The sequence below is a fragment of the Protomyctophum bolini genome (assembly GCF_963924005.1).
Source record: "Protomyctophum bolini genome assembly, chromosome: 6".
NCBI lineage: Eukaryota > Metazoa > Chordata > Actinopteri > Myctophiformes > Myctophidae > Protomyctophum > Protomyctophum bolini.
Genome location: NC_137867.1, coordinates 36,545,568 through 36,597,188, shown reverse-complemented (window position 1 = coordinate 36,597,188; position 51,621 = coordinate 36,545,568). Strand labels below are relative to the sequence as shown.

At 44.2% G+C, this 51,621-nt stretch overlaps 1 protein-coding gene across 1 annotated transcript; it reads left to right on the top strand.

The window, feature by feature from the left end:
* Positions 1–5,865: 5,865 nt before the first annotated feature.
* Positions 5,866–28,876, top strand: mn1b (meningioma 1b). The gene is made up of 2 exons (XM_080765942.1): positions 5,866–10,471; positions 26,867–28,876. Exons 1-2 carry the CDS (start codon positions 6,928–6,930, stop codon positions 27,121–27,123), a joined length of 3,801 nt encoding a protein of 1,266 aa, XP_080622068.1. The 5' UTR covers positions 5,866–6,927; the 3' UTR covers positions 27,124–28,876.
* The last annotated feature ends 22,745 nt before the right edge of the window (positions 28,877–51,621 follow it).

Genomic DNA, 51,621 nt, shown 5'->3' with positions numbered 1-51,621 from the left:
TAAGGCACTGTTCCATTTAGTGTACAGTGGTTCTCAAACTTCCATTTCAATGACTCTCATAACTCTTGAGATTACACTTGAGTTGGGTTCCACAGGCCCATGTGGAACCCACTCAAGGACACTTTGAGACCCACTGTTGTAGCAGAGTGTTTCCAGTTGGCCAACATGCACAATAGCAGCACCCTGACTCTTTGACCAGAATGGAACAGAGCCTTGATTCGAATCATGTGTAACACATGGAAGTGAAGGAAGCATAGGGAAGGGGCCCTGAAGTAGGAAGTGTTATTCTGTGTGCACTGTGCAAGGCCTGTCCAAGCTCGATGCACCATGGAGGAATTAGCCCTGTGCCACCCGGGCGGCCTTCAAACTGTTAATTGATTATTAATTTGCTGTTGACTACTTGCATTAAAAATGTATGTCTGTTTGAGCAACTAGACAAGCCTAGCTGTCCTCACACCAATGGACCCCTTGATGGGCTGGATGAAGAAGCGTGTCATCAAAGCCCCTTTTCTCCTTTCAAGACCTGGGTAAGACCTGTTCAAACGCCTACTGGTGGCATCAGGAGGCCAGTGGGTGACCGTATTTCACTTAAAGATGGTGATGGTGTTGGCTAATGTGTACCAAAAAAAGTCTACAAATCAGTCAATTCTACACACGATGTGGGCATTGTTAGTTAACTTGTATCCATGAATTGTCTTGAACTATGATTGGTGTTTTTTTTGGCCAGGAGCTGAGGGCTGAGAAGGGGTTCGTGTAAAATGTGCATCAGATAAGAGAAACATTCCTTGTGAGAACCTGCGTACATGTGGCCCAAGTCTGTCCGTCCTCCGGGTCAGTAGTGTTGCAAAACAACAGCGGAATCAGTGTTAAAGAGCAGGAAGAACAGCCAGTCTGCCGGCTGAGATATCCGCTGTTTTATTGTTTGTGTAGACTGGTCACATGTGCCTGCTGTGAGGAAACAAGTCATATCTGCCCCAGAGCAGGCAAATAATGCCGTTTCTAAAAGGGGAGATGGGCAGAGTCGCCCACACACCTCCTGTTAGGAGACAGCTCACACCAAGCATGCATGCATCCATCCATCCTCTGCAAAGAAGATGAAGCGACGTGTCACGAGTGAGCCCTTGTAGTTTAAATAAATGAGAGAACAGCTGAGTAGAAGTAATGAATCTCCAAGGGAGGCTCAAGACTTGCCACAGCAGGACACCCAAACGTCTTGCTGAAAAATAATTTGGCTGATAAAATGCTTTGATACCCAGCAGAAAACGGGCTTAGCTCATCAACCACTGTTACGGCTTTCTTAAATGGGTCATAACAGAATTTGTATTCCGCACACCAACGCGATGTAACAAAGCTGGACAGCTGTGCAGCATTGCATCACGTGACTGGAGTTGCATATGAGATGAGAGTTTAGGTGACGGCCTCTGGTGGGGCCGGTGCAGGAAGCGACGGTGTGAACCTATAAGAATAACTAGTGTATGGGTCCCCACATGCCCTGTACGTGTGACCCTCTTGGGGCCGGATTTGCACCAGGGCCACAGGTCCTCTGAGGGGGATGGAAAGTTATTTTCGGTCTCCGCTCGATGGCAGTGATGTCAGAGTGCTTCCTCGTCTTCCGAGCCCGGGTCGAGTCGAGCCCCAGAGATTCTCCTAGGCCCTTCCTGTTGTTCTGGCGAGAGGTGTGGACCCGGCACAGACTGGGGAAGCGGGGGCTCTCTGCTGCAGCCCTCCCCACAACACAATGCCGTTCCTCTGGATGACAGATGCTGCTTAACCCCCTCTGACCCTGGCAGCTAGGATGGTCCGGCTGAGTGACAGGCCCATGGAAGAGACACAGACCGCTCTGCTTCCACACGGTTGTACACCCGCCCACCGTGGTAATATGTCTATCTGAGGAAGAGCTGTGTTTAACGCAATGAATTAAGGGGTAGAGAGAGGAGGGACACTCACTTCTGCTATCTTGTCCTTTTGAGCAAAATATGGAGATAAATTGACCACTAAATCACAATAGAACAGAGTGGTATTGTAGCCATGCTGAAAGGCCTCTAGACTGTCCATTGTCATGAAGAAGCAACTCTGTGCTGTAGGCTATTTGTTATCACTTGTGGGGGTTGAGGTGTGGGGGAAGGGGTGGGTAAAGACACCATGCCAAAGGTTTGTCACACTTAACTTAGCCTTGAGAACCTACACTTACTGTCTCTATATCTGGGATGACTTCACACTGTGGTGGCTGCTAATGTATACGTCACATTTATTTTTTAGCACTTTCAACCTGGCATCGTTATTTTGGGCATGTCATATAGGCGATTTTACCAGCCTACAACCCATTGTGAGCCTGAAAAGAAATCCCTTTGCATTTTTTGGGGGAGCCGCAGTGGTGGGGGGCTCAGAGTGCATCCACTAAGGAGAGTAGGCTTTCTAATTACACAACCCGCCTTTCTTTTGGTCAGTATAGGTAAAACGCTTTTTATTTTTACGCTACAGACGAGAGGCTGGTCTACATTTATGCGAGTGTAGGAAGAGAACAGTTCCATAGCTCCATAGCTCTAATGAAGCAGTTTTCTGCTTCTACAGGCGGACGGCGTGGAACAAACTTCCACTGTACCTTCGACAAGCAGCCATTTTTAAAGCGCAGCTCAAGACCTACTTCTACACTTGCTTTTAATGGATCAAATGGTGCAAGTAATTTTAAAGGTCTTTGGTTGTATACTGTATAGTATGTGAAAGTGTTTGTCAAGGTAGAACTATTTTGATTCTGCCCCCAGCTGGGTCTGGGATATGAAGGCTGTCAAGCAGCAAGGTGATACAGAGAGAGCCCTTCACTCAGTTCTCCTTAATGCATTATCCACCATATACAACAGAGAAGCAATGGCCTCGAACCTCTGCAGCCAAACATAACTCTCTACTCGTTTTTGTGTTTCTGCCTAACATACTTGTTTCAAATAATCATCTCTTATCATTATCTCTCCTTCCTTCCTCTAGCTAGCTTCTTGGCTGATCGATGAGGTGTTTGCCCTGCACGCACACAAAATACTAGTGGTGGAACGATTCACTTGCCTCCCGTTTCAATACAATATCGATACCTAGGGTGCTGATTCAATTTATATTGCCATTCTTAATTATATTTTTATTTGATGCGATCCAACTCCCAAGTTACTTTGCTTTCATTATACTAGAACATTTTAAAACCATTCTAAACAATAATAAAGTTCAATCATACACTTCAATGCAGCAAAAAAAGTATAAATAGAAAATCGGTTCTGAACTTTGTGTTTCGATTTTAATACCGTTGCATTAAAAATCGCAATATATCCATGGATCTTTCTTTTTTTTCGTCCACCCCTACCCCACACAACTCTCACTGACACATGTCCTGTCCTCTGCTGTCGCCATTATCAGGCCTTCCTGGCATATTAAAGGGCTTCTCCTCTTAGTACATGGTAAGATTGAGTGCCGGCTGCTAAGATTGTCATTGTGTATAATTAAATATATATATATATATATATATATATATATATATATATATATATATATATATATATATATATATATATATGGCAATGGGAGAGTTAATTTCCAATGGCATCATCTGAGCAGGGCAGGGCACAGACAAACCCAGGCAAGATGAGCACAGTGTGCTGCCTGCCACATGGCTTGTCTAGTAGCCTAAACGTGTATGGGAGGGAGGGGGGAAGACAACATATACGGTTTAATATGTGCCAGAGCCTTAGAAAAGAGCTCCTCTTTTTAACAAAATAACTCATTGTTGAGGATGGGGTAAGCTCGAAAGGGACAGGAAATCTGATAAGGCTGATCTCTCTGTCTTTCTGTCGAACGTGCACTGCACACTTGTTAATGTTAAACAAACCTATGACAGGATGACACTTCAGAGGCAGAAAGAGACATATTACAACTAAGGACGGTAGCCAAAATAAGCCTACTAATGTTACAACTTTTACTAGCAGTTAGTCTGCTTTCAAGCCACATTAATGGGCCCTACCTTTTGCTCTACTGTCTGTCTTCTAAAAACGACATATTAGATTTTGTTGTACAGTAGGTGCATGGAAATGCTGTTGTGATCTGCTGTGCTTATGCTAAACGCTAGGTGGCACTGTGCCTTTTTGATAAAAGTCCCTTTAGTGCCCGAAACTATGAGACTACAGTGTGTGTGTGTGTGTGTGTGTGTGTGTGTGTGTGTGTGTGTGTGTGTGTGTGTGTGTGTGTGAGAGAGAGAGAGACCATATTTGTCGTGTTGGAATAAAAATATATTCTTGTTTCCCCACATTCTGGAATTATTTTATTTAAATTCCTTAATCTCAGTAATCAACATATTTTCAATGAGTGACAGATGAGGTATAGTTAAAAAAATGTTGGACCTTGGTCATTTTCTTTTGATGAAGATATAAATGAATTAAGATTATTAATGTGAAAGCAAAGTCCAAAGCTATAGAGAGAGAGAGAGAGAGAGAGAGAGAGAGAATCAAATCGGATGCTTGCTCAATTGTGACATTTTCCTGAGTTGGTCTTAAGAGAGCGATCGAACTTTCTACAGGCTGCCTTTAACAAAATGCAAATAAAACACAATTAGCTACGTGAGGAATTTCCTAACGTCGTAAATTTATAGCTGAGCAATTTGTCCTAAATTAGGACCTACCAAATTCGCCAAGGATGGCATTATTGTCCTTAATATGCAGGCCTACTTTTTGCTGTACAAACGGTTATTGGGCCCTGCTTGTACATACGAAGGTGAATTCATTATGCCTAATTATGTAAATTATTATTCTGCTTAAAATGTGATAAGAGTATTTTGGGCATGGCTATATATTGATAAACAATGCCATCGGAACCGTAGCCCAATATGATACACATATTCAATTGAAATGGTCTCTTAAGGAGGATTTCCCCTTTTTAAGGTACAGGTCTATAACCTCCGAAATGACACACAAACGCACACACGCGCGCGCGCACACACACACACACACACACACACACACACACACACACACACACACACACACACACACACACACACACACACACACACACACACACACACACACACACACACAGAGTAGGGATTAGGAACGGGGTGTTTGTGTTTAATCTCAGCATTATCATATCATCGCCAGAGACACGCACGCATCTGAGTTTCAAACCACATTCGCAACTGCAAAATGTATTATTGCGTAGACCGTACAGCACGGTGGTGACCTATATTAATAGTGATGTACAGTAGACTGTTTGACTATAAACAATAAATAAATGAACAACTCTTTTATATGTGATTTGTTTAGAGACTAGCCTGCCCTACTCTCAGTTTTGTCTACTTTAATATCAATCATCTGAAGTTTGACACCAGTGCCAGCCCAGTGGTGAAGATAATGTTGTTCAATAGCCATATAATTCGAGTGTTTTATTGTGTGTACAATTTTAACTAGTTGGTTGGTTGCTCGTGCATGTGGATGCATTTTATTTAACCAGATTATGGCGGTACTATTTACATATTCCGCCTCAAGTAGTTAACATAACTCAAAGTGGTTAAGAAGCATGAAGGAGGGGGGGGGGGGTTATTGAGTCTGTGGTGAACAAAATAATTCAGTGGTCATTGGTAATGAATCATTGGTCACACAGGACACCTGACACGGTCAATGCCTCACACACTTTATTTTATTTTATATATAGCTGCACAGTTTTGGTGAGGTTTTACGGTGTGATTTAACTCCCCGGACGACCTTAAAACGTGGTCCCGCCTCCAGAGCTGGCTCCTGGCTCCTCTGATTGGCGGGGAGTCCGTGGATGGAAGTGGCTGCAGAAATGCAAAACTTGTTGCTGGTTCCCTGGACGCGTTGATCTCACACAGCGCCGAGCGCCAGACTCCAGTGTGATCTGTCTGTGAATCGCTCCCAGCTGGACTAGAGACCACACCACCACCACCAGAGCCGGGAGTCAGTGCAGTGTGTGAGACACACAGAACACAACGACAGACAGACGGCGGAGGAGGAAAAGTCTGCACGGAGGTTTTTTGTTTTGTTTCAGTTTTAGCGCGTATTGCGCTGTTGGAACCACACGAGCTTGGAGCGGATGAGAGAATGCTGTCAAGCGGCTCCGCGGTGCTTGGTTGAGCGGGCGGTCGGGTGCCCGCGGCTCGGCGTTGAGGACGCGTAAAAGCGCACTCTCCGGTGCCCGGGTTTGGATATTATAGCCCTGCCTTTTGGACTCGCTATACCACTTGACTACTGACCAAAATGATCAATGGGCTGTGGCTGGAATGTTGAAGGATATATGTGTTTTTCTTTTTGTAATATATTTTTTTATTCAAAAGCTTTGAGGAAAGATTTTAACTGCTGAGCTCTGTGGACTTTATTTTTCCGTCTCTCGAGATGGGATCGTCCAGACGCACCAGGACATTTGACCGAGATGGAATAATGAAGTAGACGCAAGAAACTACTATTCCATGTTTCACATCTTTTTTTTCCCTTTTTCCTTTCTTTTTTCTAAAAACCTCTGCACTCACAAATTTAATGCAAGATGTTATGTGTTGTCTCACAATGAAAATATATAGACACAGGTAACTTAACACATGCTACAAAGTTAAATATGTGTATGCTATAAATTGTCATCCTAATCTAAAGGAATAAGACTAACAGAACATCGCTGGACACTATTTGGGCACAGTGATCCCCTTTATTTCTGATACACCGCAGAAGTTGGGGAAAAAACCCCCCAGAACAATTATTTGCTTATTCGGTGAGTTACATTTTAAACCAATAGAGCCCCCCCCCCCCCTCCGCTTTTATAGAGATAAAAATCTACTTTTGTGAAGTTTCTTGTCCCCTGCTCCGTTTTTGAGGACATACGGAAAAAACAGACAGAAACAGTCTGCCGATGCCTGGCAAGCTGGCTGTCATGTGGGATTGATAGCAGGGGAGTATGTTTGGGCTGGAGCAGTTTGGTTCTCAGATTAATAGCAGAAACCCTGGCCAGTCGGAGAGAAACATAAACCAGCCAAGACTGAACATGGGCTCCCATTATAAAAGCCCCGGCGGCTTTCACGCAGGAGGCCCACCGGGAGCCGTGGAGCCGGGCATGGGCCCCATGAATGAGCCGCCAATGCTCGGCCTCAATATGAACATGAATGGTGAGCAGTATGGGGGCTTTCACCCGCGGGGCCACTCAGACATGCATGCGAGCGGTGGACTTCAGCAGCCTCCACAGCAGCAAGGACCCATGCATGGATTTTTTAACAACCAGCAACCTCATCAAGGACACCCCCACGGCCATCAGTCTCATCCCCACCAACATCACCCTCACTTCAGTGGCAACTTTGGAGGCCCAGATCCAGGGTCGTCCTGTTTGCACGGTGGCAGGCTAATGGGCTACAATAACAATGGCATGGGACCACAGCAGGGCTTCGGAGAGGGGTTTGATCCCCTTGCAGAGGGCCAGGCAGGGGACGGCTTCCCCCAGCAGCAGCAGCAGCAGCAGCAGCGGCCTGACTTCCAGCATCATGGGCCTCCAAGCGGAAACCATGCTGTCCCTGCCCCCTGTTTGCCGCTGGACCAGTCACCTAACAGGGCAGCATCCTTCCACGGCCTCCCGTCTTCGTCATCCTCTTCCTCAGAGTCTCACGGCCTAGAACCTCGACGAATGCCCACCCAGGGAGCCGTGGAGGGTTTAGAGTATAATTTCCCCAATGAGCCGCCATCTGGACATTTTGATGTACCCGTATTTTCCCCCTCAGAATCAGAATCTCAATTGCCCCATTTTGGGCCGGGGAGGCCTGTTGCCGGTGGGAATTTCCCAGGCAACCCCGGCATGCCTCGTACACCAGGTATGCAGGGCCTCGCCAAAGGACACCAGCCACCCTCTCAGCCCCAGCAGCCTCAACCGCCGCCACAGCATGGAGTGTTTTTTGAGCGTTTCGGAAATGGCCGGAAGGTGCCTGTGGGAATGGAGCCGGGGGTAAATGCTAGACACCCTCTCATGCAGCAGCAGCAGGCTGGCTTGATGGCGAGACAGAACTCGTGTCCCCCTGGTCTCCCACGTCCACCTCAACCCGAACCTGGCTCTTCCAACCCTAACATTCTGGACGGAGGGGTCATGATGCCAGGCCAACACAACCAGTTTGAATATCCCATTCACAGACTGGAAAATAGGAGCCTGCACCCCTATGGGGACCCCATGTTTAATATGCAACAGCCAGCCCCCCCTCCTGCCTCCCAACAGCCCCCGAATCAGAGACTGCAACACTTTGACTCCCCTTATATGAACATGGCCAAAAGGCCCAGGTTCGACTTCCCCAATGCGCATGGTGGAGAGGGCTGGGGTGGTGGCATTGAGAACCATCTTTCGCCCTCAGCCTATCCTGGCCTACCTGGAGAGTTCACTCCACCTGTGAGCGAAGGTTTCCCGCCTGGCCCTCTGCAGCATGCGGGGCCTGAACAGCAGTCCCTACAGCAGCGTCAGAATGCGGCCATGATGATCAAGCAGATGGCGTCCCGGAACCAACAGCAGAGAATGAGACAGCCCAGCCTGCAGCAGCTGGGTCACCACGGCGAGGTGCCTCCCGGCCCCATGGTGCACGGAGGCCCGGTGGGGAGCATGCCTCAGCCCGGCTTCGACAGGGAGAACGGCGGACGGATGTCCAACTTCGACGGGCAGAATCCTCACGTCGCTCAGGAGAACTCCTGGTTTCCCGGGTCCCACCCACCGGGGGAGATGATGTCACGGCGCATGGGTGGAGCCGGTAACGAGTCAGGGCCTCACGACATGGCGCTGCAGCAGAACGGGGCTGGGATGATGTTCAGGCCGGGCATGGGCATGCAGGAGCCCATGAGGTTACCGGGAGACAGCCATGTACAGGCCCTCCACTCACCGGGCATGCACTCCCAGTTTAGCGGAAACATGGGCAACATCTCGCAGATGCAGTCACCAGGATCAGGTGTAGGGCATCCGAATGCACCAACAGAGAGGCGGCCGGCTGACTTCCCTGCACCTCCTATGGGAGCTCAGCCAACGTTTCCTTATGGAGGGGCAAACCGTCAGGGAGCGGCCCACAGCACTCCCCAGGGGGTGAGCACCTCACCAGGGAGCTACCCTCCCCAGTCTGAGTTCCCCCCAGGCCAGCGGTCCTCCGTTAGTAAGCTAGGAGCTCTCTCCCTAGGGAGCTTCAGCAAAACCAGCAGTAAAGACAATGTTTTTGGCCAGAGCTGCCTAGCGGCCCTTTCCACGGCCTGCCAAAACATGATCGCTAGCCTAGGGGCCCCCAACCTCAACGTAACGTTCAACAAGAAGAACCAAAATGAGGGCAAGCGAAAACTGAGTCAGACGGAGCAGGACATTAATAGCAGCACAGCTAACGGGACTGGCAGTGCTGGTCCCGAGTATTTTCAGAGCGGCACTTCCCAGAACAGCCAGATGCCTGGCTCCGGGAATAGCAACGCTAAGCCTGCAACGCAAAGCCAGACGGTGCAGGGGGAAGCCAGTGCCCTCTCCCCAAATTACAACATGGACGCTACCCCGTGCAGTGAGGGGAAAGCAACAACAGGGAACGGGAGAGGGAGAGGGAGGAGAAAAAGAGACAGTGGACATGTGAGCCCTGGAATTTTTTTTTCCTCTGATAACGGAAACCCTGTTGTAAGTCCAGGCCAGCAGACCCCCTCAGCTGGCGTTGGGGAGAGGGGTGGGGGCACGCCCCACGAGAAACCCCTCCAATCCCCCTCCTGGGGGAAAGGAGGTGACTTAATGTTGGGGGACCAGGCAGACCTGATGTCTTCTCTGGACAGTGGCATTCAAAGTGTCACCAAGTCTGACGGCAGCTCGCCGCGGGTGGACTTCCCGGACGACGTCAGCACCCACTACGGCAACGAGGACGAGGTGTCCTCCAGCTCGGACGCGGGAGGGTCCACCAAGCCCAACCGCAGCCCCATGATGACCGGCTCGCCCAAAATGCAGAGGGGCGGCGAACACGGACTGATGAACGGACAGAAGGCCCTGGGCATGCAGGGCATCAACAATCACTCTACCTCGACGCCCGACAGCTATGGACTGAGCACTGCCGGCGGGGGCACGGGGGGCAACGGGGTGAGCCACCCGGGCACACCCCACGGGATGGAGCAGGTACGCACCCCTTCCAGCACCTCGGGCCAGGACGACATTCACCCCCTGGAGATTCTGCAGGCCCAGATCCAGCTACAGAGACAGCAGTTTAGTATCTCGGAGGACCAGCCGCTGGCCATGAAGAATGGCAAAAAAAACGGCGACTGTCCCTCGCAGAACGGAGACAATGAGCTGGCGAACTGCAGCCCGGATGCTGGGAAGGGCTCAATGGGCACTATTGACCTTGACACCCTCATGGCGGAGCAGCACGCCACCTGGTACGTGCCCAGTGACAAGGCCATGATGGACGGGCCAGAAGATGACAAGGCCATGGCACACTGGGAAAAAAATAAGAGCCAAAACAACAGCAAAGAAGGTAATTGAATTTTATTTGTAAGTAACACTGATTGACAGATTTAGAAAAAACAACAAAACACTTATTTAAAATCAATCATTCTTCATGGTTTATAGTCTTCTGTATTTCTCTCTCTCTCTCTTGACACACACGCGCACACACTACACACGCATTCTGTCTATCTTTCACCCACTTTAAACACATGCCTCACTCACACACTTGCAGACAGACAACTCTCACTCTCTCCCCCACAGTCCTTATTTTTTATTTATTGCATTTCAATTAAAATGTTCGTCTGTAAAATAATGTTGTTTGTAACGAAAGAAGCCCAGCTGTGGTATGTTAACTATCTAGACTATTGACTGTGGAGAGTCGTCTCTTTTGAGTCCTTTTGTTCATGTGCGGGGAGAAAGGAATTTATCTGCGCCAACGCTGCATGCATGCGAGGAGAGGTGGTTACCTTTTACCTATCCTACTGGATTTTTAGAGTACCTAGTAGTTTATTGGCAGATAGTTTAATAATAATAACATACATTCATAAATAAAAAATCTGCCTATTCGTGTTTGGAGAACAGTGCACTGAGGTTTTTGTACCGCTCTGTCAAAGAAAGTTTAAGTTTTTATTTTTTTTGCATAGTCTATCCGTGTTAAAAGTAGGCTATTAGAAATTAATTAGGCATGTAACTCAATTCCGGCTTAAAATCATGTCGACATTGATCTCGGTGAATGAGACCGTTTAGTATATTTTTTTCTACTGTGTATTTTTCTTTCTTTCATTGTGGAAGGAACTTCAAAAGAACTGCAGCGAGAAAAGTAAACATTTCCTGTGGTTCTTTATCTCGGTTTTCAGGGTGAACAACTACATTGAGAAGATTAATAGGTTTTCGAGGATATGCGTTTTCGCAGCGGGGCTTCCCTTCCCCAGTTAGCTGTTTGTTTTTGTTATTACCACGACGGGATAATGCAGGATCGGGGGAAAGTGGATTGATTTCAGATTGTTAGAGAAGGATTTTCTCCATTCGAGGAGCTGTGGTAAAACGGAAGGTTATAGTGTTATATATCCTCGACGATCTCTTCAGTGTCTTTACACGTGGAACGGCAAAATTGTGAATTACATTTTAAATGCATATATAATTGTGTTTTATGGACTTTATTATGCATGCTGTTGGAATAATAACAAATATGCTAACAATAAAAAATAAGAAGAATTTAATTAAAAAAAATTGGCTACTAGAAATGATAACAATATACGATATAGGCTATAGGTATACTACAAATTATATAATAACCTATTTTAAGTTATTTAGCAATATTGTATTAGACCTGTAGCCTATACACCATTTAGTAACTTTCAAGACAAATGTTGAAATACATGTGAGTATAGACTATCCTCCATGATTTTAAACGTCATGTCTATAGCACTTACTTTGTGTAAAAGTCAAAATCATAGATTATTGCGATTTGTTAGTTGTTTTTGTAGGCCTACTTTTATTTTTATAGTGGACTGACAGTGGCTGTCAATCAAAATACAACGCCTAAATCATTCTTTTTCAGTTACGGTACGCTTAATCGGTTAGATGTACAACCAGCAGCAATAATAATTATAATTATATTAGGCCTTGTTATATAATATCATACTTATAATAACAATAATGTTAGGGCCTAATAGTAGAATAATATAAAATAACAATTATGGAAAAATAATATCCAATATTGGACAAATCGTTATCGTTGCCTTTGGGGATTGGGCTTTTAAGAAATTATGCAAAAAGGCTATACGGTTGGGACGGTTGCCACTGCTACATAAAGAGATGGGTCGCTGCATGCATGCCTGTAAAGAAGCCAGCTATAATTCAATCGCCACGGCCATGCAGGGACGAGCCACGGGAAGCAGGCCTTTTTTTCACGTGAATAGGTAGTGTCTGGTGGGTTACTGGGTAGCCCCCAGCGCGTTCTCAGGGGCTCTTTGTTCTGCCTAACTGTGGGAGAGAGAGAGAGAGGGGGGAGGAGGAGGAGGAGGGGGAGGGGGCGCGGGCCACCGAATCTGGAGTCAAGGCGCATTGTTTAAGCCCAACCGAGGAGCAGTCACACAGACTTATTCTATTGGCTTCTGATTAAATTTCTCCAAGGGGTGATTAAAAAAACAACCCCCCCCCCCCGGCGCCCGCATATATTCTGAAGAAGAAATCGCGACGATCAACACACGACTTCACATGCACATGCAGCCATGCAGGTAGCGTGTCTCCTCTCCTCCTCCCCTCTCCGTCTCTGCTGCCGTGCCGTGCGCGCCATCATGCATTCTCCTCTCCTCTCCTGCATGCACCCTGACTCACTCCCTGCGTGAGCACAACGCACGCGTGCAGCAGCAGCTCCGGAGCGATCGATAGCTAGTTAGCACAAATCACGGCTCTTGACAGTTTCTCATTTGAGTGCTTCAGACAGCAAAGATGAAAAAGGGTGGAGGAGGTGTATTCGCTGGATCTCTTTTTTTAAAGATTGAATACGATGCTTTAAGCTACACAGAAGTGCGCAAAAAAATAACATGCATGATAATTTAAGATGGCCTAAGTCACAGCATAAGAAACAAATTTCCTAGGATGTTTTATAGTATACAGTATATAATTATTCAATACATGCAGGCAGCATATAGCCTATATGCCTATACATGTATAGCCCTATAATGTTTAATGTAGCAGACTATATAGGCATGTCAGCATGATGATATTACATTATTTTGGACAATTATAGACTCACTGCTTAAGGTCCCAGCTGAACTCATGCAGGTTATATCTAATCACCTTTCTTATACCATCTTTATCAGCACCGTTTCAATAAAGTTCTGTTTCTCATTCTCTAATAGTTAAGTGAGAGTTAAAAGGCAAATAGTTTAACTAATTGATATGACATGAGGACTTAATTAAGTTAATAACACTATTATAGTACACACACACACACACACACACACACACACACACACACACTCTTTAAAAAATAGTCTTGACGGCTTACACATACAAACTATTAATTAAAATGGTTAATCATTAAAACCAATATAAAATAGGCTATCATAGTTGTCACATAAGCAGAGTTTTCACAACATGTCAACCTGACATCCTGTAGCCTTTCGTATATGGGGTGGGGCTTTATAGGTCCTATAGCCCAGTGGTTCCTAAACTTGATCCCGTTACCCAAACTATAGTGACACAGCTTGTAGATCGGCTATTTTCACTACTTCTTAAACATTTGTTTTCTAATTTATGGGATTTTTCTTTGATTTCTTTATGAAATTACTAGGGGGAAAAAATCTATTGTTTTAATGTTTTATGAAAATGTTTTGAGATAATTAACAACAAAATGTAGGAAACAAAAAATAAATAAAGGGACCCATACAAATGTGTTTGGGCAACCACTGCTATAGTCTGTACTTCTGAAGACTCAATGGGACAGTTTTCTTTTTTTAAAGCATGGGTGTCCTGCATGATTGTGCTAATTGGTGGCTTTATAGACTGCACTCAGTGTTTTATGAGAGGTTGACTTTAACTGCCCAGGCGAGGTGCGCTGGGATGTGTGGTTTCGTGTGTATTTGGGTGAAGAAGCAGAGGACTTTGCGATGCCACTTTGACAGAAAGCGTTTTACGTGAATACGAGGGGTTGTTGGAAGGAAGGAGAGGGGGTTAGGGCTCTGTAGGCAAGAGCTTTCAGTCACCTTTAGTTTCAGTATGGCTACTATGGTGTCAGGAACACTGCGTCTGCCAAAGTTGAAGTTTCATAAAAACTTTTTTTTAGTGGGTCATTTTGTCTCCAGGTGTGTGTGTGCGTGTGTGCCTGTAATGGAGTCATTTAGTGCTACAGGCAATGTCTTATGTCCATGAAGACTGGAGAGGAGCCACAGGTCCTGTTGTTGGCCAGCGTATTGAATAGGACCCTCTGTTGAAATGTAATATTATTCTCTTGGCAGCCCCCGGGGTATTTGAATATACAGACAAATAGGCTGCAGTAACAATATGAAGAACATGACCGTGGTGGTGGTGGTGAGGCACCGCTGCAGAGTCCCCGGGAAAAGAAAGAAAGAAAACAAACAAAAACAAAAGTTGGACTGCGCTTATTTGTTGAAGAGCTGCTGTTATGTCGATTTCTGTTCACCTTGCGCATCCCCCAGATGACAGTCTGCACGGTCTCCCGTGTGGCTGTTTAGAGAGTGATGTGTGTTACAGTTAATGGCCTCCCCTTGGACCCATGCTCGCTGGCCACGTCTGTCCATGATGGCGTGTATAGCTGGAGCTTCTTCTCACTTATGGTACGAGTAATGCCTGCTGCTGTAAGCCTGGGGCCTGTACAGCCCGGTGCTTAACCATGGAGACTTCCTTCTCCCCAATGCAAGGAGGTGAAGTGTTAAGGGGTGCTGCATGGGGCCAGGAGGGAAGTGGACATCAGTTTACCAGTGGTTCCCAAACTTTAGCCCGTCATCCAAAAGAGGAATTTGATGTCTCCCCGGGATGCAAACTATAGTGGAAATATAGCAGATCTACAAGCTCCGTTAGATCGACTATATTTTCACTACCGCTTAAACATTTGTTTTCTATTGTTTTTCATTTTTCATGAATTGGACAAAATAATCTAAATTCTTTTTTTAATTCACGACTTTTTCGTGATTCCAATTAATTCAATATTTTAACACTTTCAAGATAAAATAAAATAAAAGAAGATCTACAAGCTCACTGCGTGTCACTTCGTGTCGCGCCGTGAGCTTGTAGATCTGCTATTTTTGAATAGCCAACGTTAAAATCTAAAATGACACTGATGCTTTCCCCGGTTTTTAATGGGTTAATATTTATTTCCGATTTTCACACTACTAAATTAAGTACAAGTATTTTTTACTGTGTTCCCTTCTACATTCCTTATCTTAACCAGAGAGACCTGACCGTTCATTTTGAAAGTCATGCACACTGCTGATAACAGGCCAACGGCGAGCATGAGGAAATGATTCAGTTCGTTTTTCATAGATGCATGTGTATATATATTTATTTCTTTTTCTCTCGTAGCCGTAACACTTTGGATTAGTCCCCGTGTAGTTCTCATCAGTGGAATAACTGTTGAATAAAGGCCTTAAATCTTCCCCCTCGGTTCTGGGTTTTGACAGGTAGATTTGCAAAGCGGCTACTTACACGTTATCATGTTCATTAGAAAGCAGTTTAATCCATCGAAACAGGCATGTCGATATTCTAGCTAAAGAACAATCCTGTGAGACGTTCTCTTCCCCTGCACCCCCTTGCTTTTCTTATCTCTATTGATTTGTTAAAAATCATACTTAGAGTATTGATGTTTTGCTATACGACAACCGCCCCGCAAATCACACTGGTAATTTTCTATTTCCTTTCTCTGAAAGGAAGGTGAAAAAAGAAAGAAATCTTTGATTGACATTTGCTTGAATGTTAGAGGAGAGAAAAAAAAACAGCTCGGGGCAGTCCATGTTCCGTACCTGTCATTACAAGGTGTTTTGTATTGACTTTTTCAACAACACGCACCCAGCGAGCCTTTCGCACACTCCTGTGCCGCAGTAATGATTATCATTATCATAATCATAGCAATTAGCCTAGGTAATATTGCTTCCAAAAGTGCCAATTCATCCTCTGGCACATCCTGTGTGAGCCCACTTGGTTATGGACTGGATTCGTCATGTTTATTAGTGACAGGTTGCTTTATATGCCTGGATGTGTGCTGGTACTGTCAGCAATGTACTTACATTATGGAACAAAAAACATCATATACGGTACTGTGCAAAAGTTGTAGGCACTTTAGATGTTTTACAAAAACATTAATCTTATATGCTTATTCTATCTCTACTGCATTAATGTGTCTAAAAGGAAATATCATATTTAGAGTTTAACCAATCCAGTAAGATATTTATGTTGTTAAAGAAAGAGAGCAAATCATGTTAAAAAACCGCTTTCTAGAAGGATTTTAATCATGCACTGAAGACAAAACCCTGTCTTCAGTGCATGATTAAACGATTATAAGAAACGTGTGCTAATGATCGACAACATAATATCTAATTTGAAATAAAAATCATTAACTGTAATAGAAACAGCTGTGTAGGTGGCGAAGAAGCCTGCATGGGCGGGGAACAGCTATACAAGAAATTGAAGTTGCTGAATGAGTTTTAAAAGTGAGCTCGAAGGAGACAGTTACTTACACCATGGCAAAAGTGAGCATAGCTAGAACACACAAGGTGGTCATCCTGCTTCAGCAAGGCCTCAGTCTCAACAGACAGACATTTGGAGGCAGACAGGTGCTGTGCTGTCCAAGCACTTCTACAGAAGCACAAATAAACAGGCAGAGTTGAGGACCGCAAACGCGGCGTTCGGCCAAGGGAACCAAGTGCAGCAGACGAAAGACACATCAAGCATACTTCTCTTTGCAAACGATGGTCCACAAATCCAACACCACCTTCAGCTTAGAACTGGCAGGAACGATGGGGACCCTGTGTCGTGGTGGTGGTGGTACACCCTTCTATAGTCTGGAGAAAAGTCTAGTCAGAAGTGATCTTCATGGTAGACTTGCAGCCAAAAAGCCATACCTCTGATGTGGAGTAAAACAAAAAGCCAGGCTATACTCACCTACTGTATGCATGACAACAGGTGTGTTCTGGATTGATTCAAAATTGAAATATTTGGATCTAATGGAAGGCAGGTTGTTAGCTTAAGGGCCAGAGAGTGCTACAAGGATGAGTGTCTACAGGCAACAGTGATGCGTGCTGGAGGTTTCTTGCACATTTATGCAAATGTGGTGGGAGATTTGGTCTGAATTTGTGGTGTCCTCAATGCTGAGAGAAGTACAGGCAGATTTGTATTCATCAGGGAGGCATCAGATCTGTCCCAAATTAAAATTCTGCAACGACCCCGATAATACAAAACCTCAACATGGAGCAGTGCAACAGGCCCCTGATCTCAACCTCACCCAGTCAGTCTGAGATTACATGAAGAGACATAAGAATTTGCCCTAAATGCACACCAACTGTGGAAATTTCTCCAAGACGTTTCTTGAACAAGAACAACCTACCTACCGACTATTAAATTGACAGATAAATCGATTAGATTTAGTTTTTTCTTCTATTTATATAATAAAACGTATTATAGTATATGAATAAAAAAAACTATTCATGGCATTATTGTCATTGAAAGCATTCTCACTTTACTTCTCTCTTGTGCCTATAACCTTTGCACAGTAGTACCCAGTGTGTTGAAAAGATTTATCGTAAAAGTGCACTAGCTGTTTGAGAAATGGGCTGGTTTCTCTCTCCACCTCTGTCAATGTGGTTGTCGTTCTCTCCACCTCTGTCAATGTGGTTGTCTTTCTCGCAAAGCAAGTCCACATTATCCTCAGCCAGTTCATCCCTGGCATGGGGGAAAAAATCATACTATATATTTTTGTTCTTTTTTAAGGATGTGTGTGTGTGTGTGTGTGTGTGTGTGTGTGTGTGTGTGTGTGTGTGTGTGTGTGTGTGTGTGTGTGTGTGTGTGTGTGTGTGTGTGTGTGTGTGTGTGTGTGTGCGTGTGCGTGTGCGTGTGCGTGCGTGCGAAGGGCCAGTTTATAGTCACTGGAACTTGATAGTGAGCAGTTGTCAGCTGTAGACATCATGTTTGATTCATGTAGACTCAGTGGCAAGCTCACGCGTTCAGACCTCATCTCAGGTGTCTCCTGGTAGAACGTGCTCACTTAATTTGTGCGCAATGAAAATATTGAAGAGTATTTACTCGACTCGAAAAAAGGGCTTATTTTGTGTTCAAGGCATTTCAAATTTTGACAAATGGGTTTGTGTACGTATGTGTACGTGTAATCGCGTAATAGTACGTGTGCATTGCATGCATGCATTTTCTACTGTGTGCTGCTGGCCTGGGCTTCACTGATGTCAGTCAAATGGAAACCTGTTAAAGAAGTGCGACTGTATGACTGAAAAGCATGAATGAAGGTGTATGGTCTTTTTGCTCGCTGGATTTGCAGCCTTTCAAAATAGCAGCTCATCCGGAGCTTTGTTTTCCCAGGCAAGCGTTGGAGTGTTGAAATACAATTAGAACAATGTAAAAAAAAAAGAAAAGAAAATAACTTGTCTCAGCATGTGGTAAATATTATTCTCCTTTGAGAAGAGCAAAGGAATAGAGCGATGGTTTTATATGGAAGAAGGGGGCCAGGATGGGCATTTATTTTTACAGTCTGAAGAGTTGATTTTAACCCGCAGGATTTTTACTTTTGCGGATTTTGTTATTTTGTTCAGGATACAAATACGGTGTGTGTGTGTGTGTGTGTGTGTGTGTGTGCATGCATGCATGTTTCCTGTTGTGTCGATGTTGTCACGCCGCCAGCAGCAGTTATGTTGTTTACCATACAGGTAGTCGTCAAGCGTCTTTTAATTTGTATTGAAGAATTGACAAATGAGTTTTGACACCGGAGCGGTTTCTCCTGGGAGAGGGAGAGAAACGGCAGTAGGGAGGATGGATGGAGTGATGGGGAAAAGGGAGAGAGATGGAGAGAAGTATATGTCTATATTTTCTATTTTCTTTTTCTTTTTTTCCTATCCCAGCGAACATCTGAGGTTTCGCTCTTGAGGCGAGTGGGCTGGTAATGGCTGTCATTTGCATCACCGTGAGAGAGAGAGAGGGAGAGAGAGAAAATAATTCTTTTCATTTTCCTCTCACTTCCACTCCCCTGGATGTCTCTTCATCCTCACCTGTAAATATAACAGTTTCCCGTCAACGGGAAACTGCACGCACACACACACACACACACACACACACACACACACACACACACACACACACACACACACACACACACACACACACACACACACACACACACACACACACACACACGGCATAATAAATACATTATACTGTGTGTGTGTGTGTGGTGTACACTATATATAGGATACTATACATAGCAACGATAGCATTGTCTATTTTTTCCCAGTTCATCACACATTATACCATATGCATAACATGATACGGTAGCTTTAAAACCCTCTAGCAAAGGGTTTTTTGAAAGATAAACACATTTAAAAAAAAGAAAAAACCCACAGTGATTCATTTCACAATGTGGTTTTTCCTCATTTATGGATTCAATTCAATTTCATTCATCGTAAATTCATTTTATGCCCAAATTGCCTTTTTCCTGTTAGTATTATGATGAGCAAGAATGTATCAAAGATGCTGGAGCTTAATTTATTCTCAATTGGAGGCCTATTCTATGTCATTTTTAAATTGCTTCAGAGAAATGGTTCAACTTTTACATTTAACACTGACTGGAACTCATGCAGACAGCTCCTCCTTTCCGTGTGTGTGTGTGTGTGTGTGTGTGTGTGTGTGTGTGTGTGTGTGTGTGTGTGTGTGTGTGTGTGTGTGTGTGTGTGTGTGTGTGTGTGTGTGTGTGTGTGTGTGTGTGTGTGTGTGTGTGTGTGTGTGTGTGTGTGTGTGTGTGTGTGTGTGTGTGTGTGTGTGTGTGTGTGTGTGTGTGTGTGTGTGTGTGTGTGTGTGTGTGTGTGTGCACGCGCTCACCAAAAAAGAAGAAAAACGTAGTTATTCTAGTCCTACACATATGCTTCTATCCCCAAAATCACAGTATATATTTCTATGCGCGTGGTAACCGTGGTTGTGGTTTCCAAACGGGCAGACGAAAAGCTAGAAAACAGAGAATGTAGCAATGTGCTGCTGAAACGACATAGACACACAGCGAAGTAGATCAATATGTCACCTACTTGGATGACACGGCAGACAGGTTCTGGACATGGTTTTGATTTATGCAGGAGGCACTAAATCACTTCCCATGTCCCGATTTGTGTCTAGTTTCCTAAGTGCGTCTTGTGGCCCGAGGGGGAGGTGTGCGAGTGTGTGTGTGTGTGTGTGTTGTGCAATTGAGTGTTTGTGAATAAAGTGATGGGCTCGGGGCGTACCACTGCATGAGAGGGTAAGGACCCACAGGGGCCATGCCTGCTTGCCTGCCTGCCCGGGCTAGTTTTTTTTTTCTCTCTCTCCCTCTTTCAGAGAACAGAGGAAATTCAAACCTCCCTCCTAAAAACCCCACCACCACTACCCCTCTCTCCAGATATCTGCTGCTCTAAGGGAAAGGTCACGATGCAGCATTATTATTTTTTGTGGGGGGTTGCGTCATCAACCACTCCAGGCGGACACGCTGGAATACCTGTAACCTATGTGTATTATATGCCTTAACGTTGGTTAGACTCCATATTCCTTATTCTAACATTTGGGCCTTATGTTGTTATCTGGTCACTTTCCAGCAGGAAGTCCCCCCCCTTTGATGGGATGGGTGCTTAATAGTTGCTATTGGGGAGAGAGACAGCCATAGCTGTTCAAGGCCTTATATTTGAGCGTGCTGCGGCGGTTAGCGCAGTGGTTCTGTAGTCCATGCGGTGAAATAGCAGAAATTCAACCTTTCTTTATTCAAATCTGTGCTTTGTGACGGCTGCATTGTGCTGACAAAGCTCGAGTCTTCTTCACAGAGGGGCCATCCATGGCAGTAGTTGTTATGCTAAAGGAATCTGACCTGAAGTCACACACTGTCATAGGAGCAGAGGCCTTTGGGTGTGTTTTTGTCAGCGAACGGAGCCCCCTTATTGGGCCCGGTTTGTGCTCTGCGAGGACGGGGTCGAGCCCCTGGGAGCACGAGGGTCAGAGGTGAGGTGTCGGGATGGAAGTTAGAGCTCGGGATAGAAAGGGCAGAGGGCCCCGCTGCTCGGCATTCTGGGGCCTGGGAAATCAACATGACGGCTGTGTGGGGCTCGCTTCCAAAAGGAGCTTTGTGGAACGCAGAACGCAGTCAGTCTCTCACGCGCTTTATTTTCATATTCGGCTCTGAGTCACAGACATGTACATTTCACTGAGCTTCTTCGTCTGCTCTGTTTATTATTCAAATCATGTCAGTTTTGAAGATGAAAAGATCAAGATGAAAAATGCCGTGTTGTGACACGTAGATCTTCCAATTCCTTGCTACAGAAATTAATCTGGGGTTTAACACCATGGTTAATCTGTTTAAAAAAACTTGGTTGATGCTCTTTTATCAGAAGAGGTCAAAGATTAAAAAACAAAAAAACTATTTTCCAACCGTTATCATTAAATGGTTAGAAAATAGCATCTTCTACTTCCAGCTGCTGTTGTTTTCCTCGCTGCATTGTTTACAGAATGTGTTGTGTGTGCGGAGTGACATGTAAACCAGTGTCAGCCCGTCAGCTTCCAGACACATTGGTGTCATCCAGACAAGAAGAGCAGTGTGCACACACACACACACACACACACACACACACACACACACACACACACACACACACACACACACACACACACACACACACGCAGAAGCTCTACTCTTCTCCGTAAATTGTCTCTAGACTGCTCTCTCTCTCTCTGTGTGTGTGTGACTGTGTGTGTGTGTGTGTGTGTGTGTGTGTGTGTGTGTGTGTGTGTGTGTGTGTGTGTGTGTGTGTGTGTGTGTGAATAACAAGGCATTGCACAGGGTAAGAGAGAGCGATACAATAAATAAGTGGAGTGGATCACATTAAATTCAGTGTGCTTAAACACATCGCTGTGGTAATCTTTTGTGACTGTAACACTGTTAAGGATATTTAGGTGTGTTTGTGGCTGCATGCCCCCTCGTTGCTTTGCACACTTATTGTTCCCTTTTCATTATGCGTGTGTTTGCGTTGCCGTTTGTTGACGCTAAGTGCCCGCCTCGTTCCCCTAGCTCGCACATGAATAGCCTATCATTGAGATATTACCGTGGATATGAATTCTATCGCCGTCGACGTAATGCGAGTCATTGAGCAGTCTTAATAAGATCGGCTTTTTATTGGAGAAAGGGATTTCTGCCGCTTGTGGAGCGTCATGGTGTGATGTAAGGGATTTCACACTGCCTTTTCCACTTTTTGAACAAACGTGCTGGTCATGGATGATGATTAAACGTAGCGATGTAGCCATAAAATAAATCCCATTCCTTCTCCGGTCCCATTTGGTTACCTCATAATATTTGGAGATTTTCTTAAACTATAATACATTTATGGTGTTCGAGTGACTTGTATTGCATCAACAGTGGTCGATTTTTGCCCTCCCAATGTCTGGCTTTTTGAAATTACGTCATATGGCAGCCAAGTCTATGGACTTTTAAATGTTTATTTAGAGCACTTTAAACAAACAATGAGCACAGCCAAGTCTATGTACAGATTTTTATATTTGTGGTCAACTAAAATCTAAATGTTATAATCCCAAAGGAATAAATGAGGCGTGCAGGTCAGTAACAACTACAGCATGAAGAAGAAAAAGGATTCCTTGTCTGATCTCCCCCCACCCCCTCCCTTCTTCTTCTTCTTCTTGAATATATACATCACTGCTAATGTCATGTTGTTTTTAGTTGTGGAAAAATCAGTAATGTGTTTTCACATGAGCTCATGTCTGAACATGGGCCCTTGGAGTATAGGAGGGGAACACTTTGCCTGTGTGTTCGTGCGTGTGTGTGGGTGTGCATGTGTTTGCGTTTGCTTGTGCACGTGTGAGTGTGTGTTGTGTGAGAGTTAACGTGTGTATAGTCGGAGCCACGCATGCTTTGTGTATTCTCTGACCATGTGTTTACCGTTCTTGTCCTTGCATTCATGAGGCTGGGGGCTATGTCTAGCTGTTTTGTGGATTTTGTGTGTGTGTGTGTGTGTGTGTGTGTAAGGGCTGGTGTGCATGTGACAGCGGCGGCGGCAGCAGCAGCGGTTGGCGCTGTGTGTCTTTGGCTGTGTGTGTTGTCAGATTGCTGTGTGTCAGCAGCGAGCCAAGGGAACGCTTGGCTGCCTATCCAGGCCGGCGTGGACCCTGCTGTGCCCAGCTAGCATGGGCTACTGGCGGCTGCTCTAGGGCACGGCGTTGGGGGTGGGGGGAGACGGTGGGGGGTGGTTCTGCCATGCTGAGTTGTATGACTGCCTGGACCCTCTGGCAAATGCAGGATTTTGAAGAGAGACAGACAAAAAAAATTGTAATTGTTCTTGAGTCAGGCGTGCCGCTTTTCATATATAAATGTTGAATTATGTCACCACCACCACAACTAAATTAACCCTCAACACACCCAGCCACCCACCCAACCACAGCACCCCAAACCATCCCCCCCTCTGTCTTTCGTTTTGCGTTTCCATCCCTTCCCCTCTCTGCTCCACTGCCACTGTCTCCGGTTTATGGAGTCCTACAGAGACGGAACGATGCATGGGCACACAGAGATGGACAACCTGAGAGGTGGCGAGAGATTGATGGAGAGAACGAGAGCTGAGAGATAGAGAGAGCGACAGGAGGCTTGGCAGTCTGACCTTTTAGTAAATCCCTCCGCTTTTCCATTCCAGTAGCTGCGGTCCCAGATGGGCTGCAATGTATGGGACTTCCCGTCTCACTGCCTTCCTCTCTGGGCTGTCCTGTCCTGTCCTGGCTGCTTGGCCTGGCCTTGCCTTACCTGTCCTCACCCTACCCTGGCTGTGTTCTGTTAACACTGTGTCATTCCTGGTCGAGGTGACTTAAAGGGAGCGAGTGTGTGAGAGAGAGAGAGAATACGCAGCAGCGAGTACAAAATACAACAACAATAACAACCAATCCTTTTTACTGAGCGGAGAACGATGAGCCAAACAGTTGAAATTGACAGAGGTCAGCGTTGGTTTTAACTATTTTCCCGCTGCCGGAGCGTCGACTGCACAAAGACTGCAGTCTTTGTGATCTCACAGCCAGTTAGGGTAGAGAGAGACACATAGTTGACTCCGTGTCTCTCTCTCCAAAGCTCAGAGTCTTTATGTATCGCGCGGGGTCACCCCAATCAGCCACCCGAGGAGCAAGGCGCTGGTGAGGGGGTTGATTGTTGAGAAGTGAAGCCTAACATCTTCACACAGTGCTCTGGGCTCGCTTGGAGGCACAACCCAAAGCAAAGCACACCGCAAACATAGAGAGAGGAAAAACCAGCCCCGTTGGCCTCTGACTCGTCGCTGCTCCTCTCTCTGTCGCTCTCTCCCTCTCTCTTACTGTCTTAAGGCTGCAACTATCGATTTTTTTTTGGCGATTATTCTGTCTATTACCTTTTTGATTGATCGAGAAAGGTTTATATTTATAATATATATATATACACTGTGTGTGTGTGTGTGTGTGTGTGTGTGTGTGTGTGTGTGTGTGTGTATATATATATATATATATATATAAACAAACAAATTGATTAACTACATAAACCTTATTGTATACTTGGTGCAATATACTGATATTGAGATTGGCTATTTTCACTATATTCTTAGTGTCTATTGATTACATTGATTAGTTCAATTAACTGTTGAACCCTTTCTCTCTCTCTCTCTCTCTCTCTCCTTCCTCCCTATTCTGTTTTTGTCTGCGTTAATTCTCCACGTTTCTGTATTTCCTCTCCTCTCTCATCGCTCAGTGCGCTGCAGTCTGTATTTCCTCTCTTCTCTCATCGCTCAGTGCGCTGCAGTCTGTATTTCCTCTCCTCTCTCATCGCTCAGTGTGCTGCAGTCTGTATTTCCTCTCCTCTCTCATCGCTCAGTGCGCTGCAGTCTGTATTTCCTCTCCTCTCTCATCGCTCAGTGCGCTCCAGTCTGTATTTCCTCTCCTCTCTCATCGCTCAGTGCGCTGCAGTCTGTATTTCCTCTCCTCTCTCATCGCTCAGTGCGCTGCAGTCTGTATTTCCTCTCCTCTCTCATCGCTCAGTGCGCTGCAGTCTGTATTTCCTCTCCTCTCTCATCGCTCAGTGCGCTGCAGTCTGTATTTCCTCTCCTCTCTCTCACCGCTCAGTGCGCTGCAGTCTGTATTTCCTCTCCTCTCTCTCACCGCTCAGTGCACTGCAGTCTGTATTTCCTCTCCTCTCTCACCGCTCAGTGCGCTGCAGTCTGTATCTCATCGTTCAGTCTGCTGCAGTCTATATCTCGGCAGATGACGGGTGAAGCTATGTTTTTACGTATAGTTTAGCCAAGCACTTTCTGACCTCGTCAATCTCCCTCTGACTACAATCTTTTTTCATCCTATTGCGGCACAAAGTGATTTTTCTCCATAGATGAGAGGCCCGCCACGCGCGCATCTCACCCGTCAGCATTAAACTCCTGCAGAGTCCTATCACAGTCAACAACAACCCACTGTTTTGTTAGGCTTTTTCCCCCTTTCTCTCTTTGGCATATCATATGACCTACGTATAGATTCCCTGGTGGCTCTGTGGTGCGGTCCATTTAATGTGAGTTTGGACACCTCTGCGACACGGGGGTCGATACCGCAGCAGGGTCGTCGTTATGCCGGTAAATTGGGTCAAGCGGGGTTAAAGGTCGCTTTTCTCTGTGCCCTTTGACCTGCTGACCAAGAGGTCGCACCCAGGAGCGTTCCCGATTTGCACGGCTGACCAGGGAGTGAATAGGTGTGTGCGTGTGTGTGTGTGTGTGCGTGTGTTTGTGTGTGTGCGTGCATGTGCGTGTGTGTCACCGCCACAGGCAGAGGAGGAAGGAGGTGTTTGCGCTGTCCTTCCTGTTGTGTGCATTAAGGGAGGTGTGTGTGTGTGTGTGTGTGTGTGTGTGTGTGTGTGTGTGTGGTGCTGTTGACTTAATTTCACAGCACAGATTTGACGTGGGATGTTTGACGTCGACGACACCGGCCGAGGTTTCATTAATATGTATTTATTTTCTAGATGAACAAATGAGCTTTGAGAATTAAACACTCACACACCAGCCCTGTTTCTGAAAGTAGCTGTTTTACCCTTGAACATTTTTTGTATTTATTTTAACGGGCGGAAGCTATTATATTACTTTTCAGGATTAAAAATGGTAAAAGTAGCAGATTTACTGTAGATTTGCTACCTTTCATACTTCTGTGTTATGCTGTAGCATGATCAAGTAGTAGACCATTCATTTACAATGAAAACACAAATATATTATTATATTATGTCTTGAACCCATTTAGACCTGAGGCCAGATTCTACAAATGTCTTCTAAATCATGACAGTTTTCTGAAAAACCTATGTTTCTATGTCATTGGTGCTCAATCGTTTTCATGTCAAGGACCCCCAGAATTATCTGTATTTGGCCGCAGACCCCCATTTAAAAATATGTTGTTCCAGGGACCTCTCCCAGCAGCAAAGATTTGAGTTAAAAAAGTTCGCTCTGAAAGAATATATATTCAAAGATCTGCACCACATTTTCACGATTTAAAAAAAAATAGCAGAACTACAAGCTTGTAGATCTGCTATTTTTCAATACCTAAAGTATAACATAGGTAATCCTTAAAACACCAAGAGGGGTTTCCGTCCATAATGACCACAATAGGGAGGCCAGATTGTAAAATAACCAGTTGACTGCAGTGCTCATACTAACCCTTTTCCTGCTCTTGTCTTGTCTTCTTCTCGATGCAGAACTGTCGGAGCTGTCCCAGAGCAAGGCCGGGGCCGGGCCGGGGGTCCCGGGAGCCGGCGGAGGTGGCGGTGGCGGTGGCGGAGGTGGCAACGGAGGCAACAACCACATGCAGTGCCTGTCGGTGCACTGCACGGACGAGCTGGGCGACAGCAGCAAGGGGGTCCGCGGGGGGGGTCCTCCTCCCGTGTCCTCCTGGCGCTCCCTGCACTCCGACATCTCCAACCGCTTCGGGACCTTCGTGGCGGCACTGACTTGAGCTCCGTTGTTAAAAACAAAAAGAAACGAAAATTTAAAAAAATTTATCCGCGTTTTTTTAAAAGAAAAACAAACAAAAAAAAGGGGAAAAAAAGCAGGCCGAATGGAAACCTTATAAAAGGACGGAAGGAAAGAAGGGAGGAGAATAACAACATGTGATGATGATGATGATGTGATGAAGAGGAGGAGGGAGAATGTGTTGACGAGGCGACTGCAAACGGCTCTCACCTGTGTTCAGGGAGAGAAAGACATTTATACTCACACACATGAATAGAAACACATGCACACACACGCGCATGTACGTACACACACACACACACACACACACACACACAGGCACATACATACCATATCGTTTCTCATATAAGCAACCACACGTTACGCACACATGGCATACACACACACACACACACCGCTGGACTACGTTATACAGCACGGGCTCTGCCCAACAACGACGCCCACAACATCTGGAAAACCTCAAATCAATCTTTCGTTGTTTTGTTTTCGATCTTCGTTGTTTTATTTTTGTTTATTGTTTTGTTTTTGAAGAAAACTATAGAAATGTCAATGGAGGAGAAAAGAGAAGAGGCCAGAGTGTACGGTTGTTGCTCATTGGTTGTGGTTGTCATATAGCGGGTGTGTTGAGTCTGTTGTTCTCGCCAACTTCACCAACGTTTTTACTCCACTTGTCACTGTTCTATAGAGGGTATGTGCGTGACATCTTCATCACACCCGAACGTTATGTGGGAACGCCGACTGAGTGGCATAATAACTAGGCCTACTTTCAGGCCTTGACAGCCCCGTACATTCAAACAGAAAAGTCCAAATGATTGCATTAAACGACGTTAAACTCACGTTTCCACTCACTTTTCCCACTCGATTTGCCACTCACTTTATGCATGCGCATGCCCTCTATCTCCCAGTAATGGCCGCCGGCCACATGTCATCCCACATTCTATAAGCCTTATATGTCCCATGACTCAGGCAGACCCAAACAGGCCTCCTGTGTCATGACTAGGGAACCTGGGGATACAACATTTGAGGAATCTCGGTTCTCAAAACATTTAATTTCGTGGACCACCGTAACTCTTGAGAGTGTGTACAAATGCATTTGTACACAAATCCATGTGTACACTCTCAGAGTCACCGTCCTGTATAATGGGTCCATTTGGGACCTCATAGGAATCGCTAAAGGGAACCGTAAAGAGGGAATCGTTAAGGAAACGGAATCGTTAAAATCCTAAAGGTTCCCGACCCTAATCATGACATCACACTGACCTGTGTCAGCGTCGAAGATAGAACTGTATCATTTTGTTTTCACCTGAATACAACATGCCTCTTTCTTTCTCTGTATGGCTTTTTCCTCTCCTCTCCTCTCCTCTCCTCCTCTCCCATCACCTGGATGTCTCAACCACTCGTATACAATGCAGCCAATGGGAACTGAATCGGAAGGGTCGAGCGCCTGTTTAATAAGGGAATGGGTAAAAAAAAGGAAAAGACTATTGGTATTGCACATGTAAAATAAGAGAAAATTTGCTGTGTGTTAGGCAATCTTGTAATCTTTAAATAAAGCTTCTGTTGAATTTGAATTTCTGAAACGATAGATGGGCGGACTGTGACGGCAATTCTTTTGTTTTGTTTTTCCTTTTTTTAAATAATATGTAAAGTGCAGTCGTCTGTTTTCCTGCATATTGTATATATCTGTATATGTTTTATTGAGTAACTAAATAACATTAAATATGACGTTAAAGGTGGCATTTGCTTGGCCGTTGGATTTATTTATTCTTTGGAACCTGCGTCCAGTTGAAAACCTTTGCTCACAACTTTCGATTAAAAACTAGGTTTCAGAGGTATTTCTTTATTATAGCCTACATTTTTCTTCAAAGTTGAGAGATGAGATGAGAGATGAGATATACTTTATTAATCCCCGAGGGGAAATTGCAGTGTTACAACAGCAAAGTGCATAGAGTTAAAAACTAAAACCTACAAAACTACTGGACAGACAGAAAAACACAAGAAACAGACACAAAGGACATAAACACACAAGACCAGGACCATATGGGTGGGGGGGCAGTTCTTAATGCTTCTGTGTATTGTGTAGTCTGATGGCAGTTGGCATAAAGGACTGTCTGTAGCGTTCCGTGCGCATCAAGGGGAGTGTGAGCCTACTGCTGAAGGTGCTCGTCCTTTCCCGCAGCACACCATGGAAGGGGTGGGAGAGATTTTCCAGCATGGAGTCCAGTTTATCCCCGATCCTCCTCTCCACTACTGACTGTAGGCTCTCCATTCGGAGGCCAACAACAGAACTGGCCTTCTTTATGATTTTGTTGATCCTGTTTAGCTCCCCGGCCTTGATGCCCCCTCCCCAGCATACCACAGCATAGAATAAAATGCTGGCCACAACCGACTGGTAAAACATAACCAGTAGCCTGCTACATACTTCAAAGGACTTGAGCCTCCTCAGGAGGTACAGTCTGCTCTGTCCCTTCTTGTAGACGGCCTCAGTATTGTCTTTCCAGTCCAGGTCCTTGTTCAGGTGGACACCCAGGAATTTGTAGGAGTCCACGATCTCCACCTCCTCTCCCTGGATGGTGATGGGTGCTGGGGTCCTCCTCTTACTCCGCCTAGCGTCGAACACCAGCTCTTTGGTTTTTTTAATGTTCAGCAGCAGGTGGTTTTGTTCCGCCCAGTCGATGAAGTTCTCCACCACTCTCCTGTACTCCTCGTCGTTGTCCTCCGTGATGCAGCCCACAATGGAGGAGTCATCGGAGAATTTCTGTAGGTGGCATGTTGGTGTGTTGAAACTGAAGTCCGAGGTGTAGACGGTGAACAAGAAAGGTGAAAGGACGGTTCCCTGGGGTACTCCCGTGCTTCCCGTCACAACTTCCGACTGACAGCCTTGTAGCCGCACATACTGTGGTCTCAGGGTGAGGTAGTTTGTAATCCATTCCACCAGGTTGTGGTCCACATGCATGGCAGCAAGCTTCTCAGCAAGCAGGGGGGGCCGGATGGTGTTGAACGCACTGGAGAAATCGAAAAACATGATCCTCACCGTGCTCCCCTTTTTCTCCAGATGTGCGTAGGCCCTCTGCAGCATGAAGATGATGGCATCCTCCACACCAACTTTGGCCCGGTAGGCGAACTGTAGAGGGTCCAGGGACTCACTCACCACCGGCCGTAGGTGCTGCAGGACCAGTCTCTCCAGGGTTTTCATGATGTGTGAAGTCAATACCACTGGCCTGTAGTCGTTCAGAGAACTGGGATGCGCTCCTTTCGGCACTGGGATGATGCAGGATGTCTTCCACCTCTTCGGCACCCTCCCAGTCCTCAGCCTCAACGAGAGGTTAAAGAGGTGCTCGAACACCGCTGACAGCTGGTCTGCACACATCCTCAGCACCCTTGGACTGATGCCATCGGGCCCTGCCGACTTGCCCTGATGAAGCTTCTTCAGTTCAGTCTTCACCTGATCAGCAGTCACTGGTCAGTGGTGGTGGAGGAGAGGGGGGGGAGGAGGTCACGAGGGGGGGAGGGGGGAAAAGGCAACGTAGCTTGGGGGCTATGGGGAGGGTTAACCTGGGAGCCGCTGATATCAAACCTATTGAAAAACAGGTTGAATTCATTTGCTTTGTCCTTGTTGCCCCCCACTGACCGGCTGGTGGACTGCTTGTGGCCAGACATGATCTTTAGCCCTTTCCACACCTCCCTCACATTATTCCGTGCCAGATTCTCCTCAACCTTCCTCCTGTAGGTGTCTTTTGCCTCACTGATCCTCTTTTTCAGCTCTGCTTGCACCCGCTTCAGTTCCGCCCTGTCACCAGCCTTAAAGGCTCTCTTCTTTAGATTAAGAAGGTCCTTTAGGTCTCCAGTGACCCAGGGCTTGTTGTTGGAAAAACAGCGTACGGTTTTGGTGGGTATGACATCATCCACACAAAATTGAATGTAATCCGTAATACAGTCTGTTAATCCATCAATGTCCTCCTCATATGAGTCATAGAATACTCCCCAGTCCGTGGCCTCATAGCATCCTCTCAGCACCTCATTTGCCTCAGGTGACCACTTTCTCACTGTTATAGTGGTCACTGGCAGTTGTTTGACCAAGGGCGTGTATAGGGATGTGAGGTGAACAAGGTTGTGGTCAGATCCACCCAATTTGGGCAGTGCTGTGCATTTATATGCACCCTTCACATTTGCATATAGGAGATCCAGTGTCCTATCCTCCCTCGTAGTACAGCTCACAAACTGATAGAAGGTGGGCAGGGACCTGGAGAGTGACGCGTGGTTGAAGTCACCTGACACTGCCATGAATGCACTGGGATGTATTGTCTGGGCTCTTGCAATCGCAGAGTGGATGACGTCACACGCTGCTTCCGCGTTCGCAGAGGGCGGAATGTAAACAACAAACACGAGGACGTGTGAGTATTCACGGGGCAAGTAATAAGGACGCATACTAACAACCATCAGAAAGTTACTTTCCCTCACGGTACTTGTCCACTATCGGTCTTGTGCCGGTATTCAGCCTTAGATGGAGTTTACCACCAGCTTTGGGCTGCATTCACTACACTGTAGTGAATGCAGTGTTTTATGTGTGTGTGCAGTGCACACACAATTATCAATGAATCCACGGGCAACTACAATGATATTATCGCTGTCGGGCAGAAACCTTTGGTGATTTCTCATAAATGAATAGTGTGTCGCATGACGGCGTCATGCAACAATAGTGGAAATAGAACTGCAAGCTGTCAGTGTGGATGACGTCACACGCTGCTTCCGCGTTCGCAGAGGGCGGAATGTAAACAACAAACACGAGGACGTGTGAGTATTCACGGGGCAAGTAATGAGGACGCATACTAACAACCATCAGAAAGTTACTTTCCCTCACGGTACTTGTCCACTATCGGTCTTGTGCCGGTATTCAGCCTTAGATGGAGTTTACCACCAGCTTTGGGCTGCATTCACTACACTGTAGTGAATGCAGTGTTTTATGTGTGTGTGCAGTGCACACACAATTATCAATGAATCCACGGGCAACTACAATGATATTATCGCTGTCGGGCAGAAACCTTTGGTGATTTCTCATAAATGAATAGTGTGTCGCATGACGGCGTCATGCAACAATAGTGGAAATAGAACTGCAAGCTGTCAGTGTCAACACGTCTGTAGATCTATTTTTGAAAACATGTTAATTTTATTTTGGTTTTCACAACGCCTACACGTCCAGGTTGAAAGTGGGTAAGTCTGTATATGAGGGTTTTATGAACATTTTAATTAATCAATGAAAAGTATCATGAGAGCTCGTGACTAAATATTAACTACCACAGTGGTGGAAAGTAACTAATTGCATTCACTAGAAGTACCGTACTTAAGTACAATTTTGAGGTACTACTCTGCTGGAGTATTTCAAAATGTCAGTACATTTCAGAGGCAAATATTGTAACTTTTACTCCACTACAATGGTTTGAAAACTTTATTTACTCCTTAATTCTGGATTTTCAATGGAAGAGTTTGTACAGTATTGTCATCATGTTTCACCAGTTGTTCCTGTCTACCCCCTCCATTTGATTACCTTTTCTCTCTCTCTCTCTCTCTCTCTCTCTCTCTCTCTCTCTCTCTCTCTCTCCCTCTCTCCCTCTCTCCCTCTCTCTCTCGCCCCCCCCTCTCTCTCTCTGCCCCCCCCCCTCTCTCTCTCTCTGTCCCCTCTCCTTCTGTCTCTCCCCCCAGGCCCTCTCTCACTCACCTGCTCTTTATTGTCCATCTGCATGGATGCTTAATGCTAATCAATAAGTCCCCAGTGTGCCAGCACCGAGGTGGAGAGACGTCAATGCTGTCTAACAGGGCTACTGCACCGCCACGGTCTGTATAGGACACACACACACACACACACACACACACACACACACACACACACACACACACACACACACACACACACACACACACACACACACACACAGACCGTCAAATAGGGACACACGTGCGTGCACATATACTAAACAGAGGGACACACTAATGTGCACATACATAGAAATGATGTAGGTGTGCGCACACATGCACACACACACACACACACACACACACACACACACACACACACACACACACACACACACACACACACACACACACACACACACACACACACACACACACACACACACGCACGTCCCCTGCTGCCTGGCGTTCCCCGCAGGGCCCTGTCTGTGTTGCTCAGGTGTGTTTGTACGTGGCTGTCTAAAGCCAGCGCCCGCTGCTCTGGATTGCAGGGCCTGTTGTGAGTGTGATGCACAAAGTGCCGCGGCGCTGTAGCAAACAGTGGAGGAGGCTGGTTATGTGAGAAACTGTCATGTCATCTGGGAGGGCCTGTTTAGGGAGGGAGGGGGAGTGTGTGCTGTGCAGAGGAGAACGAACAGGGGAGGAGAGGAATGTAATGTTGATCACAACAACAACAACTGAGAACCCATGTTGTTCTCTCCACACAAACAGTGGTGGACAAAGTGGGCCTACTCACATTTCACAAGTACATTTTATATAAGTAAAAGTATCAATACTGCAAATGCAATGCACTGTAGCTAGAAACACAAGTAACGGTCCAGTAATTCATTAAAACCAATTAAAATAGCAAATATACAAGCTTACAACGTGCTGCGATGTGACATGATACTGGCAGCTATAGGATACTAACCTGATACTCAGGGGTGGTCCGTCAGGGGAGCTGGGCGACTCCAGGGTTCCGGCCTTCCAGCTGTCAGATGAGCACGATCACGCAGTCAGTCACAGACCTTTGCGAGCAGCAGGCAGCGGGCCCATTCAAAGCATTATCTCAAGGTGCTACAAATCTATATCTATGTCCTGTAAGTAGAATTAGAAATAAACCTGTGTTGACTAATCATTACAAGTGGCTCTTATTTTGAAGAGGAAGAGGAAGTATGTTTCGGTTGTAGCCAAGCTGCCATGACAGTTCACATAAACAGTGTAAACACAAGCTTTTAGCCAAAGTTTATATATTCACGATATAAAAAATAACCATAAAAATAACCATGCATCTGTGACTTAAACAATTTACACACTTTGGAAGTATAGATTAAACATGGAACACCTGTGGCATTAGGTGAGTAGTTAACTATAAGTCTCATGGTGGCTAACACTGGTGAAATCATCATCAACATCTGCCCCAAAATCATTAACAGGTAGGCTACAGTACAGTACAGTAGCCTACTGTTACTATCACTGCCTGCAAGAATGTGAGGTTATTAAATTGAAGTTCACCTGCTTATATCACACCCTTCAATTGTGCTTGTACTTGGAACTGTTTGGCCGCCGTGCCAATTCTTATAAACATTTGAGTTAATTAGTTGAAGTGGGTCCGCCGTGCACTGTGGTGCTGAACTCTCAACGCTCAAATGGTTTGAATTTGTGTGAGAGAAAACTGCAGTAGCTGAGTTTGTTTTAAAGCAATTTAACGTCAAGCTTTGATAGGTTATTATACCGCACCATGATGCATCATGTCGTACAGTGGGTTCTTTACATAAAGTGGTAACGTTTCGAGCCGTAGCCCTTCTTCTTCAGACCTTTCACACATGTGAAACTACATGTGTGTACAGAAACGTTACCACTTTAAGTAAATAAATCTCGGAGCAGAAAATGGTGTGCGGATTGTTTCATTTATTTACTTGTGACTTTGATTAATCCAGCACCCTGGCTAGTAGGCACTTGGATGTGCCTGTTCTTTTTTGATTGATTTCAGCCTCCTTTACCACTGACTATGATACTGACATGATACTGACCATGACACTGACTATACCGACATGACGTGTGTGTGTGTGTGTGTGTGTGTGTGTGTGTGTGTGTGTGTGTGTGTGTGTGTGTGTGTGTGTGTGTGTGTGTGTGTGTGTGTGTGTGTGTGTGTGTGTGTGTGTGTGTGTGTGTGTGTGTGTGTGTGTGTGTGTGTGTGTGTGTGTGTGTGTGTGTGTGTGTGTGTGTGTGTGTGTGTGTGTGTGTGTGTGTGTGTGTGTGTGTGTGTGTGTGTGTGTGTGTGTGTGTGTGTGTGTGTGTGTGTGTGTGAGAACTACAGAGAGAACACTCTCCAGGGAGTCACTACCGGTCTGACTGGTATCTGGTTGGTGATATTTTGTGTGGGTAGCACGCGCTTCCAAAAATCAAAAGTTATTTCGGTCTCAGGCAGGCTGGGTCGGGTGATCGCCCGTGGATCACGCAGGGAGTTCAAGTGCTACTCCATTGTTGACTAAAGCGTGAACCAGGCTTTGCTCTTTTGTGTTTGCTCATGCCAAGGTGCCAGGTTTCCTCTGAGAAGTCTCTGCAGGTTGTGCGTGCCAGCCCAAGGAGGCTTCTCTTGTGACACACCGCTTGCTACCTGCCCGTCTGGTTTTGGGTGACCTCTTTAGGCTCATTTATGCCCTGGCATCGCATGACGTGCCGCACACCGTGCACACCGTGCACACCGGAAACAGCACGCCTACCCGAATTTTCTTCGACGACTATACCCTTTTGCACTGCCAAAAACTAAATAAAAACTAAGCTATGATGACTAAAACTAAGACTAAATATCCTAATTTAATTGCGTCTGCCACTCAAGGCCCGCCAAAATACATTATTGTCTACTAAATAAACTGTAGATGTAGTTGACTACCGGTAATGATATTTTGTCAAATAAAACATTTCAGATGACAAAATATGACTGAAACTTCATTTGCTGCAGTTTGATCCACGTCAGGTTAATATTTTTATTATTATGATTGTTATTATTATTATTGAGGCCTTGTTCTGACTGCTGTAGTGCTCTGTTGCAATAAAAGGTCGAATGAATTAAAACATGAGACGGCTCAGTGATCCGGCATGGCCCTCGGGGGAAAATGGATGGCCCTTAATGGATCTAAATGCCAACTGTAACCTCTGATAACGCCTCTCACCATCAAAACAAACTGCTTGTAACCAGTGTTGTAGTCTACCGTTATATGCTATAATACGTAGTATGCCGTGCCGGGGGGAAAAAAAGCGTATAGTATACCGTCTGTCTGCTAACCATTTCATCCATTGGCCAAGCACGAGCGTATATCCTATTCGTGCACATATCGCATGCAGGGATTAATTATGGTATACCGTCTGAGAAAACATCACTTGTTGTAACCCATGTTTGGGCATTTCAGGCAAAAAAACTAACAATTTAAAATGAAATAATTAAATACATAAATACCGGTACTCACTTTTCCGTCTTCACTTTTATATGTACTACAATATGTACCTTGCCAATCAAATCATCGCTATGGGGTGATCAGCCAGTTTTTACACAAACCCTCAAAGCTGGGCATAAGAGGGGCTAGCGCCCCTCAAAAAAGTGAAAATACAGACAAGCTCAGCGATACGTTGTGAGCTCGGAGCTCAGCTATTTGAGCTATTTGTCATCGACACAGTTTATAGAGCTTAAGTGGTTAATGTGCTTGTGTACATTAACGCTGGCAGGGAGGAGAGGAGAGGCAGGGGCCCCGCCATCAGCCGTCCGTGTTTCCCACAGCATTCCCTTTGCTGCATGGCGCAGCGGCCACCGCCCTGCGGGGACCCTGCTGTCACACAGCGGCCTGGGCCTGGGCCTTGGCCTGGGGGGGACGTTCGTTGGCTCCAGTCAAAGATGTATGTGGGGGCCCACCCGGGCCTGTCCTCTCTCTCTCTCTTCAATGGGCAAGGCTCTGCGACGGGCCGCCACGTCGGGGAGGGAGAGTGTACTGTGTGGTCGCCTGAGAACCCATGTGTTTCCCAGCCAACACGCATCTAAAGAATAACAATTTCACTAGCCATGAAGGAAGGCCATCCATGGAAGGAGAGCCATGGGGCCATGGCCACAGAGCTCAGCCAAACTCTCTCTCTCTCTCTCCTCTCATGCAGATCTCTATGGCGCTCGCCTATAAATACACCTCCTATTTGTATAGAGGCGATATGCATCTTTGGGAAAATACCACAGTGTTGACATAAGAACACCCAACGCCCCCACCCCCCCTTTCCATGCTGTCCCCATGTCCTCTCTCTCTCTCTCTCTCTCTCTCTCTCTCTATCTCTGTCCACTTGTTGAACCTTTCTGTTCAACCCCTCTGTGAAGGAAGAGAGACAGTGAGAACGAGACAGAGATGGAGAGTGTAGAACGAGAGTGAGGGACAGAGAAGAAACGGACGACAGAGAGAGAGAGAGAGAGAGAGAGAGAGAGAGAGAGAGAGAGTTAAGCGAGAGAGACTAGAAACACGAGAGTGAGACAGGAGGAGGGGGGCACAAGGACCTGTCTCGTAGGGGCCTCCATGCACGGCCCTTAAGCCACTGTGGCATTGCCCAGGGCCCTCACATACACTCAGCCTCTAAAGGCCCTTTGTCCCGTAAAGAGGGGGTTTGACCGATTTGTGGAGGTGCTGCTTGTGGAATTGGGGGGTGGGGGGGGGGGGTGTGGGACTGCAGTTCGGCTGGCGTCGTATATTCGGCTCCCACGTCTCCATCACTGGAATGGTGCTCTAAGTTTTGTTTCTTTTTTTTTGGGTGGGGAATTGAGGGGTGTTACGGGGCAAAGGGGGCTCTGCTTTTTTTCTTTCTTGGGGGGGTGGGGGTGGGGGATTAAGGGGAGGGGTTGGAAGTCTTCCAAATGGTGCCTTTTTGCTTTCAAAGAAAGCTCCACTTGTGTAAATGTGCTCTTTGTCCCCTCGGCCTATTGTTTGAAGAGCATTGTGGACTTTTTGTGGGGAGGCACCCAGGGGCCTATGGGGGGGGGGGGCTCTGCTTGAATGACTTGGACCCAGGGTGATGGGACTGGGGAGAGACCAAGGTATGGCCAAGAAATGTTCTCACACACACACACACACACACACACACACACACACACACACACACACACACACACACACACACACACACACACACACACACACACACACAGTCACACACACAGTCACAGTCACACAGACTAGAAACATGCACACTTTTTTACACACATAGACAAATAGGCTATCTCCACACACACACACACACACACACACACACACACACACACAAGGGCAACAATGAAATGTCTCTAATTTATGACAAAGTGTAAACATACAAAGTCACATCGACAAACTAATTGAGACGAACAGATCACATTTCACAGAGTGCAATGTTTATTTTATGTATTTATTTATTATTATTCTTTAACAGACTGATGTTACAATATGGTCCCCAACCCGGGCTGGAACAGGACACGTCACCCATCTGGCAGAACTGCGGTTCTGTTCGCCTCATGGATCACACCTTCCTCATGGAGACGACGTGAGAACAGTCTGCCTTGATCCTTCTCTTCCCGTAAAGTGGATTCACGACAGGGCCGACAGTCTGGAGCTATATAGCCGATTCATGGCCTCCATCTGTCCTCACTTACAACACAGTGTCTGCAGGTGGGATAGTATATATATTTGCATGTGGGGGTAATTTATTCTGTCTTCACAGAGAGAGACGGTCCGCGCCACGCTGGGACATGTTGGGTGCTAGTGAAACGTGAAGGACACACCAGAGTCTGTCCATCCATCCATCCATCCATCCGTCCATCCGTCCATCCATCCATCCATCCATCTTCAACCGCTTATCCGTAGTTGGGTCACGGGGGCAACAGCTCCACCAGAGAGCTCCAGACCTCCCTCTCCAGAGCAACATTCGTAATGTTGTTACATTCGTAAAAACATTCATTGTTAAATTCTCTGGGATCCTACATAAGCAAATATAGTACATTTAATTCAAGAGCTGCCAGCCAGCAAAGTAGAGCTGTGGGAACCAACACACCGGCACCGGTCACAAGGACGTCCCACATTAACTTTTTTTTATCCCACGATTTAGCAACCCATTTTTTCACCCAGTGTCAATTATCTAATGTAATCCTGGGTGCTACACTTCCTCTGCCAACCAATGAGCTGGCCAGATGTATGGAGAACTGGGATGACTGGAAGCAACGATGGAGGGCTCGTCTGAGGACGACTTAGAGAGACTATACTACAATTTTGAGGTATTTGTACTTTACTTGAGTATTTACAATTTACAATACTTTTACTTCTACTCCACTACATCTCAGATCCAAATATTGTACTTTTACTTCAGCCCTAATTCGGCCTTTTACTCAAGTGAATTTTTTGACTTTTACTTACTTCTACATTGCAGTATTTATACGTTTACTTAAGTAAAACATTTGAGTACTGTCTTTGGACCCTGCATTACCTGTCCCATCCATCCCTATAGCCATGGGCCTGCACGGGACTCCCATGGTACCCTCCTTAACTCTCCTCTAACTGTCATCTGCTGATATCCCGTGACCTCGCCTTTCCTCTGCCCAACCCCGTAGCACGCTAGGCTTTCTGTCCTGCTGCTAGGTGATTGAGCATGGCACCCTGCTCCAGTGCTGTCCGGCTTTGTCTGGGGACGTGTGCCTGTGTCAGGGACCACAATTAGCGGGGCGCGTCTCCAACCATTAATCACAGAACAGTCTTACAGGTCTCGGCGCATGGCCCAGGACCCCATACTACTCACTCACTCGCTCACTATACCGATTCAGGGTCGTGAAAGCAGCGCCCACGCACTATGTGCCTGCAGCGTCCACTGAATGCACCGCAGAGAACAATGGCTTTGGTGTAGTACAAAAAAAACATGATACTGACCACGATACTGACATGATACTGACCATGATACTGACATGATGAATGGTAAATGGTAAATTTGTTTAGTGTTTTTTTTATTTATTATTCTTGCAAACTAGAAAAATAAATGGGGACTATGAGTCTTGTTTGGAGTGAGTGAGTGTGCGTGCGTCCGTGTGTGCGTCCGTGTGTGTGTGTGTGCGCGCGCACGTGTGTGTGTGTGCGCGTGTGGACGGGAGGGGGGCGGGACACCTCGCGCTCAATTCTACTTTCACTCAGCATCGATGCTGTGGCAGGAAGTTAAATATTTGTCATTGGACGATCACACATCGATGGAAAGAATCGATGGCTGATGAGAAGGAATGAGAGGAGGCTGCGTGCCTGGCTGCCTTCTTACCCGAGAGAGAGAGAGAGAGAGAGAGAGAGAGAGGCGGGTTCATTCATTGCAGGGCCCATTGTGTGATTGTGTGAATTTTGGTCCAGGTCCCTCTCTATCTCTCTCTCTCTCTCTCTCTATCTCTCTCTCTCTCTCTCTCAATCTCTCTCTCTCTCTCTCTCTCTCTCTCTCTCTCTCTCTCTCTCTCTCTCTCTCTCTCTCTGTACCATGCTTTCTAAAAGCAGAGGAATGAATTATGAAAAGCAGCCAGATGGCAGCTCAGACCTAATATGAAATCAATACGCTCCCTCCACCAATGGAAGGAAGGGGTAGAAGAAGAGATGGAAGAGAAGTATGTTCAAGCACTCTATATTCCAAAGCCAGAACTCTATGCTCTCTCTCTCTCTCTCTCTCTCTCTTTCCCTCTCTCTCTGTTTCTCTTTACATTTCACGTCTCCCTCTCCAGGACTCCTAACAACTTCACAAGGGAAAGCAAGAGGAATTGTATAAGCACTATTTTGTTGCTGAAACCTCTTATCTCCATCTTAATTTGTGCGTGCATGAGTGATCAATAAAAGTATCAATACTGCAATGTACAAATACTCAAAAGGATCAAAGTATGCAAGCACTCATTGTGCAGAATGAGTGAGTGAGGGAGGGAGGGAGGAGTGAGGGAGGGAGTGAGTGAGTGAGGGAGGGAGGGAGGGAGGGAGGGAGGGAGGGAGGAGTGAGTGAGTGAGTGAGTGAGGGAGGGAGAATGCCAGGACATCTCAATTGGGACACCAATGAAGCTCAGGGGGAGGGCGAGGTACAGAGATAGTATCCTGTGAAGAGGCAGAGCACTGAGGCCATTGAGGAGTCATTAGGCTAATGATAATTGGCACGGTGAATAAACAAAGGCAAGCAGGGGGGAGGGAGGTGATTTGTTTTCCGTCTGCTTGAATGACAGCTACATTTAGGAGGTGGTAGATATATGGATGACTCCACGTCTGTCTGTCTGTCTGTCTGTCTGTCTGTCTGTCTGTCTGTCTGTCTGTCTGTCTGTCTGTCTGTCTCTCTGTCTGTCTGTCTGTCTGTCTGTTCTTTCAGGGTTCTTTAATCAATAAACCTAAACCGTTTATAATTTATTCATGAAATTAATTTAATTTAATATAAAACGTTTTTGAGTGCATGCAGGCTGCCTACTTCCAGGCCTGTGCGTGCGCGTGTCTGTGGGAGTGTGTGCGTGCGCATGCGTGTGTGTGTGTGCGCACGCATGCGTGCGTAAATCCACACACACAGCTGCAGCAGATGAGATGATCCTTCCACTCTGACGGAACCAACCAATGACCGACGGACTTTCCAATGACGTGTTTCAACAGACGCGGATACTGTAGGCGGGGTCTTTAAGTTTAAAATGGCGCTGCATGCGTTGCAGGCAGTGTGTTTGGGGCGTAGCTGCGGAAAGGTAAGGTTTTTAAAACGATGGGTTATAGCCCATGTTTTTTGAAATTTTGAAAAAAAAGTTATCCTCGTTTCTCATCATTTTGGACCATGGGCTATTTTCCGCAATTTCGTAATTTTTCAAAAAAAATGGGCTATAACCCATCCTTTTTTTTCTAACACTCCGCAATTTGCTAATGTTTCTCATCCTTTCCGGTAAATACAACACATTGAGCAGGGCACTGCAGGGAGTTGAACCCCGTTCCGGTAAACCAGAAGTCCGACACCAGTGCCTTAGTTTTTGTGTTGTTCATTTACAGGTCCAGGTGTGCATACGCATGTGCGCCTGTGCGTGTGTAGGTGCACGCTTCAAAATAACCCATCGTTTTTGTCATTTCGTCATTTTTTAAAAATCTTCAAAAATGATGAAAAACTGCGCGCTATAGTATGCCGTACGATATGGGCTATAGCCCACGGTCCAAAATGATGAGAAACGAAGCTAACTTTTTTTTTCAAAATTTCAAAAAACATGGGCTATAACCCATCGTTTTTGTCATTTCGTCATTTTTTTCAAATCCTCAAAAATGATGAAAAACGGCGCGCTATAGTATGCCGTACGATATGGGCTATAGCCCACGGTCCAAAATGATGAGAAACGAAGCTAACTTTTTTTTTCAAAATAAAAAAAACATGGGCTATAACCCATCGTTTTTGTCATTTCGTCATTTTTTTCAAATCCTCAAAAATGATGAAAAACGGCGCGCTATAGTATGCCGTACGATATGGGCTATAGCCCACGGTCCAAAATGATGAGAAACGAAGCTAACTTTTTTTTTCAAAATTTCAAAAAACATGGGCTATAACCCATCGTTTTTGTCATTTCGTCATTTTTTTCAAATCCTCAAAAATGATGAAAAACGGCGCGCTATAGTATGCCGTACGATATGGGCTATAGCCCACGGTCCAAAATGATGAGAAACGAAGCTAACTTTTTTTTTCAAAATTTCAAAAAACATGGGCTATAACCCATCGTTTTTGTCATTTCGTCATTTTTTTCAAATCCTCAAAAATGATGAAAAACGGCGCGCTATAGTATGCCGTACGATATGGGCTATAGCCCACGGTCCAAAATGATGAGAAACGAAGCTAACTTTTTTTTTCAAAATTTCAAAAAACATGGGCTATAACCCATCGTTTTTGTCATTTCGTCATTTTTTTCAAATCCTCAAAAATGATGAAAAACGGCGCGCTATAGTATGCCGTACGATATGGGCTATAGCCCACGGTCCAAAATGATGAGAAACGAAGCTAACTTTTTTTTTCAAAATGTCAAAAAACATGGGCTATAACCCATCGTTTTTGTCATTTCGTCATTTTTTTCAAATCCTCAAAAATGATGAAAAACGGCGCGCTATAGTATGCCGTACGATATGGGCTATAGCCCACGGTCCAAAATGATGAGAAACGAAGCTAACTTTTTTTTTCAAAATTTCAAAAAACATGGGCTATAACCCATCGTTTTTGTCATTTCGTCATTTTTTTCAAATCCTCAAAAATGATGAAAAACGGCGCGCTATAGTATGCCGTACGATATGGGCTATAGCCCACGGTCCAAAATGATGAGAAACGAAGCTAACTTTTTTTTCAAAATTTCAAAAAACATGGGCTATAACCCATCGTTTTTGTCATTTCGTCATTTTTTTCAAATCCTCAAAAATGATGAAAAACGGCGTGCTATAGTATGCCGTACGATATGGGCTATAGCCCACGGTCCAAAATGATGAGAAACGAAGCTAACTTTTTTTTTCAAAATTTCAAAAAACATGGGCTATAACCCATCGTTTTTGTCATTTCGTCATTTTTTTCAAATCCTCAAAAATGATGAAAAACGGCGCGCTATAGTATGCCGTACGATATGGGCTATAGCCCACGGTCCAAAATGATGAGAAACGAAGCTAACTTTTTTTTTCAAAATTTCAAAAAACATGGGCTATAACCCATCGTTTTTGTCATTTCGTCATTTTTTTCAAATCCTCAAAAATGATGAAAAACGGCGCGCTATAGTATGCCGTACGATATGGGCTATAGCCCACGGTCCAAAATGATGAGAAACGAAGCTAACTTTTTTTTTCAAAATTTCAAAAAACATGGGCTATAACCCATCGTTTTTGTCATTTCGTCATTTTTTTCAAATCCTCAAAAATGATGAAAAACGGTGCGCTATAGTATGCCGTACGATATGGGCTATAGCCCACGGTCCAAAATGATGAGAAACGAAGCTAACTTTTTTTTTCAAAATTTCAAAAAACATGGGCTATAACCCATCGTTTTTGTCATTTCGTCATTTTTTTCAAATCCTCAAAAATGATGAAAAACGGCGCGCTATAGTATGCCGTACGATATGGGCTATAGCCCACGGTCCAAAATGATGAGAAACGAAGCTAACTTTTTTTTTCAAAATTTCAAAAAACATGTGCTATAACCCATCGTTTTTGTCATTTCGTCATTTTTTTCAAATCCTCAAAAATGATGAAAAACGGCGCGCTATAGTATGCCGTACGATATGGGCTATAGCCCACGGTCCAAAATGATGAGAAACGAAGCTAACTTTTTTTTTCAAAATTTCAAAAAACATGGGCTATAACCCATCGTTTTTGTCATTTCGTCATTTTTTTTAAATCCTCAAAAATGATGAAAAACGGCGCGCTATAGTATGCCGTACGATATGGGCTATAGCCCACGGTCCAAAATGATGAGAAACGAAGCTAACTTTTTTTTTCAAAATTTCAAAAAACATGGGCTATAACCCATCGTTTTTGTCATTTCGTCATTTTTTAAAAATCCTCAAAAATGATGAAAAACGGCGCGCTATAGTATGCCGTACGATATGGGCTATAGCCCACGGTCCAAAATGATGAGAAACTAAGCTAACTTTTTTTTTCAAAATTTCAAAAAACATGGGCTATAACCCATCGTTTTTGTCATTTCGTCATTTTTTTCAAATCCTCAAAAATGATGAAAAACGGCGCGCTATAGTATGCCGTACGATATGGGCTATAGCCCACGGTCCAAAATGATGACAAAACGAAGCTAACTTTTTTTTTCAAAATTTCAAAAAACATGGGCTATAACCCATCGTTTTTGTCATTTCGTAATTTTTTTCAAATCCTCAAAAATGATGAAAAACGGCGCGCTATAGTATGCCGTACGATATGGGCTATAGCCCACGGTCAAAAATGATGAGAAACGAAGCTAACTTTTTTTTTCAAAATTTCAAAAAACATGGGCTATAACCCATCGTTTTTGTCATTTCGTCATTTTTTTCAAATCCTCAAAAATGATGAAAAACGGCGCGCTATAGTATGCCGTACGATATGGGCTATAGCCCACGGTCCAAAATGATGAGAAACGAAGCTAACTTTTTTTTTCAAAATTTCAAAAAACATGGGCTATAACCCATCGTTTTTGTCATTTCGTCATTTTTTTCAAATCCTCAAAAATGATGAAAAACGGCGCGCTATAGTATGCCGTACGATATGGGCTATAGCCCACGGTCCAAAATGATGAGAAACGAAGCTAACTTTTTTTTCCAAAATTTCAAAAAACATGGGCTATAACCCATCGTTTTTGTCATTTCGTCATTTTTTTCAAATCCTCAAAAATGATGAAAAACGGCGCGCTATAGTATGCCGTACGTTATGGGCTATAGCCCACGGTCCAAAATGATGAGAAACGAAGCTAACTTTTTTTTTCTAAATTTCAAAAAACATGGGCTATAACCCATCGTTTTTGTCATTTCGTCATTTTTTTCAAATCCTCAAAAATGATGAAAAACGGCGCGCTATAGTATGCCGTACGATATGGGCTATAGCCCACGGTCCAAAGTGACGAAAAACGAAGCTAACTTTTTTTTTCAAAATTTCAAAAAACATGGGCTATAACCCATCGTTTTTGTCATTTCGTCATTTTTTTCAAATCCTCAAAAATGATGAAAAACGGCGCGCTATAGTATGCCGTACGATATGGGCTATAGCCCACGGTCCAAAATGATGAGAAACGAAGCTAACTTTTTTTTTTCAAAATTTCAAAAAACATGGGCTATAACCCATCGTTTTTGTCATTTCGTCATTTTTTTCAAATCCTCAAAAATGATGAAAAACAGCGCGCTATAGTATGCCGTACGATATGGGCTATAGCCCACGGTCCAAAATGATGAGAAACGAAGCTAACTTTTTTTTTCAAAATTTCAAAAAACATGGGCTATAACCCATCGTTTTTGTCATTTCGTCATTTTTTTCAAATCCTCAAAAATGATGAAAAACGGCGCGCTATAGTATGCCATACGATATGGGCTATAGCCCACGGTCCAAAATGATGAGAAACGAAGCTAACTTTTTTTTTCAAAATTTCAAAAAACATGGGCTATAACCCATCGTTTTTGTCATTTCGTCATTTTTTTCAAATCCTCAAAAATGATGAAAAACGGCGCGCTATAGTATGCCGTACGATATGGGCTATAGCCCACGGTCCAAAATGATGAGAAACGAAGCTAACTTTTTTTTTCAAAATTTCAAAAAACATGGGCTATAACCCATCGTTTTTGTCATTTCGTCATTTTTTTCAAATCCTCAAAAATGATGAAAAACGGCGCGCTATAGTATGCCGTACGATATGGGCTATAGCCCACGGTCCAAAATGATGAGAAACGAAGCTAACTTTTTTTTTCAAAATTAAAAAAAACATGGGCTATAACCCATCGTTTTTGTCATTTCGTCATTTTTTTCAAATCCTCAAAAATTATGAAAAACGGCGCGCTATAGTATGCCGTACGATATGGGCTATAGCCCACGGTCCAAAATGATGAGAAACGAAGCTAACTTTTTTTTCAAAATTTCAAAAAACATGGGCTATAACCCATCGTTTTTGTCATTTCGTCATTTTTTTCAAATCCTCAAAAATGATGAAAAACGGCGCGCTATAGTATGCCGTACGATATGGGCTATAGCCCACGGTCCAAAATGATGAGAAACGAAGCTAACTTTTTTTTTCAAAATTTCAAAAAACATGGGCTATAACCCATCGTTTTTGTCATTTCGTCATTTTTTTCAAATCCTCAAAAATGATGAAAAACGGCGCGCTATAGTATGCCGTACGATATGGGCTATAGCCCACGGTCCAAAATGATGAGAAACGAAGCTAACTTTTTTTTTCAAAATTTCAAAAAACATGGGCTATAACCCATCGTTTTTGTCATTTCGTCATTTTTTTCAAATCCTCAAAAATGATGAAAAACGGCGCGCTATAGTATGCCGTACGATATGGGCTATAGCCCACGGTCCAAAATGATGAGAAACGAAGCTAACCTTTTTTTTCAAAATTTAAAAAAACATGGGCTATAACCCATCGTTTTTGTCATTTCGTCATTTTTTTCAAATCCTCAAAAATGATGAAAAACGGCGCGCTATAGTATGCCGTACGATATGGGCTATAGCACACGGTCCAAAATGATGAGAAACGAAGCTAACTTTTTTTTTCAAAATTTCAAAAAACATGGGCTATAACCCATCGTTTTTGTCATTTCGTCATTTTTTTCAAATCCTCAAAAATGATGAAAAACGGCGCGCTATAGTATGCCGTACGATATGGGCTATAGCCCACGGTCCAAAATGATGAGAAACGAAGCTAACTTTTTTTTTCAAAATTTCAAAAAACATGGGCTATAACCCATCGTTTTTGTCATTTCGTCATTTTTTTCAAATCCTCAAAAATGATGAAAAACGGCGCGCTATAGTATGCCGTACGATATGGGCTATAGCCCACGGTCCAAAATGATGAGAAACGAAGCTAACTTTTTTTTTCAAAATTTCAAAAAACATGGGCTATAACCCATCGTTTTTGTTATTTCGTCATTTTTTTCAAATCCTCAAAAATGATGAAAAACGGCGCGCTATAGTATGCCGTACGATATGGGCTATAGCCCACGGTCCAAAATGATGAGAAACGAAGCTAACTTTTTTTTTCAAAATTTCAAAAAACATGGGCTATAACCCATCGTTTTTGTCATTTCGTCATTTTTTTCAAATCCTCAAAAATGATGAAAAACGGCGCGCTATAGTATGCCGTACGATATGGGCTATAGCCCACGGTCCAAAATGATGAGAAACGAAGCTAACTTTTTTTTTCAAAATTAAAAAAAACGAGGGCTATAACCCATCGTTTTTGTCATTTCATCATTTTTTTCAAATCCTCAAAAATGATGAAAAACGGCGCGCTATAGTATGCCGTACGATATGGGCTATAGCCCACGTTCCAAAATGATGAGAAACGAAGCTAACTTTTTTTTTCAAAATTTCAAAAAACATGGGCTATAACCCATCGTTTTTGTCATTTCGTCATTTTTTTCAAATCCTCAAAAATGATGAAAAACGGCGCGCTATAGTATGCCGTACGATATGGGCTATAGCCCACGGTCCAAAATGATGAGAAACGAAGCTAACTTTTTTTTTCAAAATTTCAAAAAACATGGGCTATAACCCATCGTTTTTGTCATTTCGTCATTTTTTTCAAATCCTCAAAAATGATGAAAAACGGCGCGCTATAGTATGCCGTACGATATGGGCTATAGCCCACGGTCCAAAATGATGAGAAACGAAGCTAACTTTTTTTTTCAAAATTTCAAAAAACATGGGCTATAACCCATCGTTTTTGTCATTTCGTCATTTTTTTCAAATCCTCAAAAATGATGAAAAACGGCGCGCTATAGTATGCCGTACGATATGGGCTATAGCCCACGGTCCAAAATGATGAGAAACGAAGCTAACTTTTTATTTCAAAATTTCAAAAAACATGGGCTATAACCCATCGTTTTTGTCATTTCGTCATTTTTTTAAAATCCTCAAAAATGATGAAAAACGGCGCGCTATAGTATGCCGTACGATATGGGCTATAGCCCACGGTCCAAAATGATGAGAAACGAAGCTAACTTTTTTTTTCAAAATTTCAAAAAACATGGGCTATAACCCATCGTTTTTGTCATTTCGTCATTTTTTTCGAATCCTCAAAAATGATGAAAAACGGCGCGCTATAGTATGCCGTACGATATGGGCTATAGCCCACGGTCCAAAATGATGAGAAACGAAGCTAACTTTTTATTTCAAAATTTCAAAAAACATGGGCTATAACCCATCGTTTTTGTCATTTCGTCATTTTTTTAAAATCCTCAAAAATGATGAAAAACGGCGCGCTATAGTATGCCGTACGATATGGGCTATAGCCCACGGTCCAAAATGATGAGAAACGAAGCTAACTTTTTTTTTCAAAATTTCAAAAAACATGGGCTATAACCCATCGTTTTTGTCATTTCGTCATTTTTTTCAAATCCTCAAAAATGATGAAAAACGGCGCGCTATAGTATGCCGTACGATATGGGCTATAGCCCACGGTCCAAAATGATGAGAAACGAAGCTAACTTTTTTTTTCAAAATTTAAAAAAACATGGGCTATAACCCATCGTTTTTGTCATTTCGTCATTTTTTTCAAATCCTCAAAAATGATGAAAAACGGCGCGCTATAGTATGCCGTACGATATGGGCTATAGCCCACGGTCCAAAATGATGAGAAACGAAGCTAACTTTTTTTTTCAAAATTTCAAAAAACATGGGCTATAACCCATCGTTTTTGTCATTTCGTCATTTTTTTCAAATCCTCAAAAATGATGAAAAACGGCGCGCTATAGTATGCCGTACGATATGGGCTATAGCCCACGGTCCAAAATGATGAGAAACGAAGCTAACTTTTTTTTTTCAAAATTTCAAAAAACATGGGCTATAACCCATCGTTTTTGTCATTTCGTCATTTTTTTCAAATCCTCAAAAATGATGAAAAACGGCGCGCTATAGTATGCCGTACGATATGGGCTATAGCCCACAGTCCAAAATGATGAGAAACGAAGCTAACTTTTTTTTTCAAAATTTCAAAAAACATGGGCTATAACCCATCGTTTTTGTCATTTCGTCATTTTTTTAAAATCCTCAAAAATGATGAAAAACGGCGCGCTATAGTATGCCGTACGATATGGGCTATAGCCCACGGTCCAAAATGATGAGAAACGAAGCTAACTTTTTTTTTCAAAATTTCAAAAAACATGGGCTATAACCCATCGTTTTTGTCATTTCGTCATTTTTTTCAAATCCTCAAAAATGATGAAAAACGGCGCGCTATAGTATGCCGTACGATATGGGCTATAGCCCACGGTCCAAAATGATGAGAAACGAAGCTAACTTTTTATTTCAAAATTTCAAAAAACATGGGCTATAACCCATCGTTTTTGTCATTTCGTCATTTTTTTAAAATCCTCAAAAATGATGAAAAACGGCGCGCTATAGTATGCCGTACGATATGGGCTATAGCCCACGGTCCAAAATGATGAGAAACGAAGCTAACTTTTTTTTTCAAAATTTCAAAAAACATGGGCTATAACCCATCGTTTTTGTCATTTCGTCATTTTTTTCAAATCCTCAAAAATGATGAAAAACGGCGCGCTATAGTATGCCGTACGATATGGGCTATAGCCCACGGTCCAAAATGATGAGAAACGAAGCTAACTTTTTTTTTCAAAATTTAAAAAAACATGGGCTATAACCCATCGTTTTTGTCATTTCGTCATTTTTTTCAAATCCTCAAAAATGATGAAAAACGGCGCGCTATAGTATGCCGTACGATATGGGCTATAGCCCACGGTCCAAAATGATGAGAAACGAAGCTAACTTTTTTTTTCAAAATTTCAAAAAACATGGGCTATAACCCATCGTTTTTGTCATTTCGTCATTTTTTTCAAATCCTCAAAAATGATGAAAAACGGCGCGCTATAGTATGCCGTACGATATGGGCTATAGCCCACGGTCCAAAATGATGAGAAACGAAGCTAACTTTTTTTTTTCAAAATTTCAAAAAACATGGGCTATAACCCATCGTTTTTGTCATTTCGTCATTTTTTTCAAATCCTCAAAAATGATGAAAAACGGCGCGCTATAGTATGCCGTACGATATGGGCTATAGCCCACAGTCCAAAATGATGAGAAACGAAGCTAACTTTTTTTTTCAAAATTTCAAAAAACATGGGCTATAACCCATCGTTTTTGTCATTTCGTCATTTTTTTCAAATCCTCAAAAATGATGAAAAACGGCGCGCTATAGTATGCCGTACGATATGGGCTATAGCCCACGGTCCAAAATGATGAGAAACGAAGCTAACTTTTTTTTCCAAAATTTAAAAAAACATGGGCTATAACCCATCGTTTTTCTCATTTCGTCATTTTTTTCAAATCCTCAAAAATGATGAAAAACGGCGCGCTATAGTATGCCGTACGATATGGGCTATAGCCCACGGTCCAAAATGATGAGAAACAAAGCTAACTTTTTTTTTTCAAAATTTCAAAAAACATGGGCTATAACCCATCGTTTTTGTCATTTCGTCATTTTTTTCAAATCCTCAAAAATGATGAAAAACGGCGCGCTATAGTATGCCGTACAATATGGGCTATAGCCCACGGTCCAAAATGATGAGAAACGAAGCTAACTTTTTTTTCAAAATTTCAAAAAACATGGGCTATAACCCATCGTTTTTGTCATTTCGTCATTTTTTTCAAATCCTCAAAAATGATGAAAAACGGCGCGCTATAGTATGCCGTACGATATGGGCTATAGCCCACGGTCCAAAATGATGAGAAACGAAGCTAACTTTTTTTCCAAAATTTAAAAAAACATGGATATAACCCATCGTTTTTGTCATTTCGTCATTTTTTTCAAATCCTCAAAAATGATGAAAAACGGCGCGCTATAGTATGCCGTACGATATGGGCTATAGCCCACGGTCCAAAATGATGAGAAACGAAGCTAACTTTTTATTTCAAAATTTCAAAAAACATGGGCTATAACCCATCGTTTTTGTCATTTCGTCATTTTTTAAAATCCTCAAAAATGATGAAAAACGGCGCGCTATAGTATGCCGTACGATATGGGCTATAGCCCACGGTCCAAAATGATGAGAAACGAAGCT

Coding starts and splice junctions, on each gene's coding strand:
- mn1b (XM_080765942.1), top strand. CDS start 6,928: ATGTTTGGGCTGGAGCAGTTTGGTTCTCAGATTAATAGCAGAAACCCT. Junction 10,472..26,866: donor CCAAAACAACAGCAAAGAAG/GTAATTGAATTT, acceptor TTCTCGATGCAG/AACTGTCGGAGCTGTCCCAG.